Source organism: Cryptomeria japonica, chromosome 11 (assembly GCF_030272615.1).
Source record: "Cryptomeria japonica chromosome 11, Sugi_1.0, whole genome shotgun sequence".
NCBI lineage: Eukaryota > Viridiplantae > Streptophyta > Pinopsida > Cupressales > Cupressaceae > Cryptomeria > Cryptomeria japonica.
The window spans coordinates 277,634,583-277,706,671 of NC_081415.1; the positions used below are offsets into that span (position 1 = coordinate 277,634,583).

A 72,089-nucleotide genomic window follows, 5' to 3' on the forward strand; every position below is an offset into this window, starting at 1 on the left:
AACAATGTTGCCAATGTCCGTTCGCTGGAATACATGACATCCCAACTCAAATATCCTAGTCTCATCTCTAAATCCGGGTCTCCAAAGATTCATCGAAGTGCATTCCTATCTCCCTCTCAGTCATATACAACTAGATCTCCATGAATTAGTATCCATAGTATCTTGTACACATCCTCTAATGTGACTGACATCTCGCCAGTCAGTAAATGAAATATGCACGTCTCAGAGTGCCACCTCTCTCCAAGAGCAGTCGACAGTCTCATGTTTGTCCAAATCTCTGGCACGAACATGGCATGCCTCAGTCCCATAGCATCAATAGCGACATGATCATCACCGATCAACTCTGGTCATAATCGTTGAGTCAATGGGAATCTCTCTCGTCACTCTAGCTGGGGCAAGTCCTCCTGCATTCAATCCAACCAACTGTGTCAATCCTAGTGGTACTCATGTTCATCACATAGTGCTAGGTATCTTATCTTGTCTATCCTAGTGCTTATGTTTATCACATGGCATTGCAACCTATTTTGCTAAAGTACTCACTAGATTCTATCAATTCGATGACTTATCCTATACTCATCTTAGCAAATGTATCTATTTTAGGGCACCTGTTTGAGTGAGTCCTCTTAATAGCTTATCCAATTGGCAACGTATGTTTATCACAGAATTGTCAATTCTAGCCTCGTTTCTAGTTTTCCTTCCCTCGAGCAACTGTTTGAGTGAATTCTCTCAGCAACTTATCCAATTAACAACATATGTTGATCACAAAATTGTCAATTTTGGCTTTTTTCTAAACAAAGACACATTTTGACAACAAAGACATGATTTTTACCTAACCTATGCATTATTTAGCATCATAGGCATGCTTTATTAGCACAGACGCGACACTGCTAGACCTAGATGCACTTTTCATACACATACGTGCCTATTCATCACATACGTGTCAAAAAGTGCATATAGATGCGATTAGAAACATAGATGTGTACATAGCCTACACAAACACACCTGTTCATCACATACACGCTCAAACCTAACCTAGACACGTTTTTGCCTTCGCTATCGCTTTTGCATTTTTGCCTTGGCTATCGCTTTCACATTTTTGCTATACTACTCCTAAAATGCATTAAATGTGCCATAAATGCAAAAACGTATAAAGCAAGGTTATGGTACATACCAACTCGCCCATGTCATCTGGCCGTTGGAATCATCAGACATGATCGAATTTGTGGATCCTCTCTGCCATCTCTCCTGTACTGTTGACTGCTCTCTAGGTGCTCTACTATTCTCTGATCTCCTGAGTGCTATGGATGCAAATGAGGACATTTTCTTTTGAGCTTGCATATATAGGCTGCTCAACCCACACTCAACCCTAGTTCGTCATGTCAATTCCTTGCTTCCCAAGTCAGTCTTTTTATCCTATCTTTTCGGTCCTTTCTAGCCTTTTTTTCTTATCGAGAGATTGTCTGCAATTTTCATCTAATCTCTCAAGGGGGTGCATATCATTCCCGTCGTGGGGCAATTTTGTATCAGTTTATCTTATCTTCTTTGAGCCAAAGCGACAAACAACATTGTCTCAAAGAGGGGCAAAATGTAGACACCTAAAATTGTCATGTTTAATTAAATAAAAATATTTATTTATTTAATTATTTAATCCTATGTCTTCTATTAATTAAATAAATCTTTATTTGTTTAATTAATTCATTTAGTCTCTTCTAAGCCTTTCCTTATTTAAATTAATATTTTTATTTATTTAAATTATCTCTCCTAAATTAAGTAAATATTTTATTTATTTAATTGATCCCACTTCCTCTATTAATTAAATAAATATTTATTTATTTAATTAATTCATTAGCTTTTTCCTCTATGACACATGTCATTCATCTCTTAATTTTCCTGTACCTGCCCTCTTCATTATTTTCTTATTTCTTCTACCTACCCTTTAATCCTAGGCGACCATTTATTTCTTTCACCTTTTAATCTTGTCTCTCCATTTTCTACAACATCTTCTATATAAGAGGATTCTCTCATCATTATCAACCCTAATCAGTACTTTATGCAATCAAGCCTGCTTGCAATCAAGCGACTTCACAACCACAATCTGTTCTTTGTTGAGCTCTTGTGCACATACAAAAATCCGAGAACAAATATATCAAACAAGATCAATGGAGATTGAAACCCTACTTGGCATGTAAATGGTATTATAATTTATTGATTTGCATGTTCTTGGGTATCTTCATTGGTGTATAGTGAAAGTTTTATTGTAGGACTAGGGTTTGTTGTGGTTGGATCTTTGTGGTTTTGCAATAGTTTGTCATCATCATTTTTCATCGTATATAGTTGCTAAATAATACATTGGTTTGATGTTTTAGAGTGTGAGGTTTTTTAATCAAAAGGGTTTTCCCCAGTATATCTCTTTCTCTCTTCTATCTCATTCTTCTTGTTTCATGATTCATAAGTGTTGAATTTGTATGTCATAATGTTGCTAAAATTTTATTAGATCTGTAAATTGCATCATCTTTCCTTTATGGTTTAATGGATGGGAAATCAACTATGTATGTTTCTACTTTTATGGCATGGTAGTATGTGCTTGTATCAACATGTTGTAATATATTTGGAAGAAGCACATGATACTGTAGGTGCATATTTAATCTCAGAGGTCTTACTGGGATGCTGATCTGAATTATTTTGTCAATTCAGAGGACAATACCCAAAGCAGAATTTGTGGTATTTTAAACACATAACAAATCAAATAAATTTTCATTTCATTGAAAATATGTAAGAACCATACAATTTTTGGCAAACTCTGTGAAAGAGAGTTGTGTGCCCTTGAATCTATCCCATTTGGGCAAACTCTGTAAAAGAGAGTTGTATGCCTGGAATCTATCCAATTTGGGCAAACTCTGTAAAAGAGAGTTGTATGCCTGGAATCTATCCAATTTGGGCAAACTCTGTAAAAGAGAGTTGTATTCCCGAGCCTGTACAATTTAGGCAATCTTGTGAAAGAGTGTATTAACTCTATAACTCTCCAACTCCTTGCAATTAGATTCGAATTGGGCTTATTTATAAGCTTTCAAAGAAGCTGAACAACCACCACATTTATGTCCTCATCAGAAGTCGAAAAGACAATCCAGTATTGAAAGGTTATTACATTTATATGAGGACAAAAATTAATTAAAGATTAAAATATTTAATACTCTGACTTATTTCTGATCATTACTCCCTTCTTGAAAGGCAATGGGCCCCATTGCTCGATCATCTTCCAAATAAAATTTTGCCATGTAACTTGAAAGTGCTAGTGAGACTCTTGAGAGAATAATCGCTTCTTCCTGATCTACTGTAGCAGCAGGAGCCTGGTCAGCTTGAGGCGTAGCAACTACTAGTTCCTTGGTAGATGCTGCAATAGCTTCCTCGTTTCCTTTTGCTGAAGACGAAGACAAGGAAGAGTTTGGCGTAGTATGGGCAACAACTCATTGGATGTAGATGCACCTGCAATGATCGAAAATGGCTCTGATACCACTGATCTGAATTATTTTGTCAATTCAGAGGACAATACCCAAAGTAGAATTTGTGGTATTGTAAACACATAACAAATCATATAAAATTTCATTTCATTGAAAATATGTAAGAACCATACAATTTTTGGCAAACTCTGTGAAAGAGAGTTGTGTGCCCTTGAAACTATCCCATTTGGGCAAACTCTGTAAAAGAGAGTTGTATGCCTAGAATCTATCCAATTTGGGCAAACTCTGTAAAAGAGAGTTGTATGCTTGGAATCTATCCAATTTGGGCAAACTCTATAAAAGAGAGTTGTATGCCCGAGCCTGTACAATTTAGGCAATCTTGTGAAGGAGCGTATGCTTATAACTCTGTAACTCTATCTCTCCAACTCCTTGCAATTGGATTCGAATTGGGCTTATTTATAATCTTTCAAAGAAGCTAAACAACTACCACATTTATGTCCTCATCGGAAGTCGAAAAGACAATCCAGTATTGAAAGGTTATTACATTTATATGAGGACGAAAACCATAGATTTTCATGACAACATAATTCACACAAATTGAACTCATTGAAGGTTTCAAAAGATAGTGAAATGGATTATTTAATCAAGTTGATAGTGGAATATAGAAAATCGACAAGCTCAAGATTTGCAAGTGTGGCAAGCAAGTCCTTTCATCACTTCATCATTGACACAACTATAAAAGAGCCTCCACTCCTTCACCACTATCGTTGACTAGGCAACACTCTAATTAGACCTCATTTCTGGCTCCATCATCTAGCTACTAGTGTGGGCGATTTTCACTTTTGCATCCCTCTTATTGTCCTCTCAATGATGTGGATGGATCCCCAGATTAGGGGAATTTCCTCAATTGGTTCTTGTTATATCTTCACCGAGGACTATGAAGAACTAGCCCTAGGAAGATCCAGAGGAAGGAGATAATATTGCTCTTACTCTCTAGGAATTCATTGAATATGGCATGATTCTACTAGGTGGAGAGTGAATGGTGAACAAGATCAACCACTATTAGAGTTGCCCTTATTATATAATTGTAATGACTTTATTTTATTTTTATTAAATTGATGACTTGATGATTCTATCCGTTATGTGATTATGCTTATTTTGTTTTATATGACCATTTTCACTTTTGAAGTTCCAAATTTATTTGTTTGACTCTAAAAATTTCCATATCATCCAATTTTTTTGAAAAATTAGCTATATATTTTTAACTCTTAATAATTTTGTTTAAGATAAGAAGATTTAACATAGAAAAGTTAAAAAGCATCTAAAATATGTGTACTTACATAAAAATATTTAATGTTCATTGAATGAATGAATGAAAGAATTATGAAGACGAGATCATAGTCTAAAAATCTAATAGTTATCAAAAGACACTTGATTTAATGAAAAAATCCATGTTGTAAGCATCTATATGATATTAAGTTAAATCTTCTTCAGTAAAAAAATTAAAAAATCTGATAAATAGTTTTTCACATCCACTCTCTTATGATAAATCTTCATATAAAACCAGCAATTTTGTGAAACCTCTTCATCATTCATCTTTTCACAAGTGCACTTTAATGAGGAATATAAAAATAAAAAAATAAAGGAAAAGATTAAAATACAGAGACAAAAAACAAATACGAAGCGGCTCGACGGCAGGGGCAAAGTGGACTGCGTTTGGCTGTTTTGCGTGAGAAGGGAAAAATGCAGGCTGTGCGAGGGTGTTTATCAGTTGCAGGAGTTCGATGGCTATCAAGCGCTAGTGCGGCAGCTTCTGATTCTGCTACCATCGCTTCCTCCATCTTAAATTCCCTCAAACTTAAACATGGTAAGGGACTCCATTGGTTAGGGTTAATCAATGCCATTTATACTCTGAAAATTTACGGTTTCTGATGTCCGAGTACAAATAAAACTTTTCACACAATGCAGTTCGTTTCGTGAGGCTTTTTGTTTTTTTGGGTTGAATTCTTAATTTTGTGACTTCAAGTGATTTATATTGACGTTCGTCAATAAAATCATGAATTTTATTCATAGTTCAATTTTTATTCATTTTGTGCTGAATTTTTTAGATCTCGTATGTTTCATTGGCATAATTTTTCAAAACCACAATCCTTAGGCTGGTTTCGCAATCAGTCACTTTTTATTTCAAGTAATGCTTAGAGCAGACAAATTTTGACCAAATTTTCATCCTTTTGGCAAAGTTGTGGCAACGTGATCTAATTTTTAAACTTAGAAAGCTATACAAGATCAACCGGCAATGTAAATTACATCGCTTTTAATTCTGCCCAAATTAACCTGGCAAAGAAATAAAACATATAATAATGCAGGTCACTGTCAATGGATTCTGTGTGTTGTGAGGTTATCTGGCCAGAAGGTGGAGCTCTTATTGATATGGTTGTCCCAATTTCAAATTCCATAACAATGCAGATAAAAAATTTTCAACCTGTACAATGGAATTTATTCCGTTTGGCGGTGATTTTATGCTTATTAATAATAAAAGCATCTTTTATGGTAAAGCTTATAAATAAAGGATTATATGAAAGCTATGAATGGCCATATTCAACAGACTTGGTGTTCTGTTAACTTGCAATAGCAAGTAGGAGCTACAAGAAACTGGAAGAAACCAAAAAGTAACTAAAACTGTAACAGATCCTAACCACAGGGGTGAACCCAAAAAACAAAATGTGTAAACCTTAAACAAGTGAAAAAAGATAACACCACATCCTGCAAATAGCAACGTAAAAGGAAGGCCTCTTGCTGAACAACTTAAGAGCAAAAATTCTATTGGCCACAAATCTGGGCAGGGTGTACGGCCTGATCATCAATCCTAACATCAAGATAGGAATGTGACCTTCTTGCTCTCTTAAGGGTACACTTTATTGATTGCTTCATCTCAGAACCTCAACATTTTATTACAAAATTTCAAAATATACACCATAGGAGTAACCTAAGGTCCTAAACAAATAATTTGCAATCCTTTATACTTGACTTCAACTGCAACATATGTTTGGCCTCGTGAATAGCCTCAGAGTACTTGCATGAAATCTCCAACCCACCAAAATTTTCACGATAGTGGATTATGCATAAATAGTTCGAGACAAAATTATGTGAATTCATTGTTGATTTGGACATTTATCATCAATAGATGCACGTTCTCTGCAATTATTATAGCTCAATAATACGTTCTCATGCCTAGTTTGTCAACAATAATTTAGTAATTAGTAATGAAAGTAATCATCAGTTGATGGAGATATGCTCCATTCCATAATCCAAACACCTGTGAAAGCATGCTGATATTAATATTATCAAACATTTTTATGTTGAAATGAATTGCCTTGTATGGCAACACATCTTGCATTGTCTCCCTGCTACTCCAATATCAAACAGCTTTGTTTCATGGCTATCTGCATCATCTATTTCCTTCTTAGGCAAATCCAACATAGCTCCGATTTCTTCAGCATCAACTGAGACCCAAGTTTTTCCTTCACTCAATAAAGCCCGTAAGTTTGACCTGTAATGAGATAGGAGCCATTCAACTATATGCGAAATTCACTGTAAATCAGATACATAACTTGTGCCAAGGCACCAAAAATTAGCCGTGATTTTTTGAAATTATCATCTCCATGTGGTTAACTTGTCGTGCAAGTATTTGGCTATCACACATGTTTTGCAATCTCCTATGCATTCCCAATCATCTCCTACTCAATCTTCAAGTTTTTTGGTCAGATATGCCTACCTCTTATATAGCTGTTTTTGTAATGTCCCCATTTGGGATTTACCTTGATTTTACTCCTGAAACAACAATTCTAACTTAAAGTGAGAATTGTAATATTTATAAATATAATTTCATTGATTCTAAAGACATTTTACTTTAATATTTAAAAATTAAATCATAATGCTAAGACCAATTTTTGGAAGACGCAACTTATCTTGATAGTTCTCTGTCTTGACAATGGATTTATGCTGATCATAAATCTCCCATAAACTGATGCTATTTACAATTCTGCTATAAAAGTCCTCACTACAAATCTGTTATAACACTCCTTATATTTGATATAACCTGATCATAAATTTGTCATGAATATGATCTCAAACCCCTTATATTATTCTCATCTAATCTGCTATTTGTCTGTTCATTCTCTCTTTTGAATCTGCTAGGAGTTCATACACTTCGCTCTAAATCTGAAGTAATGTTCCCATACAACTCCTTCCTAAGTCTGCAATCTATCTCCTTATTGCTGTCTTGGAAATCAATGCACATCTCATTCAATTCTGCATCCTACTACTTATTCATATCCAACTGTATAAGATAATCTTCTTACTTCTTCATATGACCTTCTTGTATACCTATAATATGACTTAATCTACATTGATTAGGAGACCAAACTCTCTTAACACAAATCCAATTAATGATAACATAATCTTTTCCCTGATATTGGATTGATTATTCAATCTGATGTATAGTCTCAGATTTATTTGTTCTGATCAAAGCACCGTTTCTGTATATATATATATATATATGTATATATATGTATATATATATATACCTTTATCTATTCTCAGATACTATTAATATATATATTACTGCAGAGCAGTTACCCGTATTGCAGTAAGTTATAATTATTATGTCATTATTAATATTCATAATATTATTAAATTCTGCATAGCAACATCAGCTGCCTTCTATATTATAGATACTAAGACCGTTCCTATACATACCACTAGGGACAAGGATGTTACTGCACAGACCATACATAATAGTTTCCAATCTATTCGATGGTTGCCAATATTATCTCTCTTTCTTTCCTTTTGTATATGCAACTAACAATGCCAATGGCAATCACTCAACGTAGAGCAGATTTCCCTGGAATAATTAGAAAAGATCCCCCCCCTCTTGAAGTGAGTCTGATCGCCTCCTTATATCTTGCAAAACGCAACGATAGGTTGCGTCCCAAAAGACATATCCAATGCTTGCTTCTTTTCATTATATGCTAATCTCACCGCATAACATATAGTTAGTTATCTCATGAATACTGATTAGTCTTTTCCTCCCTAATCGTTATCTTCTAAAGTCATAATAATAGATTGCTACTATTAATCTTCTACCTCGTGCCTCTTCACAACTCCATCGATAGTGATATAGATTATTATAATCGATATTGATTATTCTTGCTGAATATCACTGTCTATTGTTGAGGGGACAATCTCTGACACCAGCAGTCAGTATTGATTTAATAATTAACTTTATTGCTTGATTAGGATGAATGCTATATATTGTTTTATTGAATATTTGTTTTCTATTATTGTATTTGTTTTTTAATTATTTTGTAATTTGTTATGATAAGGATTAAGGAATGTTTACTTATTAATTTATTATTGATCAGTTACAGTTACACTGTTATTGATCAAATATTTAAATATCACTATTTTATTAATATGTAATATTTCACATATAATATTAATTTATTTTATTTAAATATTTCAAAAATATTAATTAATATTTAATAAATAAATAAATATTAATGATTCCAAGTAATCATTTGTTGATAATTATTATATTAATCAATAATAATTACTTCATTTAGGTTATATATAATTATCAAGGAGGGGACATGACAGTTTTTCTGCTTGTGACAGGCACATTCTTGGATTTTGATAAATAGTTTATGGTTTTCCTGTGTTTGAGGATGATTTTATTTTGAATTTGCTCATAACAATGCTTTAAGATTACTAGTGCGAGCTTTTCTCTTAGTCTCTAACACCTTAATTTTCTGTCAATCTGTGATTCAACAGTCTTCCTTTTTTCTGTGTAAGCTCCATCGCTTTCACTTCGTCACTTTAGTTTTTGAGGATTTCATAGTCTTTTGTGAATCCATTGGGTTCATTTTAAAAGTTTCTGCATAGATTTGGAGCTACCCCTTTAATTTTATTTCACATGAAAGTGACCATTTTTAAATGACAAGGTTCAATCGTATCTTATGTCATGTGAAAATCAAAGCTTGAAATGGCAAGCTCCACTGCATTCATTTGATGTGATACATCTGTGGCTATTTGATGACATGTAATCTGTACTTTTGCTATGTGTATTATAGTTCACCAATCTGCTTTGTCACATTTATTACTTGTTTTAACAAGCATTGATCAGGGCATTTGAGACAATCCATTTTGTTTGACGGGAAAGCTGATTGAATGCCTCTCGACTTGGTTGAATGTGTTTTCACTTTCATTGGGTTCCGGATATGGGATATTCTGAGAATTCTTGTTGTAAAATGTCTACCAAAGCCTACTTGCCTTAGTCAATTATAATCTTCATCTCCTTGTGTCTGGCCTTCAGAAATCACCTTTTTAATAGTTATTGAAATGCTCAAGTTGAATTCTTTGTGATTTAGCTATTTAAAAATTTTTTGGCGCATTTTGTTAATTGGCATTTGGGAAACCTTGAGCAAAGATGGCTTTAGAAAGCTGAAAACTGAAATTGAAGATCACAAGACTCGGCTTCTTTTCTCAGTTTTCAGCTTTGGATTTTTTAGGAATAACGCCAAATATCATGCTGAAAGCCAAAGCTGAGTCCTTGGGTACTAAGACAATTTCCTAGACCCTTTTCAAAAATGAAAATCATCATCCAGTTTATTTTTTTTTCACATATAGTTTTATAGCTTAGGGGACAGATAAAGGGGGCAACACAGAAATTAGAAGTAGAAGGGATCTAACAAACTGGTCACAAAACTCACATTTATAGAATGTTTTATAAGGTTAAGGCTCACGGATGTAGAGTCTAGACATTTTGACTCCTTTTCCTGTTTACGAGTAAAATTTGACAATTTATCTGGTGAATATGACTATAATACAAGTTTGTAAATTTTTTTGTAGGCTGTGGTCATGGGCCCTAAGACCACTTAGTTAGGGATTCCATTTTTAGATTTTATCTATTTTATCTTTATTTTTGGAAGTTTGGTTAAATGACCAGACTCTAAGCATGCTCGTCGAGGTATTTTAGCAGATTGCCCCTAGGTACGTGACTAAGTTCTTGTGAAACATCAGATCTGAAAGTCGAAAGAGTATGAATGAGGTCCTAGGGATGTGGAAGTGGCCTTTTCTATGGAAGGGCTGTCTGAGAGGCTGATCTGGAGATTCAGGATTCAGATGTGGCTGATTTGGTTTAGTATGGGGAGGATGTGAATGAAGGGTGGGACTCCTAGCATGAGAAGGCAGAACATCCACCACACACTGACTCCATAAAAGAGGACCTAGATTTAAATAAGAACATAGAGGCATGCTTCATGTAAGAATTCTAATTGGTGTAGTCCTAAGTCATTTCCTATATGATCAATCAAAGACCTCAAGAATAATAGAAATGATATATTTAAGACAGGTTCAAGGACTGTTTTTTTATAAATCGTAAATGAGCAGATAATCCCCAAAATTACAACTGAAAATTGGAAAAGGAATGGACATTAAATTGAAGATAGAGAAGAAATCCATAACTATCAAAGGATTGTGAACGCACATATGATTTCTAGAGATGGTATTTGTGGAGAGGGAAAGAACAAAGACAAATGAAAAATGCAGGCCCTGCATGTAGATTGTGATGAACCTTTGTCACAGTGATAAATGCAGGCCCTGCATGTAGATTGTGGTGAACCTTTGTTATAAATAGATACTTAGGTGGTACAGTATGCCATTTTTGTGCACAAAGCATATGGTTAGGTTGTTCACAGTGTCACTGTATTTAAGCCAAAGCAGCACCCACATTGTCATAGATTTAAGCCCGAGTTGGCATTTACAGCCTCTCGATAAAGTTGCAGTGCATTTGTTGTTTGTACATTTTTAGTGTTAAAACATCACTCATATTTTTCACCAATGCTAGAATTGATTTCTTTTGCACTTTCCACAATTTTATTCATGTCATCATTTATTATTTTCAGATTCTACAACAGATTCAGAAATATTCAATTGCTGGTTTCTATTTCAAATGTGGGTTTATGTTTATTAGTTCGAAAATTTCATATATTTTAATTAAAATGTTTCAAAATGAGCTTTCATGCAGAGAGTTCTTCGTTATAATTTATAACAGAAAACTAATGATGGTGACATAGCAGTTGTATCCAAGCCTCATTTTTGTCTTTGTGAATGAAGCTTTAGAAATTGAATACTGGTTATTACTCATTGATGAATAATCATGTATATGAGAAGATTATTATAAAGAGACTACAGATTCAGAAATATTTAATTGTTGGTTTCTATTTCAAATGTGGGTTTATGTTAATTATTTCGAAAACTTCATATATTTTAATTAAAATGTTTCAAAAAGAGCTTTCATGCAGAGAGTTCTTCGTTGTATCTTATAACAGAAAGCTAATGATGGTGACATAGCAGTTGTATCCAAGCCTCATTTTTGCCTTTGTTGTGAATTAAGCTTTAGAAATTGAATACTGGTTATTACTCATTGATGAATAATCATGTTTATGAGAAGATTATTACAAAGAAACTCTAAAAGAACTTTTTTTTGCAGAATTTTCAAATTTTCATGTTTATGAAGATGATCAATGGAAGTGATTATTTAAATTTAAAAGAAGTCAGTGGGGAGGTGATGACCAAGGATGAATGTAGTTAAATGCATAAATTTGTTGTCGAAGATCCTGATCTTAGTGATGCTCTTTTTGAATAGAGGCTAATAAATGAACTTGTGTTTGGTATGTTGTGGTCATAATTCTGTAATAGTTTTACTCTTTGTTGGAAAGCCCTTTAGAAGAGACTTAAAAAAAGGCAATAAGGCTAGAAACATCTTCTAAATAATTGCTACCTATGCTTGTATTCTTGTTGCAGATTTGTATGAAAAAGGAGAAAGGTAAGCAACTAGTTTTTTCTTTTTTGAAATCATGATCTGAGAGACATTTCAACTGATTACTGCAAAATTCTATGCTACCAAAGAACACTGTTGGCAGAAATTTAATTACATTCATAAGTCTAACACGAGTGTTCAAGCAATAGCTTTATTATATCAGGTACCGGGCAATGCAAGGCTTGGTACAGGAAGGACTTGACAAGTAAACATTCTTACCCTTACATTTGACTAACTCTCTATTGGTTGGTTACTGAAGCAGTTATTCATTAAGGCATAATCATCAAGCCTACTGTAGGAACTGAAAATAAATATTGCACCGTCCAAGAAAACAAAATGATTGTCAAGCACATAATTAAGTCGGCAATGAAATATGTAATTTATTAATGATAATGAGAAGAGTCAGAGATATTTTTGTGAGAACGTAGAAGATGTCTTGCTCTAATTTACTGATACCATAAAGTAATATGAATTTTTTCTACTCCAATCATAACTTGTATTACCTCTAAGCACTACAGCACTTTTAATATAAGAACGCTTTTATTAATTTCCAAAATGAAAACATCTGAGATAAGGGATACTTATCTTTCAATTTTCAAACTTCAAAACAAATAATCCCAGCCCAACAGTGATTTCTTTCAAAATTAAATACAATGGCACTGAGGTTTTTAATCTACATATCAATTTCCTTAAATTGGTAAAGTATGTACACTGCTTTACAAGAAAGAAACATTTGCTAATCAATGTGCAAGCTATATGTTGAACTGGACATATAAGTGAATCTTATCTTGCTTTTAGAAAGGGGTAAGTGTTTATCATTCCAGTCTCAATTTTTTCATGGTGGTAAAAATATTGTTTCCAGGATTTTAATATGTTCTTAACATTAATGCTATCTAAACTGTGTTGGCAGGCGAGGCCCTAGTACAAAATGAGGGAGACAGTGATATTAGCAAAGCTATTATCAAGCTGGCAAAGGAACGTGGGATCACAACAGTTAGTATAGTTGCAGATAAACCTGGCAATTCTCAGATAATGGAAAGCCTCAAAGAACTTGGTGGGGATGTAGTTGTGCCAGAAGGCTATGCATCAACATGGTGTGCACTCCTTTTCTTATTTTTGAATCTGTTCTAGCAAGTATGGTATGAAATGATTGGTTGTATACTAATATATTTTGCTAATCTAAGGCATGCCTTCGCATGGATCCAATGTATGAGGTATTTATTTGTTATAATGCTAGATTTTGTGTCTTCTAGTTGCATCATTCAGCCATACATACAAATAGGATATTAATTGCATCATTTAGCCATACATACAACAAGATACACTTGCTTGGTCACATTTTGATGCCCTTTTGATGCAGGGGCATCCAAGTTGTAAGAGCAATCTTGCATCACCTAAAAATATCATTTAATTTTTCAATAAAGGCTATTTTTGGCAGGGTTGCTATTTTTAGTAAGTTGGCAGTTTTGCATGAAATCTTACACAGACCTCTTGAATGGTGAATTGAAGCTAATGGTGAAAAAATTATCCTAATATCTTGTGGCATGTAAGAGATATTTCAATTCTTTTGGAAAAATTCTCCAATACGGCTTCAAATGCAATTTTGAGGGCCTTTGAGGTCTTAGATGGGCTCAAAAGTTGAGCACACTCGACTGTTGTAGGTCTCCTCACAAGATTTCCGACAATATATGATGATTAAAGATCCAATAGCTGGTTTGAAAGTTATGGCTCCCAGAAGTTTGACTACCAAAAATCCAATAAAATATTTTATTAGGTGAGAAAGTGGTAGGTTAGGCTTTTGGTGCTAAAAAACAGGGGATTTCACTTTCCAGAACATTCTAAGGTGATTATACATTCCAGATAAAGAAGGTGAATGCGGGTTATAGAACATAGTTCCAGTTTTGTAGTTTGTGGCTTTGACTTGCAAATTATTGTAATGAGAAAGTCCATGTGGCTGTAGTATGTTATTTTCTAAATGTTGTAGTGCAATTTCATTGGGATAATAGAAAACAAGTGTTTCTTTTTTGCAATTTTCTGCGTATTTCTCTATTTTTGTTGGATGTTTGGGTTTGTAAGGGGAGTACCCTTCATCAAGTGGTGTTGGAGCAAAAGTTCCTAAGTGTGTGAATAGATCATCGAACGTGAAGTAGTTTGCACTAGGACTATGGTTTTGGGTCTATGAGAAAAGTGACAAATATGCTTTTACAAAGGAACTGTGGTGGATGAAATGCTGTTGTGAAAAAAGAGGGTTTTAGGGCCCTCCAGTGACAAGTTCAAACACTACAAGAGGAGCTATGTAGAGAAGTTGATATTGTTGATGAAATAGCTTCAGTCAACATCCTTCATGACTAACGACATAAATAATTTGCCTCATTGGCCTATTGGCCTTAGACAAATTATATCATTGAATATAAAAATGCTTAAAAGAACAAACACGATTTGTATAAATATAATCATTCATTTATATGAAGGGTTATATAAATCCCGTCAATCTCTAGGAGTCATGATTAAGGAACCGGTGGGTAATTAACTTAACCAATGCAAAACTATAACATTAGAATGGAAGACGACTTTTGGAGGAGTCATGATGGTTGAAGGCTCATTTGATCGGGATACTTATGAAGGTTTGGATCATTCTCCATACCGAAGACTCAGCAGATAGTCCGTGTAGATCACTCAGCCTGTGGATTTCATATAACACAGTCCGTTGATATCGAATAGCAGACTTTACGTGAATATTGCATAGCAGATCGAAGATTCATATAATAGTTTGTTGATAGTGTGTGGCAGATAGAAGACTATCTACAACAGGTTGAGCATCAAAAAAGGAATTTCTATTCCTTAATGCAGATCAGATATTCTCCATATTGAACTATCATATAGCTTTAAGAGTGAAGCAAATTTCTTTGTAAAGTCCCTCGACACATTTGAGATAATAAAGTCCTCTTTGATTGCTGGGTTTTTCACCTTCAAGAGGAAGGTTTTCCCAGGGTAATAGTTGTGCATTTGTGTGAATTATTGAATCACCTAATCTGATCATAAAATTTAACATGGTATCAGAGCCACAGTGAAAGAAGATCGTGATTAGATTCTAAACAACTTCTAAGTATTCTCTCCTCTCTCTCCCTGCTGTGCAGTATCTCTAAGTCTCGAAAATGGTGAATGGTCTTAAAGTCGAAGATAGACTTGAAGGGGCATCTAACTTCACCTCATGGAAGTTTAGAGTGCTCATTGCACTTGAAGAGAATGATCTTCTTCAATTTATAGAGGAAAAGGATTTATTTGAACCTAAAGATCATGAGGAGAAATTGCAATTCAAGAAAAATGCCATCAAAGCAAAGAAGATATTAATCGACTCCGTGAAGGATCACTTGGTGCCTCTCATCTCCAAGATGACAATTGCAAGAGATATGTTCAAGACTTGGGAAGGTTTATATGAGATTAACAACGTAAGTAGGGCTCTTGCCTTGAGACAACAACTCCACCAAGTGAAGATGGCAAAAGGAGATTCAGTCATCACCTACTTTATGAAAATTTCAGAATTGAGAGATCAACTATGCGCAATTGGGGATCAAGTGATACATAAAGACCTTGTCATGCTAGCCTTGAATGATCTGCCTCATTCATGGGAGCCATTTATTCAAAGCATAAGTGGAAGGTCAAAATTACCTAAGTTTGATCGACTTCGAGCAGATTGTATTCGAGAAGAATCAAGATTGATTGCTAGAGGAATCGTCAAGAGTTTTCAAAATGAAGATACACATGTTCTTGCCGCTCAATCTACCAAGAAGCGAAAGTATTGGAAGAAGGGCAACTTCAAAAAGAATAGAGATTTCAAATCAGATTCTGCAGCTGATTCTAGGGAGAGGAAGAAAGATCTCTCTCGCATCCAGTGTTTTTGATGTGACAAGTTTGGTCACTTTGCAAAGGATTGTTTAACGAGACCTAATCATCAAGGAGCAAACATCAATGAAGTCTCATCTCAAAAGGAGGTTGAAGATAGCTCCAATGGTTTTCTTTTCATATCAGCATTATCAAGCAATGTTCCTACGGAAAGTGATACATGGTTAATTGATAGTGGAGCCTCTTGACATATCATTGGTCATCGGGAGTACCTTTCTAATTTAGTAGAGAGAGTCACATCTCCAAGTCATCATTGGGGATGATGCATGCTATGCTGTAAGAGGAATTGGTGCTACATCTCTAAAATTTGAATCAGGAGTTTCTCTACACCTAAGTGATGTATTGTTCGTTCCAGGGATCAAGAGGAACCTAGTATCCATTTCAGCCTTGGAGGATAAGGGATATCAAATTGCATTTTCTGAAGGAAGTGTTCTTGCTTGGCCTAAGAACTCTAGCATCAAGACTGCTCGTGTGATCAGAAATCGACATGAGACTTTATACAAACTCTCCACTCTCCCAGTTCAAGCACTTATTCATGATTCTGCAAGTTCCAGCGAACTCTGCCACAAAAGACTTGGACATCTTCACTTCAGGGCTCTTCCATCTTTGGAGAAGATGGTAAAAGGTATTCCTAAACTCATTCATGTAAATGATGGTACTTGTAAAGGTTGTGCTATGGGTAAAAATGTTAAAAGTCCTTTCCATAGCAGTGAAAGTAGGTCTAAAGAAATACTAGATCTTGTACATTCAGATTTATGTGGTCCAATGTCAATTCCATCCCTAAGTGGATGTTTGTATTATGTAACTTTTATAGATGACTACTCTAAGAAGACTTGGATTTATTTCTTAAGGTCTAAAGAGTCTGATGAAGTCCTAGGTAGGTTTAAAGAGATTAAAGCTCTTGTAGAAAATATCACTGGAAAGAAAATTAAAACTCTAAGGTCTGACAATGGAGGTGAATACACCTCGGGTAGCTTTCGTGATTTCTGTATTGAGGCAGGGATCAAGAGGGAAATGTGTTCCTTACAACCCTCAACAAAATGGGGTTGTTGAAAGGAAGAACAAATCTATAGTTGAAGCTGCAAAAGCTATGATTCATGATCAAGACCTTCAGATTTTCCTATGGGCAGAAGCCTCTAGAACAACAGTGTATGTTCAAAATAGATGACCTCATCGGATATTACAAAATATAACTCCTGAAGAAGCCTTCTCAGGTATCAAGCCTGATATTAATCACCTGAGAATATTTGGTTGTCCTGTGTATGGTCATATTCCCAAGGACAAGAGAACCAAGTTGGAGCCTTCTGGCAAGAGAGGAATATTTGTAGGCTACAGTGAAACCTCCAAAGCCTATTGTGTTTACATTCCTGGTCAAAAACAAATAGAGGTTAGCAGGGATGTCACATTTGAGGAAGATGTTGCATTCAGAAAATCAAAGGGCTCATGCATGGAGATAGATGATGAGACTCCTCAAAACATGGATGTTGACCATACTCCTGAGGTTCAGAGGGAGTCTACAGTACTTGATATAAGCAATGATCCAATTGAACCCTTAGATCCCACTGATGGGCCTAGGGATATTGTTGTCTCGAAAGAGACCTCTTTGGGCACGAAACACTATGTAGGAAGCATAACAATTTGCTGCTCCTAGAGGCACATTTAGGGAAAGCAAAAGACCACAAAGATTCTCTGGTTATGTTGCATTAATGTGTAATCTTATTGAGTTTGAACCATCTAGTGTAGAAGAAGCCTCAAATCAACAAGTTTGGAAAGATGCTATAGACGAAGAGTATTAATCCATTCTCAAGAACAATGTGTGGGATATTGTGCTTAGACCAGAAGGGAAGTCTGTCGTATCTTCCAAGTGGTTGTTCAAGATAAAACATGTAGCTGATGGCAGCATTGAAAAGTACAAAGCTAGATTTGTGGCTTGTGGTTTCTCTCAACAAGAAGGAATAGACTACGAAGAAACATTTGTCCCTGTTGTTCGCTATACTTCCATTAGAACGATCATTGCTATTGCAACAACTAAAGGATGGAAGTTGCATTAGATGGATGTGAAGACTACTTTTCTCAATGGCGTGATTGAAGAAGAAGTCTACATCGAGCAACCTGAGGGGTTTGTGATTCATGGGAAAGAATCTCATGTATGTAAATTGAAGAAAGCCCTATGTGGTCTTAAACAGGCTCCTTGGGCTTGGTATAGATACTTAGTGGGTTTGGGTTTCTGCAAAAATGATGTTGATCCAAACCTTTACTTCAAAGTATTCAATGGTGATATGTTGATCTTGGTACTTTATGTTGACGATCTATTTATTACCAGAGAAGATCATCTCATTAATAGATGTAAGAAGGAGTTGACTTCAAAATTTGAGATGAAACTGCAACTAGTTTAGATCTTGTGGACCCTACTATGTACATGCAATTGATTGGGTCCCTGAAGTCTGTTGTATCTTCCAAGTGGTTGTTCAAGATAAAACATGCAGCTGATGGCAGCATTGAAAAGTACAAAGCTAGATTTGTGGCTCGTGGTTTCTCTCAACAAGAAGGAATAGACTACGAAGAAACATTTGCCCCTGTTGCTCGCTATACTTCTATTAGAACCATCATTGCTATTGCAGCAGCGAAAGGATGGAAGTTGCATAAGATGGATGTAAAGACTGCTTTTCTCAATGGCGTGATTGAAGAAGAAGTCTACATCGAGCAACTTGAGGGGTTCGTGATTCATGGGAAAGAGTCTCATGTGTGTAAATTGAAGAAAGCCCTATATGGTCTTAAACAGGCTCCTTGGGCTTGGTATGAAAGAATTGATAGATACTTAGTGGGTTTGGGTTTTTGCAAAAATGATGTTGATCCAAACCTTTACTTCAAAGTATTCAATGGTGATATGTTGATCTTGGTACTTTATGTTGATGATCTATTTATTACCGAAGAAGATCATCTCATTAATAGATGTAAGAAGGAGTTGACTTCATAATTTGAGATGAAGGACTTAGGACTTATGCACTTCTTTCTAGGGTTGGAGGTGTGGCAGAGGCCCAATGGGATTATCCTAAGTCAAGGTAAATACACCATCAACATATTGAAGAGATTTGGAATGACTGATTGTAAATCCATTCCCACACCCATGGAAACTAATTTGAAGAAATTAAGGGAAACTGCAGCTAGTTCAGATCTTGTGGACCCTACTATGTACATGTAATTGATTGGGTCCCTGATGTATCTAGTTAACACTAGACCAGATATTTGTTATGCAGTGAATGCACTTAGTCAGTTCATGAGTGAACCTAGACAGATACATCTAGTTGCAGTCAAGCATATCTTGAGATACTTGCATGGCACAGTTGGATATGGCTTGAAATACTCTTCCAGTATGGACTTGATTCTTGAAGGATATTCTGATTCTAATTGGGCAGGGAGTGTTACTGATCGGAAGAGCACTTCTGGTTGTTGCTTCAGTTTGGGATCTGCTATGATTTCCTGGTGTAGCAGGAAGTAGTCTTCAGTAGCTCTGAGCACTGTAGAGGCAAAATACATTGCAGCATGTGTAGCAACTCGCGAAGCAGTATGGCTTCGTAAGCTCCTTGTAGGATTGTCTGATCAATCATTGGAGCCTACCATCATACATTGTGATAATCAAAGCTGTGTAAAGCTTTCAGTCAATCCAGTATTTCATGACAAAACGAAGCATGTAGAGATTCAGTACCACTATATCAAAGATATGGTACAAAGGAATGTTGTTCAGTTGAGATACATTTGTACTGAGGAGCAGATGACCGACATTTTCACCAAGCCTCTTGCGAAAGTGAAATTTGTGCATTTTCGAGACAAGCTTGGAATTGTGGAAAATGAAGCTCTTGCTGAGAGGGAGTCTTAGCATCAGTAATTACTTGATATGTATTATAATGCATTCTTCTCTGTGAGAGAAGTTTGAGGTGCAAGCCCTTGTCATGCATTCTTCTCTGAGAGAGAATTTTGAGGTAACAACCCTTGTTGAGCATTCTTCTTTGTGAGAGAAGTTTGAGGTATCAGCCCTTGTTGAGCATTCTTCTCTGTGAGAGAAGTTTGAGGTATCAACCCTTGTTGTGCATTCTTCTTTGTTAGAGAAGTTTGAGGTTCCAGCCCTTGTTCCACCCTATGCGAGTAGGCATGGTGGATCCACCCTCTGTGAGTAGGTACGGTGGATGTTATGATCTTGCGCTTGTGCATATTTCCTCTTTGAGAGTAGCCATGGTGAATGTCACTATATGACTCAGTTATCAAGAAGGATTCCTCCCTAGCTAAGAGGGAGTGTTGATGAAATAGCTTCAGTCGACATCCTTCATGACTAACGACATAAATAATTTGCCTCATTGACCTATCGACCTTAGACAAATTATATCATTGAATATAAAAACGCTTAAAAAAACAAACACGATTTGTATAAATATAATCATTTAGTTATATGAAGAGTTATATAAATCCCGTCAATCTCCAGGAGTCGTGATTAAGGAACCGCTGGGTAATTAACTTAACCAATGCAAAACTATAACGTTAGAATGGAAGACGACTTTTGGAGGAGTCACGATGGTTGAAGGCTCATTTGATCGGGATACTTATGAAGGTTTGGATCATTCTCCATACCGAACACTCAGTAGATAGTTCGTGTAGATCACTCAGCCCGTGGATTTCATATAACACACAGTCCGTGAATATCACACAGTCCGTAGATATCGAATAGAAGACTTTACGTGAATATTGCATAGCAGATCGAAGATTCATATAATAGTTTGTTGATAGTGTGTGGCAGATAGAAGACTATCTACAATAGGTTAAGCATCAACAAAGGAATTTCTATTCCTTAATGCAGATCAGATATTCTCCATATTGAACTATCATATAGCTTCAAGAGTGAAGCAAATTTCTTTGTAAAGTCCCTTGACACATTTGAGATAATAAAGTCATATTTGATTGTTGGGTTTTTCACCTTCAAGAGGAAGGTTTTCCCAGGGTAATAGTTGTGCATTTGTGTGAATTATTGAATCACCTAATCTGATCATAAAATTTAACAGATATGAGGGAAAGAGATGAAAGTGAGGATGAATTTGAAGGACAGTTTGAAGAAGAACAAGAAGCAAGTAGAGATCTTGATGAGGCTAGGTTTTTGAGAGCCATTTTCAAGATTGGAAAAAAGCCAAAGATTGAAGTTCCCACATTTTCTGGAAATCTTAATCTAGAAGAGTTGATCGATTGGATCAATGATATGGAAGAGTATTTTGAGTATGAAGAAGTAGAAGATCTTGAGAGGGTCAAGTTTGAAAAGACAAGCTGAAAGGTCATGCTAATATTTGGTGGAAAGAAGTTCAGTAAGAAAGAAATAGAAGAGGGAAGGAGAAAATAACAAGATGGGATTGAAAGGTGGACAAATGGAAGAAACATTTCTTTCTTGTTGACTATGATGTTGATTTGCTAAAGAAGATGCAAGGGTTGAAGCAAGTGGGAAAATCTATCAAGGAGTATATAGAAGAGTTCTATCGAGTCTTGAACAGAACAAGCCATTATGAGGCAAACAAGGAGAAAGTTGTCCATCACATAAATGGGTTGAAGTCAAGTATGCAAGAAGAATTGAGATTGGTAAGAATGTCTACCATTGAAGATGCATATCAACTTGCTTTGAAGGTGGAATAGAAGTTGAACCAAAGATTTGAGAGCAAGTAGAATGGAAGAGGTCGTGGTGGAAGGATTGATGGACAGCCTTATGGAGGTTGAAATGAAGATCAAAAGAAGAATGAAGAATCTAGTAGCAGTTAGAATCAGAAGGGAAGTAATTCGTACTATCCCCGTGATCAAATTAATGGAGCTCAAAGAGGAAGAGGAAGAGGACGATGACTTGGAAGAGGAGGTTTTCGTGGAACATGTTTCCAATGCCAAGGACATAGAGGCTGAGTGTCCCCAACATCAAGGGAGGACAAATAGAAGACTTGAGGGTAATGCCCGAGTTGCTCATGTTGCCCATGTAGATGAAGATGTTGAATCTTCACATTCTGAAGATGAGAAAGAACTCGAAGGAAGAATTTGTTTCACACAAGATGTAAGTGTAATGGTAAAGTTTGCAATGTTATTATAGATGGTGGTAGGATTGATAACCTTGTTTTAGAGGAAATGGTTAGTAAACTGAAGTTAGAGAGAAGGCATTTGAATCCCTATCGGATTGCTTGGTTGCAAAAGGATCACAAGGCTATAGTCAATGAATGATGTGTCTTAAAGTTCAAAATTGGAAACTATCTTGATGAGGTATTATGTGATATTATGCCTATGGATGTTTGTCTTATGTTATTAGAGAGACCATGACAATTTGATCGTCATGCAATACATTATGGGTATGGAAATACCTATTTTTTGACAAAAGATGGAGTTCGACACAAGCTGAAGCTATTGAAGGAGGCAGAAGAAAAGGTATGCAATAATGCAAGAATATGTTTTGTAGATGGAAGAAAATTTTTAGATGGCATGAAGCACGAGCATATGTGTTTTGCTTTAATTCCTAAAGTTAACAAAGAGGAAGTAGAAGATGTATCAATAGAAGTTGTAGATTTGCTGGATGAGTTTTAGGATATTGTATTTGCTAATATATTTGAAGGATTATCATCAATGAGGAAGATAAGTCACCAAATGGACCTGATGGCTGATTCCTGGAGTCAGTTTGCCAAATAAGGCAGCCCATAGAATGTCTCCAACAAAAAGTGAAGAGTTGAATAGACAAGTACAAGAGTTGTTGCATAAAGGATTGATTCGAGAGAGTATGAGTCCATGTATGGTACTTACAGTACTAGCACCGAAGAAGAATGGGGAATAGAGGATGTGTATAGACTCCCGATCTATTAACAAGATTACCATCAAGCATAGATTTCCCTTGTCGAGGATGGATACCTATAATGTCCCCTTTTGAGATTGCCATGAATTTTGCCCTAAGGCTAAAATCACAAATTTCATTCAAATAAGAAATGCAAGATTGTTAGAGGTATAACTTTACCATTTAGAATGCCTTTTAACAAAATAAATCCTGATTTAAGTCCTGCGACCATATTAAACAATATTGGATATATATATTTATATAATTCATAAACCTCAATTATTTCCATTAGGGTTAGTAATCACACACGTAAGTACAAATACTTATAGTTATCATAATTCATTAGATAAGTCTAATAACAATAGAGTTTGAATGAAGGAGCATGATAGGAACGACCTGAAGCAATCCTCACACTAAGCCCAAGAGCAGATATATCATTCCCCTTGGCCCCAAGTGGCAGGCACATGGGACATCTAGTATGGGGTTGTCTACCTAGTGGGATGCTTGTATCTGCACCCCCTATCCATATTTCCTTACCTCTTTGAGAGCATGATGGGTTTAAATTAAAGGCTTTTCCTACCAACCAATCCACACTATGGAATCCCTTGGAGAATCATATAAGGAGTCGGGAGCCTATCCTTTCCAATCAAACCCAAGAGCATGGAATGAACACCCAGTCATACGGCCTCTTGGTCCCACCCTGGGGGTTGGCGTACTTGATGGGAGTGTCAGTGCTGCTGCCTCCTTATCATTTATTTCTTCCTTCACTCCATAATGGGATGGTTGGTTGGATCAAAGTATTAAAGGGGTCCTTATTACTATAATTAACTAGACATGTTTTAAACATATATCTTTTGCTTACCACAGAGATGAATAAGATTGCTATTGTCTGCTATATATAGTAAACCTTTGATCTGATTGATATATGTCTGATTGCTGTTTGTATTTATTGCTTGATTTGTTTTTCTGATTTGGTTGGATGAATGCAGGTTGCAGATTACAATGATGCCTATCCTTGATCGATTGAGGTTGCTGGGAATTATTTCTTTTTTGCTTTGATATATTATGACTGATCTGCTCTTTTGGATGAGTGCTTGTGCCTCTTGATTCTCCCCTTTCAACAAATGACCATCTCTCCTATTTATATCTTTATGATGGGAGAGTCACATCCTTTCATTAAGTTCATTGCCCTTCATAACCCTTCAGAATTAATCGCTGCACACTTGCACATCACACCCCTTTCTATTTTTAATTCGCACGTCTTCACATATTAATCGCTGTTTTTTCATGTATTTGATTGCTGCCCTATGTTTTTGGGCAATTAGCATATATTTATATTAAATCTAATCTAGGTTGGTCCCCATAAAGAATTTATATTAAACTTAATGTAGGTCGGCCTCCAAATGAGTTTATGAGAAACGGGACTCGCCCGAACTTGCCCAGACTCGGCGAGTCCGAGTACGAGTCATGCTCGGCGAGTCCTAGGGACTCGGACTCGGACTCGTCCGAGTCTGGGGAGTAAACTCGCCAGACTCGCCGAGTTGGCGAGTAAACTCGCCAGACTCGCCGAGTTGGCGAGTTTGGCTCAAAATCGCCAGACTCGGCGAGTCCTGAGCCCCAGACTCGGCTACTGGTTGGGTCAATAAAATGACAAAAAAAAAACATTTTAAAAAGTTTTTTTAAAAGTAATAAGTTTTTTTGGAAGGGCGAAATTTGACATTTTGGTCTCTCCGTCAGGATTATTTTATGGAATATAACATTTAAGTATAAGTGCTTATACTTTAAGTTATATTCCATATATACTGTCAGGATGTTTGAGAGTGGTTTCGGGCCTCCAGGAGTTATATTGCAAAATCTAGTTTTTGGAGGATTCTTCAGTTTTCCAGACTTAGTCAAATTTCAGGATCAGGATATTCCAGACTTAGCCAAATTTCAGGGCATTTGAAGATCAGGATGACATTTCAGACTTTATCACTCACCAACTTGACCTAGCTTGGACCTTCAAGAATGATACTCACTCACCAAGCAAGACCCAATTAGCAACAAGAGCAAAACCAGGCCCTAAGGAAGACTCTCAAAGAAACCCTAATTCAGACTTGTAATAAGTTTTTTTGGCCTCGTGGGGTGCTGCCCCTCGACCTCGCCCTATATCGCGACAGGGAGCGCGCAAGGGGCGCTGCCCCTTGACCCCACCTTGGGGGCGTTGCCCCCAAACCCCCGTCGAAAAATATGGGAGAAACTGCGTCGATAGAAGTAGAGAAAATTTAACCTCCGAGTCTGACACTGATTGGATCGACCAGGTAGATATAGAGGTTGAGACTGTAGCCATGGCTGAGGAGGAGCGGAGAGCATGAGCACAGACAGGAGATTCAGAGGCAAATAGTGACACGAATGTTCCTGATGTTGGTGAGCCTGGCATGGTGTCATGGGGAGCGGCTATGGCAGTCGAATCATCCAGGACCTACCTTAGACGCCTTCGCAGGGGGCCGGGGCTGGAGGGTGCAGGCTCCTCTAAGCCATAGACTTGTAGTTGTATTTACCTTTGGTATTTGTATGAAACATTTGATGATGATCATATGATGACATTGATTTTTTATTCCATGAGTTTTGTAATATTGTATACATTTGACAATATTTATATATCTATGTTTGTTATTTTCTTCAGCTACAATTTGCGTTTATGCTTATTTGATTGATGTATACTTGTGTATGTAATCAAATGAGCCGAGTTTGATGATGTTATTGTGTCTTTAAGGTGTATTCAATAAAGGGTGTCTGAAACAAGTTTTAAATATTTAAAAATCTCTAAATTTCTTGAGTTTTTCACTATCCCGAGTCTAGCCGAGTCTGGAGCCGAGTTTGACGCCGAGTCCCGAGTCCGAGTCCGAGTCGGCCTTGCCGAGTCCGAGCCGAGTCCGAGTCCCTTATATTAAGTATAATCTTCATAATTAGATTAATCTAGGCTGGCCTGCAAATAATCCCAATCGGCCTCCATAGTATTCATTGCCTAGGTTATTATAAGGGCTGTGATCTATTCTTTCAGTAAATGGTTGCCCCCTACCTTGGCAGGGTCATGACAATGACATTGTGGATTGTTTGAGTGGAGCTGAGTACTACACAAAATAGATCCAAAGAGTGGATAACACCAAATTTGGATTAGTGGAGATGAATGGAAAACAAGCTTCAAAACAAAGGAGGGCTTTAATGAGTGGTTAGTCATGCCCTTTGGGCCAACCAATGCACCGAGCACATTCATGCGACCCATGAATGAGGTACTAAAAGAGTTTTTGGGTAAATTTGTTATTGTTTACTTGGATGATATTTTGATTTTCGGTAAGACATTGGAGGAACATTTGATGCATATTCATGCTGTGTTTGAAAAGTTAAGAGAAGAAAAGTAGTTGAGTAACCTCTAGAAGTGTAGCTTTGTGAAGAAAGAGTTGGTATACCTAGGATTTGTTGTCTCAACAGATGGTCTTAGAACCCCATAGAGTTCTACAAAGGTGAGATCTTTTCATGGTTTGTCAAGTTTTTTATAGTAAGTTTATTAAAGGTTTTAGTAGTATTTGTGCACCACTAACTGGAACAATGAGAGGAGACAAGAAAGAATTCAAATGGACTACAAGGGTAGCAAGGAGTTTTGATTTGTTGAAAAGCAAAGTTTTAGAGCAACTTGTTTTGGCACTTCCATTCAAAGCCAAAACAGGTTGCTCTGTAACTTTTGCTTTTCAACAAATTAAAACTCCTCGCTGCCCCTGTAGTCCATTTGAATTCTTTCACGTCTCCCCAAGTTACGCCGAGTTTTTGGGACGGGGATGGCAGGGGATAGGGGGATGCGTTTCTGGGATGGTGATTCTTTTTGCCAATTTTGGGGATGATTAAGGGATGACAAAGAGAATGGCTATATAGGGAAGTTTTAAATATTCATATGAAAACATGGATAAAACATGCATATATACATTATATTCAGCATGTATATTTACATTATAGAACCTTAATATATAACATTTGTGTTCAATTGATGCCCTTGTTTGACCACCAATATTGATTGTATTGATTAGTCTACACTAGCCGTTCCCATTGATGTTCATTTCCAGCCCAAGTATGTGAGTTTGAAGGAGTATGAGTGGTTTCCAGCCTAAAAAGTACAGCCCAGTTCAGGTCGTACCTCTTGCAGACCTGGCGTGATTTGCTGGGTATGATTCCTTGTATTTCTTGGTCCCTTTGTTGCTGTTTGGTAGTGCTGGTAGTGTATGTTACTGCTGGAGAATATTTTTATAGTATTCTATTACTATTGACCTACAATTGCATCTTTACTAAGTTACTGGTTCCGGTTCGGATTCGGCAAATTTTTTTTTCTTGGTTAAGTGTACGGGTTCGTCCGTACACACACACACACACACACACACACACACACACACACACACATATATATATATGTTCAAACTTCAAACATCAAAATTATATATGTTCACAGTTCCTAGTCCATCAACAATCTAGCCAACTTTAGACTAGTTGTTTTGAATGAGAGAAACCGATTTCATAAGGTTGGCCTATCAAATCTATCCAGCACCACACCCAAAGAAAAATCATGACCCTCATACCCGAGGCAAGCACATTCAATAACCCCTTGTTTACACTTAGCTAGGCAATTGAGGACAGTAGAAAATATTTCAGATCAGGGAATCCATACAAGGTATCATCCAGCTCAGCTAGGAGACTGTTCATACATCTCATTACAATTGTTTAGAGTAATGTAAGGTTTCCATACTTGGTCTAACTTTGGATTTGCAGAGCAACAGATAGTTGTAATTTTGTTATTCCAGAGATAATAATAAAATAGTTAAGTTGTCCTCGTTTATTTATCTGTTCCTTTATAATTAATTTAAGTTGCAATCTAGCTATGTGAATCCAGGGGGAATAATATCTGTTAGTTGTAGTTTGCTGTGTTGAAAGGTCAGTGAAGTTTGGATAGTGTCACAATAACCCTAGGATGTTACACCCGGGTCCTGCCCAGGCGATTGGGTTCCCTGTGGGTCGTGCCAGCTGCTTTGGCAGGACCCAGGTCGAACCAGGCTCGGACCAGGACCGGGCATGAACTAGGACCAGGACCTGGGCATTTTAGGGAAGAATCGGTAATTGAGCATCTTTATGCACTAAATTGATTACCAAGCTATTGTTCATATTTTTGAGTGCTTTCGACTACGATTCAGACCTTTTAACCCTTCATATTAGTGAAAAGTCCAATGTTGCAGATTTGCAACCACTTTTTTACACACTACCAAGTTCAGAGTTTTTATGAAATTTATTACTAGGCTACTGTTCATTATTTCTAAGTGCTTTTGGCAGCAATTCAAACATGTTTACCTCTCATATTAGTTAAAAATCTAGTGTTGTAGACCTATAATTGCTTTCATATGCATTACCAAGTTTCGGGTGTTTGTGAAATTGAGTTGTGCTTGCTGCCTAGATCTATTGCAGCACCTATCCCAGTGTTTTCCAAACTTGTTGTAGTTAGAACTAACATATGTAGTTTAATGTGTATGAAATTTATCAAACACTTATGCACTATTGTTGAGGTGTGGGGGCCCACGAAAAGAGAAAAAGATGTTTTTTTCAAAGCATGAATCTTTTTTTTCCTTTAAATGTGCTGGGAAAAGGGGATGATGGGCTGTTCCTGAGACGGTTAGGGGGATGTCATAGATGTCCCCAATCGCCCCGGGGGCGGGGGGATATCCCTTCGAGAATTGCTGCTGTCCCTGTGTTTCCGATATGTTTCCCACTATTTTCCAAATTTTGGGGATGGCGGTTGCCCCAACCCCCCGTCCCTAGGACGTCCTAAAAACGGGGACACAATAAAAAGGGCCGTAAACATGTTCCTAGGTTTCCTTGGGTATTTCAAGTAGATTGTGATGCTAGCGACAATGCCATTGGAGCTGTTTTGAGTTAGGAAGGTAAACCCATTGTTTATTTTAGTGAAAAGTTGAATGATGCCAAGAGAAAATATTTTGTTTATGATATGGAGTTTTATGGTATAGTTTAGGCATTGAAGAAATGGAGACATTATCTTTTGCCAAAAGGGTTTGTTTTATTTACTGATCATCAAGCTTTATAGGATTTGAATGGTTAAGGAAAGTTGAACAAAAGGCATTTGAAATGGGTTGAGTTTTTGCAAAGTGACACTTTTGTTTTGAAACATAGAACTAGAAATTCTAACAAAGTTGCAAATGCCTTGAGTAGAAGGCAAAATTTGTTTGCGGAGATGTAGATCGAAGTTGTTGGGTTCCATGAATTTAAGAGTTTGTATCCAGAGGATCCTAAGTTCAGAGAGGCTTGGAGAGCATGCATGGAGCCTATTACTTTGGATAGGACCAGATGGTTCGATTTTATAATTCAAGATTGGATGTTATTTAGAGGTAGCCAATTGTGCATCCCAAAGAGTTCCATGAGGGAGAACTTGATTAAGGAGAAGCATAATGGTGGGTTGGCTGGGCACTTTGGTCGAGATAAGACTATTGCTCTTGTTAGTGAGCATTATTATTGGCCACAATTGCAGCAAGATGTGAAGAAGTTTGTCCAGAGTTGTTGTGTATGTCAGATGGAAAAAGGAACCAGGCAAAATACAAGGCTATATCAGCTATTACCTATACCAGAGAAGCTATGGAAGGATATTAGTATGGGTTTTGTTTTTGGTTTACCAAGAACTCAGAGAGGACATGATTCCATTTTTGTGGTGGTGGATAGATTCGTGAAGCTGGTACATTTATTCCTTGTATGAAGACTAATGATGTTGTTCATGTTGTAGAGTTATTTTTTCAGAGAGGTGGTGAGACTACACGGTCTACTAAAGAGTATAGTTTCATATCAAGACACCAAATTTGTTAGGTATTTTTGGAGGACCTTGTGGGAAAAGTTGAAGATAGATTTGAAGTCCAGTTCATTGCATCATCCACAGACTGATGGGTAGATGGAAGTGGTTAATAGGAGTTTGGGTAAGCTGTTGAGATGCTTAGTAAGAGATGAGCCGAAGGTCCTGATTTTACCACAAGTAGAATTTGCTTACAACAAATTTGTCAATAGGAGCACTGGAAATCACCATTCCAGATTGTATATGGAAGTAGTTTTGCCGAAGACTTTGCAGAGTACTTGAAGAATTTGCATGAAGAGGTGAGAAAGCATATTAATAAAATGAATATTCGGTACAAGGCTAGGGCAGATCAAAATAGGAGATATAAGGAATTTTAGATTGGAGATGAAGTCATGGTTCATTTGAGAAAAGAAAGGTTTCCAATGGGAACATGTAATAAGCTGAAGATGCATAAATTTGGGTCATGTAGAATCCCAAAGAAGCATGATTTATGAAATGCTTATGATGTAGAGTTTCCAAGTGGACTTAAAATTAAACTTGTGTTTAATATTTCAGATTTGACAGAGTATCATGAAGGAGGTATTGAAGTAATAGAAGGACAATGGAATATTCCAACACCTACTTTAGAAAAGGAGGAGATAGAAAACATTTTGGATAGCTGTGTGGGTAGAAGCACAAAAATAGGCAATATGAAGAGTGCTTGGTTAAATGGAAAGAAAGCCCTGTTGAAGATTCATAATGGCTATCTAAGGCAAAGGTTGACTGTCTTGGTTTTCCTTAAAACACCAAAATGTGACAAGGTCACTTCTCAAATTACCTCGGTTGTTTGATGTAGGAAAGAGCAATCTTCCATCACCCAAAAATATTGTTTAATTTTTCAATAAGGACTATTTTTGGCAACATTACTAGTTTTAGTAAGTTGGCAATTTTGCACAAATCTTACCTCTAAATGGTCAAAGAATCATCCCAATATCTTGTGGCAATTAAGAGATGCTAATTTTTTTGAAAAGAATCACCAATACAACTTCAAATGCAATTTTGAGGGCCTTAGAGGCCTTAGATGGGTTCAAAAGTTGACCAAAGTGTGCAGTTGCACACTAGAGCATCTCTTTTGTTGTAGATTTCCTTACAAGCTTTCCAATGATATATGATGATTAAAGATCTGACAACTAGTTTGAAAGTTATGCCTCCCAAAAGTTTGACTATTGGAAATCCAATAAAATATCTTAGTAAGTGGGAAAGTGGTTGGTTAGACTTTTGGCACTCAAAAACAGGGGTTTTCACTTTCTAGAACATTCTAAGGCAGTTGTACATTCCATATAAAGGTGGTGAATGGGAGTTACAGAACACAGTTTCAGTAGTGTAGATTGTGGCTTTGGCTTGCAGATTATTGTAATGAGAAAGGCCATGTGGCTATACCATGTTATTTTCTAAATGTTGTGGTGTCATTTCATTGGGATAATGGAAAGCAAGTGTTTCTTTCTTGCAATTTTATGTGTATTTCTTTGTTTTTTTAATATTTCATCACATGCATGGAACATATTTCAACTCAAGGGGACAGTTTGAGAATGAAAGGAATCATCAGAAGATAAGTGTAGTTATCTGAATTTTTATCTTGTATTGGTCATAGGAGTTCTAACCAGGCTAGATCAGAAGTTAAGATTTATATTTTAAGTCCTAGATTCAAAGATATTAGAGCTGTTTTGAAGAAAATCCTCTATAATTGTCAATATGGATTTCGCCTATTGTCACTACATAAACCTTGTGGCATATTTCTCTTAGTAGATTTTACATATTTCCATGACCATATTCTTAGGTTTTTGATTCTTAAACAATTAATTGAAGCCCTTGGGGACATGTTTTTTAGCTTACCATCTTAAGTAGAGACTTTCCTGTCTGTGTAGGCTGTGCATTTTAATCTTGCTTCAGATATGATTAAATAAATTTCTGACTTTGTTTCTTCCGTTGGCACATAGGAAGGCTATGGTAGAAAAAATCATAGCAGTTTGCAAGGCCAATTCTAGTCTATACTTGGTCATGTAACCTACAAGTAAATAAAAAAGAAAATGACTATGAGTAAACAAATTTGGTCAATGAGGTTGAAATGCATAGAAAGTTAACCATAGATTAAAGCGAGTTTGTAAAGCAACTTCAACTCAGCTCAACTTTTCTAAAACTTCAATTGAAATGATAGTAATAATGTTGAAAGTCAAAATATATGCACATTTAAATAACATGAGTGAAAAGAGCTCTAATCATTGAGCTCTATGTAACATTATTGAAGTTGTGTTATAGTGAGTTTGAAACCACGGAGTTTCTTTGTTCATTACTTAATATTAATAGGAAGGTGTTCTGAAGATGCCAGGAAGGATTGTAGTATCTCTTTTCATTTGAAGTTGATTATACAACGGGGCATGGTTGGATGGGCTAGGATCTGTACCTTTTTGCCTTGTGGGAGATTTACGGTAAATTTTGTTGTCTGATGGTCTTAATGAAGGAGTTATCTTATCATGTGGTTCATAGCTCTTTATTCCAAATAAAATTAGCAAGGAAACCTGGGGACGTGTTCGGTGCTTCATATTGGAGACATTTTGGGGACATGATGAGGCCTGAGAACCATCCCTGTGCTGTTCTCTAACCCCTCCCGCACACAAGAAATGTCTTTGAAACATGAAAGAAATGGGAAGGAAACGTTAGGGATGGTTGGGACTCCTCTCCTAATCCCCCCCCTCACACTCCAAGAACATTATTTTACCATGCATATGATGCCTTTTTCTTCACTGCATATTGACCTCCTTGTATATGTTCATTTGCTCCCCTCATATTTTTATTCTTTGCCATGCATGTTTCTATCACTCCTTGCTCATTGTTTATGGATTTTATGCCCATCTTTTATTAATTATGCTTCATTTCTTGTTTTCTGCAAAAAGATACAATTGAGCATTATAAAATAAATGAATTATGACTCGTTATAGGACAAAGGTCGTATGACTTTTTCTTTTTTGTGTCCATGTAATGTCCCCTTTCTAGGCAACAAGAGAAGAGTAGTGGGATGGTCTATTATTTGGATCCCGTAGGCCATCAGGACGCAGAGGGATTCCTTTCAGTGGATTGACAGAGGTAGTCCTGAGCTTTATATGCCATTTTGAGCAGTTTCAGGCATATTTCTAAAATTCCTAGATTTTAGGGGATGATTAGGATTGGTTTGGGAGGTGCCCAGAGACTTTCTTGGATGATTGAGAGACTTTTGTCGGGTTCCTAATTTTTAGGAGGTTCTCCTAATTTTTAGGAAGAGCTTCCAGATCAGCAGCAGTTACCAAGAGGTGCTCATAGCGGTGATGAGTCATCAGGACTCAGTTTCAGGTTCATCGGGATTTTCGTCTACACTTTATGAGCATACCTAGATTTTAGGGATGTACGCCCAGTTGGCATAGAGGATTCAGGCTATATCCACTTTTAGGTGGTCATTAACAAAATACAGTTTGAGGATCATTTGAGTGTTCTGGGATAAAGTATGATAATATTTAATCATACATATCATGACTTAATAATAAGATAAAAAGTATGATTATATTTAATCATATATAATATAAATTATTTTCTATTTATTGAATAAATGGGTGGCGGTCAAGTCTATTTTCCATCCTTGGCAAAGTCATAGATAAATAATTCCTCATGTGAAATAAAGTTTCTTTTAACTTGGTGGGGACCGCACTAAGACTTGGAAGTTTATTATTTTTTTTGGCGACTATAGAGGCATAAAATAATCGATCCCCAAATATTTCCTGGACTATAGTCTCAAGGGAAAAAATATTTGTTTTGAGCCAATAAGAAATTTATTCCCGTGAAGATTTCATCATGCGTGAAATCGTGTTTTTTCCAGCACTCACGAACTGGGAAGTCCTGCAGTCGTGGCTAGTTGCAGGAGTGGAAACGGCAGTGTTTGGCATGATTAATGGAGCTAATTTTGGATCGCAGTATTTCCCAGGGGAAGTCGATGGTAATAAGGGAAATTGACGGCAGTTAGAAGGGATTGAAAATTGATTATTATTTTTCAGCTCTCATGAAATTTTCAGTGCATGACTGGAATTGCTCTAAGGACGGAATCCCTTAGAAGTTTGTGAATTGGATGCAAAACCAAATTCACTCATTGGGAAATCCATACAGGGTTTCCAATTGTGCATACTGGATCAGGTTACAGGTCAACAAATCTTCAGGTCAACTCCCAGGTTGGATGTCTAGGGTTGCTGTGCAAAAATCTGAATCTGAAGATCAATTTGGACGATTTGGCTATAATCATTATTGATTTCAGGTCCTGCCACAACATCATTATTTACCAGTGCTGCATTATTTCCCAGTGATTCTCTATTTGCAGGTGGCTTATGGTTTTATGGAAGCAAATTCAGATTGTGAATTATTAAGTTTTACACCACACTGGAAGGGCGATTTGGATACAGACTAGATCAACTAGCAAGGGTTCATCACCGAGGTGTATACAGCGAACAGGAGGTCAATCCAACACTTAAAGTCATTGACCACAATATTTCATTTATTCTTCCTTCAATAGTGTCTCACAGCTGGAGCAGCAATTCGATCCACTGTAATAAGGACTTTCACAGCATTCATAATTAATGATATGGAATATAAAACTCAAATCGACCCTGTAGCTGTTTGGTAGATATTCTTGCTTTTGAACATTGCATTCATCAACAAATCGAAAACACAATGCTGGAGCCTCCGGGTATGAGAATTCTTGACATTTAATATTCTAATACTTGAATCTAGAAAATTATTTGAAGTTCTCATAAAAATCAGAGTTCCAAATTGTAGATCAGACCATGCTAATTTGTAATAGATTCTCAGGAAATGTTATTCTTATGCATGTGATGAATGTTAAACTCTTTGATTTTGATATTTGGTACCACACTTCTAAATAAAAACCAAAATAACAAAATTGCGAACTTCAAAAAAAAACTCAGAAAACTCAGTGAAAATCAGAAATCAGAGATGACAAAAGGGTAAAGTCAGAATTTTCGGTGAACAGCTAGTTCGGCATCTTTCAGTCCAAAAGGTCCTTCATGCATCAAAAAATTCATCTCCTTTTCAATTGTATTGTTTCAAAAATTTCTTATTTTAGGTGATGCAAGAGCATCCAATGGTGTAAGGGTAATCGTGCATCACCCTGAAAAAATTGTAGTTTCCTTTTGTTTCATAGGTTTCTTTAGTTGTTTTGGAGCCCATGATGACATTTACAATCTGTAGGGCAGTCAGAAGTTTGAAAGGACCAAAAATAATCACCTTCCTTTTTCAGTAAGTTGGCTAATATGGGCACGTACAAACATGAAAATTGACCTCAAGGAGCGAAATTGAAAAATAAAGTGAATGGTGAAAGAATCACCTCAATATCTTGTACTGTTTGGGAGATATTAAAGTTTCCATCATAGGAAATTTCCTTTATAAAGTTCCAAACTCAAAGTTGAAGGCCTTATAAGCCTCAGAAAAGCGCAAAAAATGGACAAAATGATCGGTGTTGAAGATCTCTTCATGAGCTTTCCAACGATATATTATAATAGCCAATTGGATACCTGAGAGTCAACCGTATTGGCTCTCGGAAGTTGCACTATTAAAACTCAAAAATTACTTTCAAATAAAAAATCTTCTTGGGTAGGAAATTGAACAGTTGGACTACTAGGTGCCAAAAAAGGGAAGTTACACTTGTTAGAACATTCTAAGGCGGTTATTGGTGTCAAATAAAGAGGTGATCGAAGGTTACAAAAGATAGCTTCATTAGTGCATATTGTGGCTATGAAATGTAGAGTTTTCTTAGGGCGTTGATTGTTTTCGTAATGAGTTGTGGCTGTAGCATTGTAATTTCTGAATCTGTAATTCCATTTTATTGAATAAATTGAAAGTGGGTTTTTTTTTCCTCCTTACATTTGGTGCATTATTGTAATAGACCCGTTCGATCTCTAAAGCAGATCAACGAAGGAACATAGCATCATCCAAAGGCATCGCAAGCCAAGGACGTCTCTTACATTAATTAGTTAGTAATAAATCTATCTATCGCTGTCCAAGAATAGAATAAACAGTTCAATCAAAGGATGATTAATTCCTTAACAAGGTTGTTAAGAATAAGACCCACTAAGGGAAAGGGCATAATTAATTACATTTTTTGCAAAAGACATGGCTGTGAGAGATACAACTCCTCACATAATGCCCATTTGAGGGGTATAAGGGGAGGATCGTGGATTCTCAAGAAGGCATGTAAACTGGTTTTTGTATATTCATTCCAGATTTGGAGCACCCTAGAAGAGCAATAAGCATCTGAGTGAAGGTTGTTTTCACCCACCCGTAGCAAGGCCAAGGACGCATGAGTATAGAGAAAACTAAGTAGAGAAGGCGTCAAGTTATCGCAATATTACAAAGAGATTTATCAGGAATAGTGATCAGAATCAAAACTCAAGTCTTCCATACCCAATCCATAATCATTTAATTGCATGGTCATTCCTCATTTAGAGATAGCGATCAGATTAATAAGGGATCAAAGATTATACCCTTTTTTATATCAACTGTAAACTAAGTGAAGCATAAAGATTTATCGGATCTCTTGTATATCTGTGAGACGTAATCACATACCTTCTTCTTAATTGGAATCTATATTTCACTTGGAGCAATATTTAGAGATTTGTATCAGAAATTATTGTCTATTAGAATACTTCGCATCCATATATGCTGATGTTGTGACCTTTTTCACACATCGCCCCATTGCAAATGGGGACCCTCTCCTTTCCTGTTTTCTAGGGTTTTTGTTAGTGCCCGTGGCCTTCTACTTGAGTTTTGCTCAGTTTTGTCAAGTCTTGAACGGTTTGAGTCTTAAAGATTGAAAGTCAGTTTTTGCAAGCCAAGTGATAACAGAGTCCAGATACTGTCAAAGTGCCTAGAAAGGCCAAAGAACGAAGAATGCAATTGATTTGAACGAATTTGAACAACTTTCTATTTTTAGAAAGTTTGCCTTTTTTGCTTTTTCCTATTTTTTAGGAAGTTTCGTTTTTGACATTTTTAGCCCAATCCCCGGTATGGCTATTTTTAGAAAGTTTTCCCTATTTTTTAGGGATGCTTGCTTTTTGCTTTTTCGAAGTGGGGACCTAGGGTTTGCACTAATACCATTGACCTGCTTTGATCGTGATCAAGTATTTCCAAGTTTTGACCTAAAAAGCTAAATTCCTACATTTTAGGGGTCATGACACTTTAGATGGTTTGCTTGAGCATGGATTTCAAATTTCAAGTTGATTTGGTTAAAATTGAAGAAATTGTTGAATTTTGAATATTTTCTAAATTTGGCTAATGATTGATGGCGAGTGTTATGGCAGGTGATGAAAGTTCGCCTTGTGAAGAGAGCATGAGAAACTCCGCCCTATGTGGAGATGTCTCAAAACTCCGCCCAAGCATGGTGATCTCTTCAAATTCCGCTCTATGCAAAGAGGTCTAAGGAGTCCTTCAAAGTCCGCCTTAGAAGACATGCAAAGTGAAGAAAGTCCGCCTAAGTTGTATACCTCCAAAAGTCCGCCCTCTTGAGGTTTTCCAAAAGTCCACCCTCTTGAGGCCTTCCAAAAGTCCGCCCTCTTGGTGAAGTCTCCAAACTCCGCCCAAGGTCACTATGAAGTCCGCCTTGATGACCCCTCAAAAGTCCGCCCTCTCGATGAAGAGTCTCCAAACTCTGCCCAAGGTGATGATGCATGGTGATCTCCCAAAAGTCGGCCATGAAGTTGGAAGCTCAAAAGTCCGCCCTCCAAGCAAGTTGCCAAGCCTTCAAAAGTCCGCCCTCCTTAGAGAAGCCTCTAAAGTCTGCCTTGGAGGAAGCATAAAACTCCGCCTTGAAGCATGTCTAGGAAAGTCCGCCCTGTGGATAAAGTGAAGGGTGTTCAAGGTAAGAAAGTCCGCCTTGGAGGTAGAAGAAAAGTCGGCCATCCTTGGTAAAGCAAAAGTCCGCCCAAGCAACAAAGAAGATGCTTCAAATGTCCGCCTAAGTCAAAGGTGAAGCCAATACTTGCTAAAGAATAGAATAAGGAATATTCTTTGGTGATGTCATCCAAATCTTCATGGAATTTGAACTGAATCCCAAATTAGAAAGTTTCTAGGAGGATATTTGAAAGATCAAGTTCGAATATATAGACTAAAATCAAATTAGAAACTTGCGCAAGAATAAGATTTTCGAACTTAAGGAGATGACTAGCCAACTGAAGTATAAAATGGAAACTTTCTTTGTGGATACAATGGACTGAGGATGAATTAGAAACATGAATTGGAAAACATCTGCATGTTTCTAATTGCAGATTTGAACTTCATTACAAATACCTTCTTTACTTCTTCATTCTCACACAAAAGTTCGAACTTTCTGAGCAAGCTAAGAGAGATATTGAGAGTTATTTTGCAGATTGAAGGTCATTTCGAGGAAGATTTTGTAGATTGGAGGTGTTGCAAGGTGATCTCTTGCAGGTTGAACAAACTTTTTAAGGAATTTTGATTTATCAACTTCATTTTTGTCAAGTATCTGCAGATTTTTGGAGTTGAACTTGCTGGTAGAAGGCATATTCGTCAAATTTTCTGAAATTCTTTCTATCTTCTAGCCTTATTCTCATTCATCCGAAGGTGAAGTTGGTTTTAAAATGCAGATTTATTGCATTTTCTGAGTTTTCCAGATTCGTTGGAGGTGATTTTTGTGAATGTATCCAAATTTTCAGTAAGAAAGATTATTTTTAGACTAAATGGAATGAGGGTTTTCGAAGTTATAAAACCTGGTTTTTGGATTACAAATCGTAAATGTCCCTAGAATGGGGAGTTTACATGTGAAAATTCCATTTTTATGGCTAAGTATGAAAGTGAAGTAAAAGCTCCAAACACTTAGCCATTCGCAGCCTCGAATTTTTAATCTAAGTTCTAATTTCTAACTTAAGCTTCATTTTTGTTTTGCAGATTTCAGGCACGATGAAGTTCCAAGTAGACAAGGATGCTCCTCCTGAATCGAGAATGACCTCAAAATGGAAGAATATCAGCGAGACTAACCTCGGGCATATCAATCTGAGGGAGTTCAAGAAGCGGATGTTCGGTTTAGATAACCTTGTGCCTACCGTGACCGCGCGAAAGATGATGAAGAGTGGTATTGTGCATGCTGTCGGCTTTCTCCCTACCATGCAGTGCACAAAGTTGGTAGCCAAGTGCGCTAGGCACTACAACCCTGTCAGTAGGGATATTGTCGCACCAGATGGAAGAGTGTTGGCAAACATTAGCGATGAGGCCATAAGGGAAGCTTTCAGAATTCCAGAATTTCATAATGCTGTGTATGTAAGCAAGGATGAAGCTGATCGCATGTATTGGGATCATTTGGAGGAGTACAACGCCATCGTCAATCATTCTTGGCTGGACAAGCCAAGAAAGGGTGCCTCCAAACTACAGAGGAAGAGCTTGGTGAGGGCGTATTTCAAAGAGGATACTGGAGATATGATTGTCTTGTTGAACAGGATAATGGGTAATCCTCAAGGTGGTCCATTTGAGCCTTGGATGTATTATTTCATAAACGAAATAATGAACGGAGTCAAGATGATAGACTGGGCTCGAATGATAAGTGATAACCTGGACAACCAGCTGAAGAATTTGGAGGTGGATAGGACCTTTTACATGAGCTCATACTTGTTCTATTCCCTGGCTAGAACCTACAGATACAGAGGCCTCACCTGTAGAGGGGAAGTGGAAAATAAAGAGAATCAATTTCCTGTCTATGACTGTTATCCCCAACTTAACATGGAAGAAAAGTTTCATTTCAAGAGGGTAAATGATACATTCTTAATGCACATCACACGAACACTGCAAGGTGGATTGAATCAGAGACTCTCTGAAGAGTCTATGGACTTCATAAGCAGATTCAGATATTGGTATATTCAATACCCGAAGTTCACCTATATTAGAATTCAGGGGTTTTTTGGATCTCCCTATAAGCTTCCAGCCTGCCCTACCAATCGAGTTGTGCTACTGGAAGTTGTGATGCAGCTAGAGGGCTATATGACAGTTCAAAGAGATAAGCAGAAGAAGGTATGAACCTCCTCACTCACGATTGGAAATGGACTAGAGACCTGCCCATCATCACAAGCCGCTGCCACTGCAGAGAAAGAGCTGGCTTGGTACCCTTTCTACCAGTACAAATCTAGAAAGAATTTTGATCCATTCCATAAGATGAAAAGGGTCGAAGGGATGACATTCGAGCACATAGCTGATTTGGAAGATTATTGGGCTAACGCAACTGATAGTTTCAAAATCAGGAAAAGATTTTGGTCAAGGATTCCCTTGAGCATGGTGAGAGCAACAAAGGTATTCAGAGTTGCTGATCAAGTAGAAGACAGTCTTGAGCTTCAGCAGCCAGGCTTTGAGAAGATGAGGAATGAGCCACTGGCCTTGGTCGATTGGTCAGAAGGAGAGAAGTCAGATTTGGCAGACCTCATGAGATCAGTGGTCGAATACTCCAAGTGGTGGACATCTGAGAAGACAAAACAATTAAAGTCCAAAGGTGTTGCCTTGACTTATGATCTAATGGGAGTAGATGACTCTCTGTCCTCCAACCCTTGTATCTTTGCAGGCAATGCTCAGAATCCAGAGAGTTTTGGGTCCCGGAAAAGGAACGAATGAGCTGGAAGCTCTAGAAAGGCCAGGGGAAAGAAAGTTGTCGGGGAGAGACGTGAGTCCAACGAAGGTCATTCCATTATGAGTGCCGCATCTGCTGTGCCTGACCAAAATGTAGTTGAAGAGCAAGAGATGGACACATATATGGTGAATAATGAAGTAAGAGTGCCTTCTCCTTCAATCGAAGAAATAATGAGAGAAGCTGTCCCAAACCTGGACAAGGAGCAAGTTTTAAATGCAGCCACAAAAGTTGAAGAGCCTGAGCCCCCAGTAGTTTTCCTTGATGGTATAGTTACTAGGCCAGGAGGGACAGATGATGGATTTGATCAAAATACTGTGGAGCAATCAACCATTCCCGATTGGTTGAGGGAAAGGATAAGGGCTAAGGTCCTGAAGGAAACCCAATCTGAAGAGAATACAACAACATTTCTGGCAAAGGTGAACGAACCAGTCATAGTCAAGCCACCTAAGCTAGCTAGAAAATTCTCTTTGATTCAGAGGGATAGTGCAGGGTTTAGGACAATTCAAATAGCTGTGCCAAAGGAAGGAAAAACTTGGGACAATATTGCCCCGGAGGATTATAAGATTACTACTATAGAGTTGGGTAAGCCTACTCAGGACCAAGAAGTCCAGTACTTTGACGACTCTTGCAATGCCCTCAAGGCAAGGCTAGCCAACGAGAAGGAGAAAAGAAAGAAGGTTGAGGAAGAGAATCAACAATGGAGAAAATATGGTCTCCATCTAACCAGGCCACTCAACCATGAGATACCGATCACCCCTCCGCAACCTCTTCAACAAGAGTCGATGAAAGATTACGAGGACATGAACGACACATTCACGGAGGCTAAGGAATGGATTTCAGATGCTTCGGCACGTGCTGACATACTTGTAGAAAATTTAGTATCAGCACATGTGTCGACTTCTTCATTGGTCAGCCGAATTCAGGACTTAGCTGCAAATTGGGAAGATGTTGAAGAAATTCAAGATGAAATACTTCCGCAATTGAAGGTTATTCGAGGTCTGTCAAAACGAAGCTTGGTAGATGCAGGTGTCATACAGGCTGGGGATAAGTATGACTTTAACACTTGGTATTATGCTTTGGTCACCAGGATTGAGGTCCTGAAGAAATCCGAAACTAAGTGTTTTGAGACAGAGGAAAGTGTCAGAGAAATTTTGAGTAAGGTGTTTCGTGTAGCATTAGAGATTTGGAAGAAAGAGGGTATACGAGAAAAACACTTGCAGGCAGAGACCCTGAGAGCCAGAATTCAGTCGAGCTTTTTCAAAGACTCGGGGATGATTGATAAGGGTGATCTCTCAAGGATTGCAAGTTTTCTCTTCATTGATGAGAACTTTCTTGCCCAAGCAGTTGAGTGGGAAGGCATTCTCGCCACATGTACTGATGATGTGGACATCGTCGACTTCCAGATTAGTAACCTGCCAAGTGTCACTATGGAAGAGGTTAGGCTTATCGTGTCCAGGTACATTGAATCTGCAAAAGGGGAAATTGGACACTCACCTCAGTGACAATAGCAGCTGTGCCACTTGTCATGTTCTCATTCTTTCAAACTGAGTCTTGGGAAACCCTAATTAGGGTTTGTAACTTTCAATCTAGGCCCTTGATCACTGTTTGATCTCGGCCATTCATTGATTTTTGAAAAACTATATAAGGCTGCCTCCTCTCATTTGGAGAGTGTGAGGTTTTTGATATATTGTTGCGTGAAGGTCATATTTTCAAATAATATATTGCATGTGTGCTTTCTCTTAAGACTTTGTAATCTCTATTGTTTGAGTGATTAGCATGGTTTCAATTTACCCAACACATTAGTTAAAGTTAATTTAGATTTGCTTTCATGTTGTTAGAATTGAATGAAGGATTTGATAAGTGTTAATTGACGGTGTATCTCTACTCATACTTTTGGTGAATGGATGATTTCCATTTCGCTGTGCAAAGTTAGTCCGAGCCTATCCTCTGTGCATGCCAACATTTTGATCATAAGCACAACCTGTTGAAGATTGCACCCGCTTTGTGTAGTTGTCCTCAGTGTGGCGAAGCAAAGTGTGGTTTCTCGAGAGCACCCAGTTAGTACCGTCTCCAGAATTCATAGGTTTAGATCAGCTTTCTTAAACCCTATCCTTTTTTCCATTTTTTGAAAGTCTAAATCTCGAAAATCAAAAAAAAAAGAGAGAGAGAGAGAGCCTAAAATCGATAAATCTATCTAAGTCCAGAAGCTTGAAAAGACACTTGTTAACGTAAGTCCCCCTGAGATTTTCAGCATACACTACCCATGTAGCTATCCCACTAAAGTTGCTTGTTCGCACATATAGACCTTGGAATTAGTAGTGGTTTTTCAGGAGAGGATAGAATACCTTTGGGTATCTTATTCTAATGTTTGGTAGATGATAAAACAAACACCAATAGCTCACCAATTAACCACTTTGCTAATCCAATTGGAGTATTCTTGATATAAGGCATATATGATAATATTTCCATTATACATTTCCATAAATACTATAAGCATAATTGACTCAATAAATTGAAAATTAGAGAAGATCTCACTGGGGACATTACAATTATTGTCTGTTGTTGTGCTATGTGTGAATGTTAGGTGGAGTAGCCCTTCGTTAGTAGGCATAAATTTTTTCATACTTATCTTATTATTAGCTTTTTTTGTTTTTTTATGATTTTTCCTTTTGATTTGTAAAAAAATATGTTTATTGATTTATTATTCAAAATATGTGGAGGTCTTGAGAAGAAATTATTTTTAAATAAACCCCAAGCTTGTAAAAGGAGATAGTATCGGATTCAGAGTTTGATTTTGATTTTGTTAATTGGTACTGTACTTTTAGCCTTTTGGCCTTTTCATTTTGTTATATATGCACATTGGTAATGAAAACTCAATTTGAAACTGATTACTCATTGAAAGTTCATTAATTTGAATGTTGAATCGTGAATTCTTAATTCAGCTTTAATGTTATATTATTATAATATGCCTTATCATACAAATATTTGAAATTTTCTATATTTCACAAGTCTGTTGTCCAATGGCATATTGCCAAGTTATCTGTTTGACATGTGCTCTTCCCTCACTCAGGGCAGGGATTAACTCTTAAGAACATTTAACCTATTGAGATAATCTGATCAGGATTGGGTGTATACCTTGCCATCCATACCATGGGAAACCTCTGGTATGAGTACTGTTGGATAGATTTTTATTCCGTTTCAATTTTAGTAATCAGTTAAGGTTTCAGAACCAAGAAGTGAGTATTTATAAGAGCTTAAAATTTCAAAATAAAGGATATTATCTGCTCATATCAGAAAGTACTGTGATATTTGACAAGTTGTGAAGCTGGAGCTGGAGTTGTGAAGCATGGTTTTCTTGTAGATTATGTGAAGCTTTATTGTTGTGCTAAGAAGAAGCTTTTTGATGAAGCCTCAACTACTCTATATTTGTTATGTTGCATTTTGGTTAACAGTAGCACATTATAAGCATGTACTTAAATTGTTCAACATGCACTGGTATAAGTAAAAGTCATGTAAAATAATTTGTCACTCAAGAATAATGAGACAATTCTTTATACTTCTTTATAATAAAAGAGACTATACTTTCAATATTTGGATGACAGTCCTGGGGATAAGCCCCAGGGTGGCCTCCTCTTGCACCGATACCAGTATAAGAAAAAGACAATTAAAATAATTTCTTGCTCAATAGTAAGAGACAATTCTCTATATTTCTTTATAATAAAAGAGATTATATATTCAATATCTGGATGGCAGCCCTTGGGAGAAGGTCCAGGGGCTGCCTCGTTTTGCACATATATCTCTTGATTTGCCCTTCTACAGGTGCTACATAACAATACCTTTGATTCTAAAATTGAATCCTTCAGTATAAAATATTCTCAATCAGTTAGTAACATTTAGAGTTGTGTTTAAGTCTCAGTTATTTTTGATACCAAACTACTATATAACCACATTTTACATGCTTATGTGGTTCTCAATACTTGTTTGAATAACTTGCTGAATTGGAGTGCTCAAATTAGGAAATAGATATTAAGGTTCTTAGCTCTTACTTATAATCTTGTAGCTTAGGCCAACAAGGCAGGACATTATCATCTCTGTGTTCTTCCTAATAATGCAAGATCATTTGCATAATGCATCGATCATCTTAGTCTTAGAAATACAAATAAGATACATTATTCCTGACACTCTACTTTTTGTGTTTAATAAACGACTGTGTAATGCTTAGTACATTATACCCAATCAATTTTGCTATTTCTGGGGAAAAATCAAGTATGGGTACCTTAGCAAAGTCTTGGCCAAGCAGAGCACTTTGTCTTGATTATTAGCTGATTTTTATCAAATTGATTTGCAGTGATACTGTAAAAATAGCATTTCATTAAGGTGAAGTCCACCATGCAGCACTTAGTTGGGATGCAACTCACAGTGCCTAAACAGAGAAAATGCATTAGAGCTTGTTATTACTAATTAATTTCCTTAATTCTCTAATGAATTTTTACTCTTAAAATGTAAAATCTACGAGTCTATGCACACACACTGTACAGTTTCTTGGAGTTTTTGGGCGATGCACTAGCAAGCTAGCAGATAGTCAGGAAAAGTTTATAATTGATTTAGGCAATCCAAATGAGTTTGTTGTTTTACACTTGGGAAATGACGATGCCTCCTCTATTTTGTGTAGCTTGATGTGGATGATGGAATAATGACAATGTACTATAGCATACGCCATGTGCACTCAAATGCAACAGATTCTGAGGTAGTTTTTTGTGACCAAGTGGATTCCAGTAGATATTGCTTGACTGAGTGTAGACTTGAAGAAGGATTAAGAATAAAATGGTTGTTAACTCTTAAGTACTTCAAAAATACATGGAACACTTGCTAATCATGTGAGAAAGACATGTTTGATATGAGCTCATCTTCCAAAAGAGTGTATTTGACCAGTTAGTCCCATTTCTGTTGTGTGATATCAGAGCCGTCAGACTTTGAAATGAGTTTTCACCATTTTTTTTTTCAGAAGAATGCTTCCTCAAAGATAATATTGTTGTGTAAACTGTAAACTATGTAGGTGGAAAATTCTCTGATTTTGTTTCTAATTGTTAATGCAACTGCATGAACAAATACACGGAGGAGTATAGTTGTCAAGGAAAATGACTTAATGTCATCGTCAACATTGCAAGCAGAATTTTCGAGCACATGTTTCTAGGACGTGGGAATGTGGGAGGATGAAGATGGTTCTTGGGACATGTAGGGAGACACCCTAAAATTTGAGGAGATAGCACAGGCGTGTCGGTGACCTTGCCTCAAATATATAAAAAAGTTAACATCTATGAAATTCAAAAGATTAAAATACTGTTTATTTTATTTCATGATTCATCTTAAAAATTTAATAAACTCTTGAGCAGAAGTTGGCTCAGTTTGCTTGGTGTATTTTTTTCAAGCCTTCCCCATTGGTTTTAGATTAATGCATTTGGTCATTTTAAATTCTTGATGTTCTTTTTATGGGCATCAAGAGCCTTTCAAATGCCTAACTGGATCTTTCCCAGAGCTAAAGATGTTTGGATCTGGATGCATGATTTTATAAGCCTTATAAATCTGAACATTTCTCTTGGCATATGGTTTTTTTAAGTGATTGGCCTCACATTGCCTTCAAGTATACCGAGATTTCACTTGCTTTTAGGGTGGAGATTCTTTTTAGCATATGGAAAGATATAAATTCTGCTTTCTTTTTCTGGCCATTTTCCCCTTTACTCTAAACCTATGATTTGTTCTAAATTCTAATGTTTTATTATAGGTTCAAGTGCAAGCAAATAAGTTGCACTTGAGAAGTGTCATTCTAGGTTGCAGGGAGACGTGTGTCCGACCCCCTGGGATGCATCTCCTATTTTTCGAAAATAGATCTACTGGTACTGGTACCAGTCTCCTGTACGATTACCAGTACTGATCTCCTGGCAACCTTTTTTTTTTTTTGATTATTGGGGCTATGCCTCTTGTGCTGTTGCTAGGATGCCTCCAACTCCCATTGCTTTTCAAGGCCATTCTCCTCTTTGAGGGCATCATCAACGGTGCAGGCATTCTACTTGTGGCACTCAAGAGGCTCACTCTTAGGCTTCCTCTCCTGTTAGAAGAGATTGTGAACAGCGGGGCTGGTTGTGCTTGCCTCTCACTGCTTTGCTTTGCCACCCCCTCCTGCTGGTGGATATACAGGCTGGCTTGACTCTAGCAAGTTTCCTCTGTTGGCTCTTGTTATTTCTTCTGCTCGTAAGGCTGTTGAAGAAACTCAAGAGGAAATGATAACAATGATAATGGTGGATGGGACCTGCCTATTATTGCTTTGGACCCCACTGATGTATTTGAATAACCAGATGACCAGGATCCTCCTCTATTATCTGCCTTAGTGCTTGCTGTTTAGCAGCTGTTTATTGTTTTGATGTCTTGGCCTGTAACCCTTTATGGACTGTAGGGGTGTGAGTCTCTTTGCATCCATCTCTTTTTTTGTGAATATGTATAACACTATTTTATGAATTGTAATATAGACACTATTCATAAAAATAAACAAATTAAATAAGCATGATTAAATGTGTAAATTTGATAGATGAGTAAAAGCGTTCATTCTTCTTTTGGCATTGGATATCTAGATGTTGCTTTGGCCTGGACATGTCTTTATGTTTGATGAAAGCTTTCATGAAAATCATTTTTGGTTCAGTAAGGTAAGATTGGCTTTCATGTTTGATCCCTTTTCTGTACTTCCCATCTCAGAAATTAAGTTTCTCCAGCTGGACAATATTTATGCAGACTTACTCAAAAGGAAGTATTAAAGTATTTTCAATTTTATTTCTTTCAGTACTCACCCTTGAAATACAAGTGTCCAAAAAGGTGTTTCCTATTGCAAACCTACATCTTGTTTTTGGAGCTAAAGCAACTTATTGTCTTTCTGCAGGTACATGAAACGTTTAGTTGCAGAAGTAAAGCCAAAGGCAGGTCTTAACTTCAGTGATGATTCCCAAGCCACTGCTGTGGGTAAAGCTGTAGCAGAGGGTGGAACATTCCTTACATATGGCAAAGCGCTGCCCAAGAATGTTGTTTATCGAGGTGCTATTCGTAAGCCTATAGAATGGAGTGAGTTTCTGACAAAGAAGAAGCTGAAAGCTCAGTTGATGTAACTCAACCATTTCAGTTGATTTTGGGTTATGATTGTTCGATTGAGCTGATAGTACAAAGTTTCTAGTGTTTTTGACTCCTGCAATATTTATTACCATCTTTACTCAATTGCCTGGGGTTGAAGGATTTGTGGTGCTTGTTATGTAACGATATAGATATTTTGCTTCATTCTTTAGATGATGGTGCCAAGTTTATCAGATGGAGACTCTTTAAGCAGTCAAAAACCATGTTCATCATTCTTATCTGGTTAAATGAGGGAATGCAAACAAAGAGCAAGCTGATTCCAGGCTCCAGCTACGTTTTAACTAGCATAAACCATTTTATAATTTCTTACTTCAGAGGTTTTGATCAATAATGTCTTTTGGATTTGACTGTAAAATCTTCATTATACTGGAAAGTTAATGTAAGTCAGTCAAAGCAATCATTGCTTAATCTTTCTAAATTAATTTTCATTTCAAATATGAAAGTAGCCAATAATTATTAAGATAAACTTACCTAATTAACTATGTTGTCAGTCTACAAGCATAATGAGGAATTTAGATGTTTTTTGAAATTTTGTGTATTAACTATATTTACCTATTTTGTCAATTGAAAATATTCAGCATTTTACACTAAAGATATCCTTGGTGGGCAATTTGATATTTAGATTGCTGTGGTAGAATGACTATTACCACTAGTAAAGGGCAACAACACAGTAAAATCCACCCCTAATGACAATTATTGGGTGGCATGGTGGTAGGCCTCAAAAATGCAATTTGATCAATTAAGTATGCAAGATGCAAATCACGACAATAATGTAAGCCATGGTGTTGAGGCAACTGTTCTGACAGGTCTCATTATCACCATAGTTCATCTACAACTAAGTAATGACATGAATGGGTCATGAAGAACAGTATCCGAATCTTCGATTTGTAAAAGCTGTTATAATAAGAGTTCTCATTGGTTCTTGCCACATGAGTATGGACATACAGAAATTGTGGATTAGAGTATCCCTGCTATAATTTCTGTTATATGTGTTTCATAGATCATCACAAGCAGAGCATCCGAACTATCATTTGCATAGCACCTTATTATGCTGACAGTGTCGTTTGACCTTCTAAAGCTCGGATACAAATGCTGCAATTGGAAATTTTTTGCTGCAAGATGGGATTTTTAAACTTAGTTAAGCACTCGACAAATTCCAGAACTCTTCCAGATAATTTTGACTAGAGCCAAATTGATGTGATTTATGGCGTCAATTTTTATTAAACATGAAATCCTAATATCACAACTCATTGGCATTGAGTCACTAACGAAGCTGGGCTCCATTTCTTTGATTTTACGATAGCCCAGGCATATTTATGTCTTTCAAGCTGGCAGCTTCAAGAGGCTAAGTGTGATTTGTGGGTCACGATGGTGCTTTTCTCAAATCAAAGAAGCCTAATTTAGGGAATGGGGGCATGCAAAATTCTATTAAACTTCTGATTAAATTGAAACATTATTCATTTTGGTCCTAGTTTATGATTCTCATTCTCATTTAGTAAGCTACGTGCTTCTGATATTTTATATATAACAAATACATGCTCCAAACGTACTATCTCAACTCAATAGGATCCATTTGTTCACTGCCTTGTGATGGAAGACTGCAATCTACTTCTCAATTTATTTTCTAACATTAATTGATATGTGATTAGGATTTTTGTACGTTCTCTAATTCACTAACAAATTCTCTAGCATTTGGACGATTAATTCCATTTATGTATACATCTTTGGATTAAGAACTCTGCTTATAATTGTATGCGGGAAAAGCGGTTCAATGAAACTTAAATCGTGAAAATATTCAAAGACTTGCCCACACAACCACGGGACTCTTGGTGCAAGTTATTGAGCCATGAGGAATAACTCAACTTTCCAAGGAGTGTCCCATGGTTCTCTATCTCACAAAGTCCCTCAAGCCAATGCCTTTGCTCTCAGATCACTGAGCAAAGTGGCTTAGGGATGATGAATGCAAGAACGAGGGATACTTTAGATCAAATTTAGTATGAATGCATCCTATTTATGCATGATTTTAACAAATGAACTAAACTAGATGATAAGATGACAAGGTTAGTAAAAATACTATCCTAACATGATATACTAGTTATATGATTTAATTTAAGATAATAGAAATGCTCTAAAATGTTTATTAGATTTATTCTTATTTCAAAGAGAGGCTAAATGCTTGTTAAATTTGAGTATAAGTATGATGCTAAAGACTTGGATTATAAAATGGAGGGATGAGGGCTCTATTTATAGGAAAAATAGGGCAATGGCTGGTCATGATTGAATGATCTAATCAAGGGTCAGGATTGAAAGTTATCAATCCATGTTTACAATTTTCACCAATGAAATGGTGACAATTGTCAACATAAGACTGTTTGAGAGGAGACGTAAGAAGCATTAAATGCTTGAGAAGACCTCATGGTTACCTTAGGAGGTAAAGGTTAAGGTTAGCTTAGAGTTATCCAATGGATAAAGGTTTTACCCAAAGGATAAACTCTTGTGCAAGAAGGGATAACCATGGTCAAAGCAATGAATGCTTGATGAGACCCCTGGGTTAGATGAGGGTTGAGTTAGGCAAAAAGTCTCTAACCATGCCACTAAGGGTTAGTTAACCATTAATGGTTTGAAAGACTTTGGGGACAAATTTCCTTCCAAATTTGGGGGTATTCAACAAGTTAGATTGTTGAAGGCATAAAGGCTGTAATGCCTTTGAAAGATTTTACTCCAAGTTTGAGAAGTGACCTCCTCAAATTTAGGGAAAGGGGATAATTGATGGGTTTAGGTTAATTGATTAGGATTAGAGGGATTCTAGAAGAATTTAGGAAGAGGGTTAGGAGGCAAGTGGGAGATGTAGGAAAATGCAAGTGAGGAATAATAGGATTTAATTAAAATAAATTGCTTTATTTTAATTTGGTTGCAAGTGGGGAATTTAAATAAATTAGATTTATTTATTTGGGGTGAACTATTTAATTAAATGTAAATTTAATTAAAAGTAGAGAGAAGGGATTTAATTAAATAAAATGATTTATTCAATTAAATGATATAAAAGGCTTAAGTGAATTTAAATAAATAAATAGAATAATTTATTTAATTAAATAGAAGAATGTGGGTGATTTAATAAAATTAGATTTAACTAAATAGAGGAATGAGAATAAAATGAACATTAAATATTCATTTAGGAATATGGTCATTTTTATATGTCTACATTTTGCCCCTCTTTGAAGTGGCCTATGTGCACATGTTGATTCAAAGAAAATTGATGTGTCGTCAAAATTTGATCAGTGATCAGTGTGATGTCGTATATCGAGATGTTCATGTCGTGCCTCAGATTTGATAAATGATGTTGATAATGCCCCCTCGGGAGATGAATAAAAAATTTAAAAATTTGATTTGATTTGATAAATTTCATGGCATTTTAAAATTTTGTCAATGTTTTTTGCGTTAATTTGATTCATCTCCAATAATGATGTTTGTTAGGGTGAGAAGTGAGACCACGAGCAATTTACGTGTTCCACTATGCAACCCTAATTTCTGTTTACCCTATAAAAAGGTAAAAAGTGGTTTTATTTATATCATTTGTGCTTGTTGACTTTGGAAAGAAAGACCAAATGTTGGTTCCCCATGCTTCTCATCGATTCGAGCGCGTTCGGAGGTATCAGAGGCCCGCCACATATGGACCACCGGTAAGTCGTCAATTTTTGCCCCTTTTTGCTTTTTGTTTTGTTGTTTTTAGTCATGCTTTCCAATTTTTCATGCTGATTTTAATGGTTTAGCGCGTAGGGTCTGTATCCTAGTGCATACGATAAGAAGGGTAGCGCGTCCAGGGTTAGAAACTGGGGTAGCGTCCGGGTTGGGTTGGGTAGCGCGGTGGGGGGTTAGGATAACACATCGAGAGTGTTTAGTGCAGCGGGTTAGCAGGCTAGCGTGCAGGGGGGAAAGGGTAGCGCATAGGTAAGACCTAGCACATAGGGTCGACAGGGGTTCGCATGGGTAGGTTAGGCTAGCACGTAGGTGTAACCTAGCGCATAGGGTTAGGGTTGCAACGTGACGGTAGAGTAGAATAACGCATAGATAGAGTTAGCGCATAGGGTTAGGGTTGTAGCGTAGCGGTAGAGTAGAATAGCGCATATATAAAGTTAGCGCATAGGGTGTATTTGGTAGCGTGTATGGGATTTCAGGTAGCGCATAGCTAGTAGCTTAGTGCGTGGATAAAATTTTTTAGCGCGTAGGCGGAAAATAGGATTTTGAGATGAATGAAGATAGTTGGGGGTAAGTAGGTGTTTGCCAGTTTTTTCGGGATGGGTGCGATAGTCAGTTTGCGTGCCTGCTGTGTGTTGGTTTGATAAATTGTCCGATATGAGTTCCGATTTTGAATTTTGGATAGATAACTTGATTTGATTTTCAATGTTTCAAGTTGATGTTGATATGGATTTGATTTGATATGAACTTGATTTGATATGCATTGTTTCAAGTTGATATGAATGGGAAACTTGAGTTGTTTTCCAAGTTGATATGGTTGTGAAACTTGAGTTGTTTTTCAAGCTGATATGGATGTGAAACTTGAGTTGTTTTTCAAGCGGATATGGTTGTGAAACTTGAGTTGTTTTTCAAGCTGATATGGATGTGAAACTTGAGTTGTTTTTCAAGTTGATATGGTTGTGAAACTTGAGTTGTTTGTCAAGCTGATATGGATTTGATAGATAACTTGATTTGATTTGCGGCGTTTCAAGTTGGAATGATCTGATATTGATATGGATTGATATGATGTGGAACTTGATTAGATTTTTAATGTTTCAAGTTGATATGAATTTGATTTTGATATGAATTTTGATTTGATGAGGAAACTGATATTGGACATGTTTTGTTTGTGACAAGAGCAGCTTGGGGTTGTGCAGTCGCGAGAGTGATTTCCGAGATCGTGGTCTTTGATACCACGACTGACATAGGCAGACAGGGATATTATTGAGAGATGTGGACTATCCTCTTTGTTAGAGATGTCCCGGTATATCATTAATCGGGGTTTATTGACAGCTTTAGTCGAGAGGTGGCATAGTGACACCACCTTTCATTTGGCGACATGTGAGATTACAGTGACACCGAAGGATTGCTATCGGATTTTGCGGATTCCCATGGTAGGTGCTCTTTTGCCATATGATTAGACCGAAGAGGGTGGCACAAAGGCTCTTCGCCGGATATTACAGGATGATATGATTTGTGGATACGAGATCCCCTGACAGGAGTTCATTGATTTGGATTACGCTCCTTTACCATCAGTGCAGGCAGGATTTATAGGTGGTTTCCTATGTCCCAATCGTAGCTCGAAGGGACTAGCAGTGGGATGGGGATTGGTTTTGGAGGACATGGTGACATAGGGTCGCTGATTCGCATGGGGGTTTGCTATGTTTGCCCACTCATACAAGGACCTGCATTAGGTGGTGTACTTGGGATATGAGAGTCTATCAGCTGGGGTTATGTTGCTACAGGTGTGGGCGTGGGAGCATATTCCTGCAGCGAGGCCACTGGCAGATAGGGATAGGCCAGTTGGGTGTGCTTATGCCTATGGATACAGAGGGATAGTTGTCCAGCGTAAGCTGGACAAACTAGAGCATTGGAGGCGAGTGCTTGATGATATTGACACGGTCGTCTGGAGACCGTATATGGATTGTGAGGTGTGGGTAGAGGATGGGATGGAGATGCCTTATGCCTACATGTCTCGATTTTTGATAGGGCGGACGCCCTTTGTTATTGGGAGATTTCCGCACAATCGAGTTTTGCGGCAGTATGGACGACAACAAGGGATATCACAAGGAGCATGCTTGTATGCTCGACGGAGGCAAGATGTGCCAGAGTGGGGACCCACCATTGATAGCGCAGCGGCGGTTGAGAAGTTCTTTCACCTAGCCGGTCAGATCTGGGATTATGCCTATGGGATAGTGGATGTAGGTATGACAGAGGAGTTTGCAACACTGTTTGCAGCTCAAGTGGTGGCCAGGATATCGGATCCAACGGAGATGATTCTCGCTTTTGATGAGGATGAGGATGAGCAGCCAGAGAGGCTAGGTAGACGTGGAGAGGAGGGAGAGGAACTGGATGAGGGAGGTGGGGATGGTGGAGGTGATGACAGTGGAGATGGTGGAGGAGGTGGCCTAGGTCGGCGTGGCGATAGAGGGAGAGGAGATCGGGGGAGGAGAGGAGATAGAGGCGGAGTTGGTGGAGAGAGAGGGATATGGGTTGAGAGGGTAGTGCGACGGGCCGTGGAGGATAGAGAGGGGAGGTTTGACTATTTGAGCTGGTGGTGATGGGCGAGTGGGGGAGGTGATAGCAGCTATGGGAGGGACAGATGATTTTAGGCGGCCGACCCAGAGGAGGAGGTCAGATGTTTTACCCCCACCAGCACTGAGGACAGGGAGAGGGACAGGGCGTACCACGACACAGGTACCCCTCCAGATTTGGATTCTCACTCACCAAGAGGATGCTCAGATCAGATCCTTATAGTTGTCAGTGCAACATCTGCAGACACAGTTATTGGCGCATCAGCGTCAGATTACTCAGCTTACTGCAGAGCGGGATACAGAGAGAGCGTCAGGGTCGAGCAGAGGAGCTTGCAGAGAGATTGCAAAGAGCGACAACAAGTTCCCCGATGTGAGACACACTGAGGGAGATACGACAAACTACCATGGCGGTCGAGTACTATAGGCGATTGTATGAGGACTTAGTCCCCAGAGAGCAGAGGGCCTCTAGCTTTAATGCTAGTCGGTCATCTTAGAGTCAGTCAGGGACAGAGAGTAGGGGTGTGACTGGGCCACCTCGACAGGATCCACCTGGAGATCCAGGTGCTGGGACATCTGCTGCCAGACCGTCACCCTCAGGAGACAGTCATACCTAAGAGACCTTGTCTCTATTGTATTTTGATCATTTGTTGTATTTTGGGACATGACTTTTTTTTGTATACTTGATCATTTTTGATATATATATACGACACCGTTTTCTTTGATCCACATGTGATGTGTTTGATGAATGATGCTTTATATATGATCTTGATGATTCTATGATGATGTTGCAATGCTTAGATAGGTGTATGTGATTTGATAGTTGATGGACATGATATGATGATGCATGATGCATGATATGTGAGATGTATGATAATGATAATGATAATGATGTGAAATGTATCTTGAAAATGAGATGTATGAGAATGATATGCAACTAATTATAAAATGATATGCAACTAACTGTAAAATGATATGCAACTAATTGATCATCCTCATTCTTTCATTTGTCATTCCTGTATAGTCACATGTTTTTGCTTTCTTTGTGTTTATCATCATTGAGCATTGATTTGTTGAGATTGTTGAAAATTTATACAAGCATAATGGTAGAATTGAACCATAATGACCTGAGAAAAATTTACATGATTTTTGATTTTGCAAGATGGCACAAGCATTGAGGTATAATTGAACCAAGATGACCTGAGTGCGGCTTGCGTATAAACAGACAAGATTAAAACAATTGTATGCGCAAAGTGGAACCATGTTTTTAGTGATATGCTTTGAATCACGTCTCGAGACAAATATTTGCACCATACAAGTGATCGCCTCACAGATAGAAAACTAAAAAAATATGGGAGTCCCAACTACTTTCTCTAGCTCAATGCCTTGTTGAGAAAATTTAGAGGATCCAATAGTTCAAAAAAAGTTCAAGTGCAAAATAGTCAAAACTTCATGCAAGATGTAAACATTTTATACTTCAGAAAATCATCCATCCTGTGTTGTGAATCTGTTAAGTGTATCAATGTTTTATTCTCATGATTGTTTGTTTGGTTTGCTGGAAATGATGCTCTTAGTCTGCTGCAATTTTTGATTTAGAATGGAATGTTGATCAATGTTGCCCCTAGCTAAATTTACCTCCTGAGGTGGATATGTACAATGATTACCAAGCCATGCTGGGATATGATGAAATGATATTCGAATAAACTAAGATAGTGTCTACGCTAAGTATATCCTAGATGATGTTATTTTGGTAAAGTGTTGGGCAATGGCCGGTAGTGCTGGATTGTGGATATAAAAAGCTCGAGAGTAAAGATAGATAGAGGAGCTGTCCTCTCACAAGTAGCGCCTGTTGCCAGGTTTTCACTAGTTGTTTTTATTGCACCTTTTTGTTTGCTTTTTTTGCTTTTTTGATTTTTTTTGTGATTTTTGATTTTTCTGTGCATTAGACTGCTCAATTATAGTATTTCTTCAAATGGATGCTGTTAGTTGGTTCGTCGAGCACATCTCCTTCTGAAGTTGTTAGCTGATAGGTGCCTGATCCATAGGCTGATATGATGATATAGGGACCCAACCAGTTAGGTTCAAATTTCCCTTTCTTTTCCTGATCCTATTGATTTCTGGGATTTTCTTTGAGTACTAGATCACCAATTTTAAAAAGCCGAGGGATGACCTTGTGATTGTAGCTTCGGCACATGCATTGCTGATATGCTTTGAGGTGAGTATAGGCATGTTGTCGCTTTTCATCTAGAAGTTCTAGCTCTTGCAGTCGGTTGACTCGATACTCTTCATCCAGAATGAGGCCTTTCAAAGATACTCCGAGAGATGGGATTTCTACCTCCAGGGGTAAAATTTCTTCTAATCCATACACCAATGAATATGGCGTAGCCCCTGTAGGTGTGCAGATGCTAGGAAGTATGCCCAAAGTGCTGGATTGAGTTGCACGTGCTAATCTTTCCTTGCATCATTCACTGTTTTCTTGAGGATTTTCAATATTGTTTTGTTGGATGCTTCGACTTGACCATTCCCCTATGGGTAGTAAGGTGTAGAGAAACGATGTTGGATCTTGAATCGTTCACATAGTTCTCGCACATCCTGGTTTTTGAAAGGTCATCCATTATTTGTGATGATGGAACTTGGAATGCCATATCTGCATATCAAATAAATAAGAATGAAAGAAGCAATCTGTTTTCCAGTTACCGTGGTCATGGGGACCACTTAAATCCATTTGGTAAAATATTCTATTGTAGTGACAATGAACTTATGTCCATTTGAAGATGAAGGGTGTATTTTACCCACTAAGTCCAGTCCCCACTAGCAAAAAGGCCAGGATGTTGTGAATGGCTGCAGTTCCTGTGCTGGTGCATGTATAAGATTGCCATGGATTTGGCATTTAAGACATTTCTTTGCAAAATGATAAGAATCCTTTTCCATTGTCGGCCAATAATATCTCATTTGTAGAAGTTTTTTAGCAAGAGTAGGGCCACTTGAATGTGTGCCACAGATACCTTCATGAAGCTCGTGTAAAGCAGAGTCAGATTCATTACGATCAAGGCAACAAAGAAGAGTACCATCTAGACCTCGACGGTACAGAGTATCAACAATGAGAGTATAACGGGCGGCTTGCCGGATAAAGTTGTGTTTTTGGTTTCGAGACAGGTCAATGGGTAGGGTATTGGTTTTGAGATAGTCATATATTGTTCCGTATAACGGAGAGTCTGAACCAGTTAGGGCATAGATAACATGGGATGCAGAATGGTCATAGGCTGGGGAGAACAATTGCTCTACCAGAAACTCGTAACGACTCTGTTGTTATGGAATTTTTAGCAATGAAGCGATAGTAGCCATTGCATTGGCTGCTTTGTTGTCCAAACTTGGTATTTGTTTGAAGGTGATGTGTACAAAATATTGTTTGAAATCATCCACCATTCGTTTGTATGGTATCAGCTTGTCATCTTTCGTCTGATAGTCATTGTTGATCTGATTGATGACTAGTTGTGAATCTCCATAGACTTTTAATTCTGTGATTCTCCATTCCATGACCATTTTGATCCCTTTAACCAATGCCTCATATTCAACAATGTTATTTGTGCATGGAAACATGAGCCTATATGATCTTGGTATGGTGTGTCCGTCAGGAGTGATGAACAAAATGCCAGCACCTGAGCCATGTTGAGTGTAGGAACCATCAAATTATAGGGTCCATTGCTAGGTGGAAATAGCAAGAACATCCCTATCTGAAAATTCAATCTCCATTGGTTGTTTATCTGTTAATGGTGCATTGGCTAATTGATCTGCAATTACATGTCCTTTGATAGCTCGTCGCTTTGTGTAGTGGATATCAAATTCGCTGAGAATCATTACCCATTTAGCCAATCTGCCAGTGTGAGCTACGTTGCTGAGTAAGTACTTTAGAGGGTCAATTTTTGCTACTAACTTGATTGTATGAACTAGCATGTAGTGTCAGAACTTTTGAGAAGAAAATACCACTGTTAGACAAGCCTTCTCAATGAATGTATAATTGAGCTTATATCCATTCAAAGTTCTACTGATATAATAGATAGCTCGTTCATTTCCTTCTTGATTTTCTTATGCTAATAGTGCCTCCAGTGATATGTCTGTTGTTGATATGTAGAGAATAAGTGGCTTCCTTGCTATGGGTGGCACTAGAACTGGCGGGTTCATTAGATATTGTTTGATTTGGTAGAATGATTCTGTACATTTGGCCTCCCATATGAATGGTACATTCTTATGTAGCAAATGGTTGAATGGTAGACTTTTATCTACTAGTTGAGCGATGAAACGCCTGATTGACTGGAGCCATCCTTGCAAGGATCTGAGTTGACTGATGTTCTTAGGTGGTGGCATCTCCATGATGGCTTGGACCTTTGCTGGATCTACTTCAATGGCCTTTTCTGAGACTATGTAGCCCAATAATTTGCCTGATGTAACCCTGAAGACACACTTCTTAGGGGTGAGCCTGACTTGAAATTTCTCCAACCTTTCAAATTTTTTCTCTAAGATGCTTAGATGTTTTGCTTGGGTAAATGACTTAGCTAGTAAATCATCCACATAGTCCTCCATGAAGGTATGCATCATGTCATGAAAGATTATTGTCATTGCTTGTTGATAAGTTGCCCCAATATTCTTTAAGCCAAAAGGCATGACATTCCAACAATACGTTCCCCAAGGACAGGTAAACACTATTCTATCTTGATCTTCTGGAGCTATCTTGATTTGATTATAGCCAGAAAAACCGTCCATTAGTGATAGCATTGCATGGCCTGCTGTGAGGTCTACAATTATGTCGATACTGGACAAAGGAAAGTCATCCTTTGGATAGGCTTTGTTGACATCTCTAAAATCAGTGCATATCCTGATGCTGCCATCTGGTTTTGAAACTGGCACAATGTTGAAAATCCGTTCAGCATAGTCGATAGGTCGAATAAATCCGATGTCTAATAGTTTCTTTAGCTCAACTTTGACCATGAGTGCTACATGTGGATTCATATTTCTCAATTTTTGCTTAACTGGCTTAGTTCCCGGAGCAATGGACAAGTGATGCATGATTAAGTGTGGATCAATCTCGGGCATATCTGCGTATGACCAAGCAAAATTGATTTTCTTTTCTTTGAAGAAGTGGATAAACTCTGTTTTTTCTTTCTCTATTAGAGATTCCGCTAGGTGTATGTTTTTGGCTGCTTCTGGTGTACCAATGTTGATTGATTGAGTAGGCTCAATCAATATGGGTGATCGCTCCTGATAATGTTCAGGAAGAGTGTCAAGTCGTCCATCTTTAGGTGCCTTAAAAAGGTTTTCACCTGCAGATGCGTCTTTTATTTTTAATTTTTTGTGATCTAGTGCTGCCATTGACTGGTTTTTAGCAATAGATCCTTTATTTCGTTCATTTTTGCGACTGAGAGACTTGGCACTCCCCTGTTTGTAGATGTCGTTACTTTGTTTACTAGTAGAATCTGTTTCTGGGTTGATGGTACATAAGTAATGGATAATAGACTCATCATTTGGGAAAATTGGTATGTCATGATTTTCAGGTTCATCCCAGTCTATGAGGTCAGGAAAGATAAGTGGTAAAGAGTCATGGGGTGGGTCAAGTTCAGCTGCTGTAAGTGTTAGGATGGAGGTATCATCGTGGTTGGCCGAGCCGAGGTCTTCGATGGTATCATCTTCTGTGTAGACTTGCTCGTAATGTCGCTGCTCGTTTTCCTTGGCGTCATAGATATTCTGTGGACCAAATTCAAGTAGTCTAGGTTTTGTGCTTTGTTCTTCTTGAGAAATGGGTGTATGCCTGTCATTTGTAGCAATACATTCAGTAACATTGGAACAACTGCCCCATTCATATTCATTTGAATCAGTCTTAGAGGTATTATCCCAGATTCTTGCAGTGCTATGGACTGGTACGTTGTAGGGTGAAAACAAGTCCTTGATGATTGATACGAGTCTGATAGTTTTCTCTGATTCTGTATTAGATCCTGCTTCTACTCTTTGCATTTGCTCATATACTGTCTCTCCTCGGGGAGGAATGATGTTATCAGGGGGTGATTCTTCTTTATTTGAAATTGGTTCTTGAACATGATGTACTTTTGCACAAGGTGATTCTGCCTTTTGAATGACTAATGTTTCTTGGTGTTTCTCTCTTTCCTGGTATTCACATTCCTTTTGTATTGTTTCTGCCGATTCAAATAGTGCCTCCTGCCATGAGTCTTCCTTGTATTTCTTCTTGGCCTTCCAATGAGGTTTTTGGTATTTGCTTGGTGTCTTCTTTGGTGGTAGAGTGTGTTCATAGCCGAATCTTGTTTTGTCTTTACAAAATTGTGAAGGAGGGTCTAATGGTTCTGTAACACCTTCTTGATGCTTGCCAATCGATCCTTTGCCATTGTATCCCATCTGTTGCATGATTAGGTAGCCTTTTCCATATAGCTGTGTTGGTATAGCTACTTCCATAGTAGCTGCTCTATCTTCTTCCTCATCCTTGTATAGACAACTAAGGATGTCCTTTTCCTCTGATTCATGTGCTAGTGTGTCTAGTTGGATAAATTTGCCATCAAACTTGGTGATGGGCTGTGTTGCTTGATGTATTGATTCCGAAGGTAGCCCATGAGATTTAGGCAATACTGGCAAGTTGATTAAACACAAGGGTTCCAAAGAGTACTCTCCCATGCCTTGTTCTTTGATTTTCATCTTCTGTTTGAAATCCATAGATAAAGATTTAGGCTTTTCTTGCTGAAGATCTGGTGCTGAGGAAATTTGTTTTTCTCTGTTATGCGGAACCAAACTGTCTTGGGCTGCCCCCATAGCATTACAATGTTGAAAAGGGTTATGATCTGCTGATATAGAAATCTCCTATCCATTATAGGGGAACTTAACACACTGGTGATAAGTTGAGGGTACTACTTGCATTTCATGTATCCAAGGTCGACCCAATAAAATATTGTATGTGAGGTCTATGTCTAGGACTTGGCACATAGTGTCCTTTTGTATTGGTCCTACTTGAATTGGCAACACCACTGTTCCTTTGGATGATCGTTCTTCATCATCATATGCTTTGATAGTGATCTTTTTCCGTGGATCAATAGACTGCTCAGAGAAGCCTAATGCATGGATAAGTTTTAAGGTACATATATTGAGTCTTGCTCCTCCATCTATTAATACTCTTTTGACTCGATGTTTGTAAACCAAGACTTCAATGTGGAGGGGAGTATTGTGTGGATGGCTCAATGAAATATTATCTTGCTCAGAAAAGGTGAGATTATGAGGCCTTGTCATGTGAGCCACCATGGCTTGGAATTTTTCAGTATCCAGATCCTGGGGTACATTTGTTTCCAATAGTGCTTGTTCCAATATGTCCTTGTGTTTTGGTGAAAGTTTCAGTAATTCAAGTATAGATATTTGAGCAGAAGTTTTGTGCAGTTGACTGACCAAGTCATATTGAATCTTGGGTATGGTGTTTGCTGCTGATGTATGTCCCTTCAAGACATATTTTTGAGCTCTGGTGGTTACATTGATTGATTCATGTTCACGCTTGTCGTTGATTGTAATAACATTTACATGATTGTCCTCAGTTGATATATGATTGATGGTGTTATTGTATATGTGATTGATACGAGATCCACATGTATCATTTGAGGTTGAAGCTCCATCCTTGTTGTAGTTTGGAAGAGGAATCTTAAAAGCGCCATGGTCACCATTTATCTTTAGACCATCGACTGTTAAATCGCCTCTATCAATCATGTCTTGAATAATGTTTTTCAATCTCATGCAATCATTTGTTTGATGTCCTTTGTTTCGATGAAAATCACAAAAGTGTGAGTCATTCCACCAGGGTGGTTTGATTTGTGGTTCAAAGTTGTTGATTGCTGGTAAGGAGATAATTTTGTTTGCCAGGAGCTCTCTGAATGCTGACTCCAATGATTGCCCTAATGGTGTGTAGACACATTTTGTAAAGTTGTTGGTGTTACCTCGTGATTTTGTATTAGGTCCTTGATTGGTGTTATTGTCTTGGGTATTGTTGGTGTTGTTTGTGTTAAGATGATCTTGATTGGTAGTTGGTGCATAAGTGTTAGTACCTTGGTTAGCATCCTTTTGATTCTTGGTAGCCTGAGGATTACCTGATAAAGCTAACACCGGTTGTTTGGATTTCACATCATTAGTTTCGTTTCCTCCTTCATTTCCAGTATTTTTGTTTTTGGTCCAGAACCTGGATTTGTCTAAGTTGTTGTTGTTTTGGTTATTGTAATTAGAGTTGGATGAATTCGTCCCTTCTTTGAAAAATTTCAACGTTCCTTTCTTGACACATGCCTCGTCTACTTGGATGCCATTTTCAATCAATTTAGCAAAAGATGGTATGCATTGGAGTTTGAGTATGTAACTCATCTCGCTATTTAAATTGTCGATGAAAATTTCCATCCTTTTTAGGCGCATCTCGAGGATATCTTGAGACCATTCGTTGCCAACGTTGAAGGAATACCATGAATGTTTCGTTGTTTTTTTGTTTTGTATTGCAGACATCTATCATGGTGATGTCATGTTGAATGTTGTAGGAATATTGAGTTATGAATTTGTTGACTAATTCATCAAAGGATCTGACAGGAGGTGTGATTTGGATAACCATTCCATGGTTTGCCCACCTAAGCTTCTTGGGAATAATCTCATTAAATAAGTGTCATCATGGGCAAATTCTAGGCCCATGGTACAAAATTCCCGGACATGATCACGTGGATTGCTTTTCCCATCATATTTGTCAAATTTGGGAAAGTCTGAATTTGGGGGAAAAGGTACCATGTTTAACCTTCTGTCAAAAGGATAAGGACAAATTTCATTCAAGGAATACCGTACTGTTGATCCTTGTTGCATGTCTTGCATTTGTTTTTGTAGGATTTGCATTTGCTATGTAAGAGCAACCAAGGGTGCGTTTGTTTTCCGGGGGAAGAGTTCTTCCGTCGCATTGTTTCTAATTTGAAATGGCATGTGTAACGGTATGTTTTTCTCAGGGATGTTTTGCTCGGGTAAGTTTTGCTCAGGTATGTTTTGCTCAAGGTCACCCGCGTCTTCTTCTCTTTGCTATTCTTGATAAGTATAGAGTCGAGACTTTGTTCTAAAAGTGTTTGAATCAAATTCCTCTGGGATCCTCACTCCTTTGCTTGCGAGCATGAGTAGATATTTTTCTTTGTCAGCCTCTATAAGTCTTTCCACGAGTCTTTGGAAAGAGGCACTTTCTTGGCATTCCTGAAGGAGTTCTTCAGTGATTTCCATGTCTTCTAGAATTGGATAGTCAAGGGGATTTGATAATCATCGCGCCATACTGGACTCTGGTTGTGTTTCCCTTTGTTTGTTTTGTTGAGAGCGAGTGCTAACGGGCATCTAGTAGAAACTCTCTATGATGAAGGGAACAAATTCCTCTTCTGGGTCTTGTTTAGGTGTTGGTGGCTCTACTCGAGGCGTGTTGTAGGTGATGCAAATTTCTGAGAAGAAAGATGGATTGATCTTTCCTCCTTGATTTAGGCGTTGACTGAATGCTGATTTTTGACAGAATTCTCTACTCCTCAATGGTTCCTCGTCAATTTCATTTGTTTTGTCTCGAAGATACAAGTGCATATGACAGAGGAATGTTCGATGAGATTTGAAGAGTTGGCAATTGATGTACAAAAATCTATTCCTTTTGGCAAGTTTCAGAGAACTAGGTTGTTGTTTCCTTAACTTGGTGTTGTGATAAATACTCTTTCTTCTCAGAATATGAGGATTAGTCATGCACAAGTGATCAATGGTTTCCTTTGATTTATTTTGGATTCAAATATCTTGTTTGGAAACTTAAGTTTACTTTATCAAATGAAGGTTTAGATGCCCCCTAACGACAAAGTGCGTCAAATGTTATGGAATAAGAGCTTTCCCGATATGGAAACTCGATTTGACAACTTTGAGTTTAAAACAAGTATGCTTTTGGATAAAAATCCATTTGATTGAAGGACCTTTTGATACGTGTGATGGTGTTTCCTGATTCTGATAGGAGAGATGTGTTTTATCTCTTGACTAGTTTTCGGATTTTGACAACTTTGTTTTAAGGAAAACTTGCTTTTGGAGTAGTTTTGATACTCTGATTTTGATTTTCTGTCTGATGGAGTTCAAGTGAGGAAAAAGGGCTTCCTAAACTGTTTTCAAAATTTTCAAAAATAGTTTTTGTTTTGCCCTCTGTTTTCTCAGTTTTGGCTATGAGCTAAGACATAAACTCAATGCACTACCAAATACCCTCAACGTGCTAGAGAATAATCTCAACGCGCGGAGTTACCTTTCTGATGTGCTAACTCAGACTATTTGATTTTGGTTTGGTTTGAAAGCTATGTGCTAATATGTCCTATCAATACACTAACTGCTGGCTTTAATGCGCTAATGTTTGGTCTTGACGTGCTAAGCTGTTGCTCCAACATGCTAGAATGTTTTCAACAAGCGCTAAGATTCGAACTGTTGAATGCTGGGATGGATTATGTGCTAAAGTTTAGAACTGATGCCCTATATTGAAGTTTGAACGCGCTAATATATGTTTCCAAAGTGCTAAGATGTTGCTCTTACGCGCTAAACTGCCCTGGTTGTTTTGCCTTGGTGGTTTTTCTGTGATTTTTGAATTTTTCTTCAACTGTGATAGATGATTTTCTAAAGTAAGAAATGAAAGCACAACACAAAAGAGATAACCATTTTGCTTAGTCTAAAAAATGAGTGTATGTTCTGCGAGGATGTGTTCAAATCCCTAGTGTTTTAACAGGTTTTGATACAAAAAATACAATTCAATCAGACTCTTTATTCAAGGGTCATCGACAATAGCATAGCTCACTAGTCTCGATACTCGGTCAGCTCAAACAACCTTGTCACCCCCTAGGGGGCGCCCGTTTTTTTGCCTTTTGCCAGAAATTAACTCAAAGTGAATTGCTTCACAATTGAATAGTTATCTTGGGAGATATATGTTGAGTAATCTTGGGGGCGAATTCTTCCCCACCCTTGCACTATGATACTGTAAATGTTTGGATACTGACTCAGCTCAAAGTTTCTAATGCTAAAGTTCGTAATCAGGCTTCCCGTTCGACCGTTAGTGATAAACTCCCTCAGGAGGCTTCCCAACCTTTAGAACAAAGGCTTTACGTATTGTAAAGACATTGGGGGAAGGCTAATTGCTGCACGCAACCGTTGAAAATGACTTTCGTCACTTTCCACTTTTGATTATAGTGGGTTTGAACACTTGGCGTCAAAGCTGTTCCCCTCACACCGGCCAAAGAATGACTTTAAGAGTTGTTAACTCTTCGGGAGGGCAGACCTGCTAAAAGATTTAATGCTGTAAGTACTGAAAGCGTAAGAGTGGTTTGGCTTTTTGATCACCCGGTTAAGGGGAGAGCATATACCTACCACTTTTGAAGCAAAGCACACAATTGTTCTTCTTAGCCTTTTATCACAATGATTTTCTAAAATCTATATGGAGATATTGCTTCAAAAAAACATGGTGCTCATTTTATTTCCTTAAATCAATGATTATCTGATCTAGGAAAACAAACTTTTGATTTTGGTCAACAAAAATAAATCGACAAAGGGGAAGAACTTCCCTCTTTAACTTGGAATAAAATTGGACAAGTGAGGTTCCTTTACCTTGCAAATTTTTTAAAGTTGATCCTTTTATGCACCAAAGGGTGGTGAGGTTCTTTTTAAATCTCTTTTTGCAAAAAAGAAAGTTTGTTGGTTCTTTTTAGAAACCCAAATGAAAATTTCCTCCTAAGCAAGAAAAGGTTTTTTTTTTTTTGTTGTTCTTTTTAGGTGCCCAAAATAAGGTGTGAGTTCAATTTTTAGTTTAAACAAGAAATGAAAGGAATTTAAATCTTTAACTAACTTAGCCAAGTTAGTAAAATCTTCAAACTACTTTAAACCTAGCTCAAATAAGAATAGGCTCCAAACCTGCAATTAAACCGTCAGTTACCTGCAAAACAACAGTTAATCAGTTAGCAAAATAATGGCTTTGTGGACATCCACAAGTCTAACTCTTGAAATCTCTGTTACAAATTATTTCCCGCCCTTTATCTATGATGCGCTACAGAATACACTGTACGTGCTACAGAATGCCCCAGATGCGCTATCCGACAGACCCGACATGCTAAGCTGTTTTCTAAATGCGCTGGATTGTTAAATTCCCGCGCTGAAAGCTACAAGAAAGACTTAAAAACTCTATGCGCTAAGGAAGGTTTTCCACGCGCTAAGATATGAGTCCGACGCACTGAACAGTAGACCAGATGTGCTATCAAAGGTTCCCTACGCACCAATTCTTGTTTCCCGCATACCTGCAAAGTTGGTCATATTCAAAAACCGATGTGATTATGGGGTTATGCCCCACGGTGGGCGCCAGAAATGTATACGGGAAAAGCGGTTCAATGAAACTTAAATCGTGAAAATATTCAAAGACTTGCCCACACAACCATGTGACTCTTGGTGCAAGTTATGGAGCCATGAGGAATAGCTCAACTTCCCAAGGAGTGTTCCATGGTTCTCTATCTCACAAGGTCCCTCAAGCTAATGCCTTTGCTCTTAGATCACTGAGAAAAGTGGCTTAGGGATGACAAATGCAAGAACGAGGGATGCTTTAGATCAAATTTAGCATGAATGCATCCTATTTATGCATGATTTTAACAAATGAACTAAACTAGATGATAAGATGACAAGGTTAGTAAAAATACTATCCTAACATGATATACTAGTTATATGATTTAATCTAAGATAATACAAATGCTCTAAAATGTTTATTAGATTTATTCCTATTTCAAAGAGAGGCTAAATGCTTGCTAAATTTGAGTATAAGTATGATGCTAAAGACTTGGATTATAAAATGGAGGGACGAGGGCTCTATTTATAGGAAAAACAGGGCAATGGATGGTCAGGATTGAATGATCTAATCAAGGGCCAGGATTGAAAGTTATCAATCCATGTTTACAATTCTCACCAATGAAATGGTGACAATTGTCAACATAAGACTGCTTGAGAGGAGAAGTAAGAAGCATTAAATGCTTGAGAAGACCTCATGGTTACCTTAGGAGGTAAAGGTTAAGGTTAGCTTAGGGTTATCCAATGGATAAAGGTTTTACCCAAAGGATAAACTCTTGTGCAAGGGTTAAAGGGATAACCATGGTCAAGGCAATGAATGCTTGATGAGACCCCTGGGTTAGATGAGGGTTGAGTTAGGCAAAAAGTTTCTAACCATGCCACTAAGGGTTAGTTAACCATTAATGGTTTGAAAGATTTTGGGGAGAAATTTGTAAGAGTCCTTCCAAATTTGGGGGTATTCAACAAGTTAGCTTGTTGAAGGCATAAAGGCTTTAATGCTTTTGGAAGACTTTACTCCAAATTTGAGAAGTGACCTCCTCAAATTTAGGGAAAGGGGATAATTGATGAGTTTAGGTTAATTGATTAGGATTAGAGGGATTCTAGAAGAATTTAGGAAGAGGGTTAGGAGGCAAGTGGGAGATGTAGGAAAATGCAAGTGGGTGAGGAATAATAGGATTTAATTAAAATAAATTACTCTATTTTAATTTGGTTGCAAGTAGGGAATTTAAATAAATTAGATTTGTTTATTTGGGGTGAACTATTTAATTAAATATAAATTTAATTAAAAGTAGAGAGAAGGGATTTAATTAAATAAAATGATTTATTCAACTAAATGATATAAAAGGCTTAAGTGAATTTAAATAAATAAATAAAATAATTTATTTAATTAAATAGAGGAATGTGGGTGATTTAATTAAATTAGATTTAACTAAATAGAGGAATGAGAATAAAATGAACATTAAATATTCATTTAGGAATATGGTCATTTTTATACGTCTACAATAACCATTTGTTTAGAAATGAAGACATCGAATGTAAATGAATGTCTTATGTGAGAAAACTACATGAAGTTGTACTTCCTTACATCAACTAAAACTAGTGAATTACAAGCTAATTGTTGATGATTGTAGCTGAGGTCGGATCCTTCTAAGGCTGACTCACAAATATGCTAGTAGTCTATGACTTAACATATTTAATATATGTGATCCTTGTTTGGGCCGACCTAATGAAGAGGTGCTTCATTAAATGTAAATATAAAATAATAATCATATTTACTTATTTGTATAGGGACGACTTGTGAAAGTCCGCCACCCTATGTAAAGTTGCCTTGATTAAAAGGAGGCTGACCCTTGGTGAAAGGGTGCGTACATTGTAAAAATAAAGGATGATTCTCTCCTCATAATATCTAGAACACACACAAGGATAATTTGCAGCAAGGCAAGCAGATCATGTTAAGAGCAGATTGTGGATTATCTACAAGTCGACTTTGTGCAAGAGGCAAATTTATCTATTGTGCTTCAAGGAGTGAAGCGATCCTTATAGGCCTTTGTTCTTGGCCATTGCAACAACATTATTGCTATTCATATTTCATATATAAAGGAGACATTCATTGTTGGGTTTTTCTCCCTCAAGTTGGAGGGTTTTCCTAGGATAATTTGATGTGTTCATTGTCTTATGTGTTTTTCTGATTGCTCTTAATTTTGATCATAAAAAATCAACATGGTATCAGAGCAGATACAATCCCGAGCCTTTGCATTGGTTGTTGGCAAGGAAGTGTTAAACAACTTGGTTGATTCACCTGCTTAAATGCATGAGGCAACTCTTAGGAAAGATCACTCTAGATATTAATCCAGGTGGCTCTTTATGAGATGGCAGTCATCTTGTTCTGAAATCTGAGAGGTGTTGAATTCCATCTTTGGTGGAGCGACGGCTCTAGAATTGTGCTAGCGGCTTAAAACTTTATAATTTGGACATTTATAGATCACACCTCTACTCTTGGAAATGATTGAAGACGCATGATTAGTGGGAGCGACGGAGATGCATTGGCATCACACATCTGAATATTGGTGCGATACTATTTAGAACAACCCGCGATGAATACATCAGAATGTTAGTGCACGTGTATAGACTCCAGCACCAACATTGTATTATCAATCACCTTATCCATAAGCCAAGACAAAGTAATAATCACAAAAGAATAGTTGAAGACCATTCAACTCATATTCTTGATCAAGTTGAGGACATGCGATAACTAGAAAACATTGTATATCGACTGTTGAAGGCATTGCACCATTATTATCGGCGATCAACATTTGCTCTCTCACATATCACTTCTAGAGAGGAATTCGAGAAGGCACTTGCCTACTATAGAAGTAGATTATTAGACTCGAGGTCAAGCGATTAGTTAGAGTTGGATCATCCCGTGGCATTGAGGCGAATTCAAGATCGGGTTGGGTTGGATAGATGTGGGGTGCGTGTCTCTGGCTTGATTTCATTATTTGTCTCTGCAGACTATCAACTGTGATTTTGATAGAACTTTGCATTGGGATAAATCCACATTTTATTACATTCACTCATGTTACTATGGAATCAGACAAGTACAGTTATGTACGGGAAACTACTCCTGCGAACAATGTTGTGATCATTGACACAAATAATCATGTGCTTGTGATGAAGAGACCTATTACAACAGATTTAGCTCTAATGCATCCCGTAGTAGAATTGCTCATCCAAACTAGAGAGTTGTTGCAGAAGAAATCGAGAGAGGATGCTCAGTTCAGGACACAATTTGGAACACGATGGACTAGACCTCAGTACAATACTTTGACTAAGAATCTGCAACATAAATCAAATAGGTCTGCTTCAAATCTCAAACATGCAACTGAAAGTGATGGAAGAATTATCCTTTGATGAGTATTCTCGACTGCAAACCTATTCAGAATAGTATGATTTGGGATAAGGTTAAGAAGGACAGTCCTAAACTCTCAGCAGTACCAGAGATCTAGAGCAGCAACAAAGTAGGCCTAATTCACCCATCATTGGAGTCATTGGAGACAATTCAGACCTGAGTGCATCCTTGGAGTAGATTTCCATTGAGTTTTTAGGAAAAGTAAAATGACTGCAACACAATCAATAAAGAGAAGTATTTCATAATGTTCATGAATTTCATATGTAGTCATTAATTCATGCAATTACATTGGATTAGAGAATCATGCATGTTTCTAGCATTGGTATTTCTCTTCGGGATAGTTTAGTTGTATAAACTGTTAGTAATCTCTCTAAATGCTTCCAGGATGAATCGAGAAGCATAAGGATGATGAGAGATTGCATAGCTTGACGCATCCAATGAGGAAGTTATGGAGGCTGAAGAATGGAGACACAACTGGCTGCCATAGGACTAAGTTGGTGGCGCATAACTGGAGACATCTCTCGAAGAGGAAGAGCCTATCCATTTCTTCAAAGAGGAGGAATTCAAAATCAGAGGGAGTCTGACAAACCATCTGAGGTAACCTTGGACAAGGAGGTGAGAAGGTTGATGCAAGAACGTGAAGCTTTAGAGGGAGCCACATCATCATGAGGATTTGTTAATGCATTCTTCTCTGTGAGAGAGAAGTTTGAGATGCAAGCCCATGTTAATGCATTATTCTCTGTGAGAGAGAAGTTTGAGGTGAAAGCCCTTGCTAATGCATCTTTCTCCATGATAGAGAAATTTGAGGTGAAAGCACTTGTTCCACCCTCTGGGAGTAGCCATGGTAGATGTCATGTTGAGAGACTCTATGACAACATCACTTGTGTTTGTTCACCCTATGGGAGTAGCCATGGTGACCGTCATGATGAGATGACAATATCAATTTGAGTGACTCCGTGATGGGCACTTGTGTTCATATGCATTTCCATACATGTGAGTAGCCATGATGGATGTCATCACATTGAGTACCACCATGATAAATATTGTTCCACCCTTTGGGAGTAGCCATGGTAGATGTCATTTCATGGCACATATTACAAGAAGGATTCCTCCCCAACTAAGAGAGAGTGTTGATGATTGTAGTTGAAGTTGGATCCTTCTAAGGATGACTCACAAATATGCTAGTAGTCTACGACTTAGCATATTTAATATATGCGATCCCTATTTGGGCCGACCTAATGAAGAGGTGCTTCATTAAATGTAAATATAAAATATAAATCTTATTTACTTATTTGTATAGGGCCGACTTGCAAAAGTCCGCCACCCTATGTAAGTTGCCTTGATTAAAAGGAGGCTGACCCTTGGTGAAAGGGTGCCTACCTTGTTGTCTACATGAAGGATGATTCCCTCCTCATAATATATTGAACACAAGCAAGGATAATTCGCAACAAGGCAAGTAAATCATGTTAAGAGAAGATCGTGGATTATCTATAGCAAGTCGACTTTGTGCAAGAGGCAAATTTATCTATTGTGCTTCAAGTAGTGAAGCAATCCTTATAGGCCTTCGTTCTTGGCCATTGTAACAATATTATTGCTATTCATATTTGATATATAAAGGAGACATTCATTGCTGGGTTTTTCTCCCTCAAGTTGGAGGGTTTTCCCAGGATAATCTGATTTGTTCATTGTCTTATGTGTTTTTCTGATTGCTCTTAATTTTGATCATAAAAAATTAACACTAATTGCTCAACGGGAGCATCCAAGAACATTGTGGGATAATGACACATGCTTATTAGACGTCATGTTAATTTTTCTTTGCTTCACAACTTACTAAAAATGTCTCAACACATCTCTTACACTTGACTAAGATGCATGCTACAACTCTAGATGTCAATACAAGAGCCAAGTGGATCTATTAATTCATACTTTGGTTCATCAAAATGATGTGGAAGGTCCCAATTGTAATTGTATTTCAATAGTTGAGATGATCAGGATGACCTTGTTGAACACAACCGAATGCTGAGTGTCACGCCCTGCCATGAGGCCACAAGGTTTGACAAGCCAACAGAGAGACTGGCATTACATCCTCCTCCCCTAGGATCAAGCTTACTCCTAAAAGCCTGTTGAGGAAAGAACTCACACAAATGAAAAAATCAACTGAAAGATCCTACTGAAAACTGACCTACTCAAAACTTCTATCTCTGAGAACCTGAAGCTTGAGCTCTCGAGCATCCACATCCTCGAGA

General features: G+C 37.6%; 1 protein-coding gene across 1 annotated transcript; it reads left to right on the plus strand.

Annotated features, from left to right (window-relative positions):
• The first annotated feature begins 5,050 nt into the window (after positions 1-5,050).
• Positions 5,051-48,230, plus strand: LOC131068569 (uncharacterized). The gene is made up of 3 exons (XM_058003795.2): positions 5,051-5,325; positions 13,250-13,433; positions 47,564-48,230. The coding sequence occupies exons 1-3, from the start codon at positions 5,202-5,204 to the stop codon at positions 47,784-47,786; spliced, it is 531 nt and encodes a 176-aa protein (XP_057859778.2). The 5' UTR covers positions 5,051-5,201; the 3' UTR covers positions 47,787-48,230.
• Positions 48,231-72,089: the final 23,859 nt, after the last annotated feature.

Bases quoted from the DNA above. Each gene is read 5' to 3' on its own strand.
- LOC131068569 (XM_058003795.2), top strand. From the start codon at position 5,202: ATGCAGGCTGTGCGAGGGTGTTTATCAGTTGCAGGAGTTCGATGGCTA. The intron at 5,326-13,249 runs GTAAGGGACTCC...CTGTGTTGGCAG, and splicing joins TTCCCTCAAACTTAAACATG to GCGAGGCCCTAGTACAAAAT. The intron at 13,434-47,563 runs GTGTGCACTCCT...GTCTTTCTGCAG, and splicing joins GAAGGCTATGCATCAACATG to GTACATGAAACGTTTAGTTG.